The following is a 72,089-nucleotide window of genomic DNA, read 5'->3' as shown; positions in this document are numbered from 1 at the left end:
AAAATACAACTCGTCCCGCAAAAAACAGCCCTTATACGGCTATGTCGACGGAATAAAAAAAAAATTATGACTCTTGGAATGTGACCGTGAAAAAACAAAAAATAATCCTTGGTCATTAACGTGCAAAATGGCCCGGTCATTAAGGGGTTAATAAGCACGTGGAGTAAACTCGCAAATTTAATAAAAGTTCAAACCGAATGGTGTTATTATAGTAATATAGTGTTATAGTAGTTCAAATAACTAATTGATTAACAAATAATTTTGTAGTGTATCAAATTTGAAAGTAATGCGGCCCGACCACTTCAAATTTTTTCAATGTGTGGCCTATTTACCCAGCCGAGTTTGAGACCCCTGCTCTAGTCTGTAGAAGTAGATATTTATGGATGCCCCTGTCTTTATATAAGGCCTTCATCAGTATATAGATATATTTCTGTTATCTATACACTATACTCCTAACACAGACATCATAGACTGACGACCGATTCTCTTGGAGGGGCACAGAATTCCAACATTTATCTGTAATTAGTTTTGCTTTTGTTTTTCAGTTCTCCACATTGCGCTGTCTCCTTTTTCATAGACGGCAGACTGGGCACTTTACAGCAGGACTGGCGCTAGACATTACCATAACATGGTGCTGAAAGTAACATTCCTCTCATTCCTGTATATTTCTATAAGAACCTGACACTGATATGTGGGATTGTATATCAGAAAATATCTGGCTTAAATGAAACTCATCTTTACTATATCTTAAAGTGTGCTGCCGTTTTTCTCTTCCTGGTTTCCAAACATTAAGAAAGAAAATATTGATTTAATGGCCGTTAATTCCAAAGAGAAAAAATAATATATACACTACCGTTTAAAAGTTTGGGGTCACCCAGACAATTTTGTGTTTTCCATGAAAACTCACACTTATATTTATCAAATGAGTTGCAAAATGACTAGAAAATATAGTCAAGACATTGACAAGGTTAGAAATAATGATTTTTATTTGAAATAATAATTTTCTCCTTCAAACTTTGCTTTGGTCTTGGAATGCTCCATTTGCAGCAATTCCAGCATTGCAGACCTTTGGCATTCTAGCTGTTAATTTGCTTAGGTAATTGGGAGAAATTTCACCCCATGCTTCCAGAAGCCCCTCCCACAAGTTGGATAGGCTTGATGGGCACTTCTTGCGTACCATACGGTCAAGCTGCTCAATGTACAAGGTGGGCCATTTATATGGATACACCTAAATAAAATGGGAATGGTTGGTGATATTAACTTCCTGTTTGTGGAAAAACAATGGTGTGCTTGGTTTTAACGTTACTTTATTCTTTCATGAGTTATTTACAAGTTTCTGACCACTTATAAAATGTGTTCAAAGTGCTGCCCATTGTGTTGGATTGTCAATGCAACCCTCTTCTCCCACTCTTCACACACTGATAGCAACACCGCAGAAGAAATGCCAGCACAGGCTTCCAGTATCCGTAGTTTCAGTTTTCTGCACATCTCGTATCTTCACAGCATAGACAATTGCCTTCAGATGACCCCAAAGATAAAAGTCTAAGGGGGTCAGATCAGGAGACCTAGGGGGCGATTCAATTGGCCCACGATGACCAATCCACTTTCCAGGAAACTGTTCATCTAGGAATGCTCGGACCTGACACTCATAATGTAACCCATAACTTGTAAATAACTCATGAAAGAATAAAGTAACGTTAAAACCAAGCACACCATTGTTTTTCTTGTGAAATTCTCGATAAGTTTGATGTGTCACATGACCCTCTTCCCATTGAAAAAACTAAAGTTGGATACAAAATGTCCGACTTCAAAATGGCCGCCATGGTCAACACCCAGCTTGAAAAGTTTCCCCCCTCCCATATACTAATGTGCCACAAACAGGAAGTTAATATCACCAACCATTCCCATTTTATTTAGGTGTATCCATATAAATGGCCCACCCTGTATTACAAGTGGATGTGCGATCCATGTCTAGTCTCACATACTGACAGATCCCCAACTCCATTTGCTGAAATGCAGCCCCAAACGTTCAAGGAAACTCCACCATGCTTCACTGCTGCCTGCAGACCCTCATTATTGTACCGCTCTCCAGGACCCTCCACCATACATCACTGTCGCCTGCAGACCCTCATTATTGTACCGCTCTCCAGGACCCTCCACCATGTGTCACTGTCGTCTGCAGACCCTCATTATGGTACCGCTCTCCAGGACCCTCCACCATGCGTCACTGTCGTCTGCAGACGATCATTATTGTACCGCTCTCCAGGACCCTCCACCATGCTTCACTATCGTCCACAGACCCTCATTATTGTACCGCTCTCCAGGACCCTCCACCATGCGTCACTGTCGCCTGCAGACCCTCATTATTGTACCACTCTCCAGGACCCTCCACCATGGGTCACCGTCGTCTGCAGACCCTCATTATTGTATCGCTCTCCAGGACCCTCCACCATGCTTCACTGTCGTCTGCAGACCCTCATTATTGTACCGCTCTCCAGGACCCTCCACCATGCGTCACTGTTGCCTGCAGACCCTCATTATTGTACCGCTCTCCAGGACCCTCCACCATGCTTCACTGTCGTCTGCAGACCCTCATTATTGTACCACTCTCCAGGACCCTCCACCATGGGTCACCGTTGTCTGCAGACCCTCATTATTGTACCAGTCTCCAGGACCCTCCACCATGCTTCACTGTCGTCTGCAGACCCTCATTATTGTACCGCTCTCCAGGACCCTCCACCATGCGTCACTGTTGCCTGCAGACCCTCATTATTGTACCGCTCTCCAGGACCCTCCACCATGCGTCATGGTCGCCTGCAGACCCTCATTATTGTACCGCTCTCCAGGACCCTCCACAATGCGTCACTGTCGCCTGCAGATCCTCATTATTGTACTGCTCTCCAGGACCCTCCACCATGCGTCACTGTCACCTGCAGACCCTCAATATTGTACCGCTCTCCAGGACCCTCCACCATGCGTCACTGTCGCCTGTAGACCCTCATTATTGTACCGCTCTCCAGGACCCTCCACCATGCGTCACTGTCGCCTGTAGACCCTCATTATTGTACCGCTCTCCAGGACCCTCCACCATGCGTCACTGTCACCTGCAGACCCTCAATATTGTACCGCTCTCCAGGACCCTCCACCATGCGTCACTGTCGCCTGCAGACCCTCATAATTGTACCGCTCTCCAGGACCCTCCACAATGCGTCACTGTCGCGTGCAGACCCTCATTATTGTACCGCTCTCCAGGACCCTCCACCATGCGTCACTGTCGCCTGCAGACCCTCATTATTGTACCGCTCTCCAGGACCCTCCACCATGCGTCACTGTTGCCTGCAGACACTCATTATTGTACCGCTCTCCAGGACCCTCCACCATGCGTCACGGTCGCCTACAGACCCTCATTATTGTACCTCTCTCCAGGACCCTCCACCATGCGTCCTGGTCGCCTGCAGACCCTCATAATTGTACCGCTCTCCAGGACCCTCCACAATGCGTCACTGTCGCGTGCAGACCCTCATTATTGTACCGCTCTCCAGGACCCTCCACAATGCGTCACTGTCGCCTGCAGACCCTCATTATTGTACCGCTCTCCAGGACCCTCCACCATGCGTCACTGTTGCCTGCAGACACTCATTATTGTACCGCTCTCCAGGACCCTCCACCATGCGTCACGGTCGCCTACAGACCCTCATTATTGTACCGCTCTCCAGGACCCTCCACCATGCTTCAATGTCGTCTGCAGACCCTCATTATTGTACCCCTCTCCAGGACCCTCCACCATGCGTCACGGTCGCCTGCAGACCCTCATTATTGTACCGCTCTCCAGGACCCTCCACCATGCGTCACTGTTGCCTGCAGATCCTCATTATTGTACCGCTCTCCAGGACCCTCCACCATGCGTCACTCTCGCCTGCAGACCCTCATTATTGTACTGCTCTCCAGGACCCTCCACCATGCGTCACTCTCGCCTGCAGACCCTCATTATTGTACCGCTCTCCAGGACCCTCCACCATGCGTCACTGTCGCCTGCAGACCCTCATTATTGTACCGCTCTCCTGCCCTTCGGCGAACAAACTGCCTTCTATTACAGCCAAATATTTCATATCAGTCCAGAGCACCAGCTGCCACTTTTCTGCACCCCAGTTCCTATGTTTTCGTGTATAGTTGAGTCACGTGGCCTTGTTTCCACGTCGAAGGTATGGCTTTGTGGCCGGTAACACCAAATATTGATTTGATTTAGATTTCTCTTCTGTACATTCACTTTGTATTTTGTTAATTGATAAAAAGAAAACTATTAACACTTCCATTTTTAAAAGCATTCTTAATTCGCAGCATTTTTCCACAACTGCCTGAAACTTTTGCACAGTACTGAATATATATATATATATATATATATATATATATATCCTGAGATACAGCCTGTAATATAGTCCAGATCTAAGATTGTTTAAAGAGGCTCTGTCACCAGATTTTGCAACCCCTATCTGCTATTGCAGCAGATCGGCGCTGCAATGTAGATTACAGTAACGTTTTTATTTTTTAAAAACGAGCATTTTTGGCCAAGTTATGACGTCACAGCGTGATCTGGCAGAAGCTGGGCATTCTGAAGAGAAGTGGATGATACTTCTCTTCAGAACGCCCAGCTAGTAAAAGTAGTAAAAACGCCCCGATGTACGCACATAATACACGCCCACTTGGACTTTTACTTTTAAACACACCCACTTGGACTTTTGCAAGCCTCATTTGCATAAATACAAAAATGGTCATAACTTGGCCAAAAATGCTCGTTTTTTAAAAATAAAAACGTTACTGTAATCTACATTGCAGCGCCGATCTGCTGCAATAGCAGATAGGGGCTGCAAAATCTGGTGACAGAGCCTCTTTAACTGGCAACCCCTTATTCAAAGCAGTTTCCTGCTATTCAGTGATTTTTCTTGCATCCATCCCCTGAATGATACTTTTAACAACTTTTTTTGGAGTGTTTTGCCTTCTTCATGGTATCGACGCTTTTCTATGAAGCTGACTTCTCGGCGTTTGATCTAATTGTATATATGATACCATTTTTTTGAAACACCTTGGCTGCATGCAGTTGATCGCCATTATTTGACTTCCAAGGCACGCTTTGTAGCAATTTTCAAAAAAGCACAGCAGTTTTGTAAAGCCACTATATTTAATAATTTAGGTTTAGCTGCATTTAATTGACACTTAATTGACACTTACTGAGAGCCAGGACAGGCCATTTTAACAGATTAGTTGACTATTGCAGAGATTTATTGCGCCCCCCACCCCCTTCCAGAACATTTTTATATACTCCAATATTTGAAACTTGAAAATAGTTTTTTTATAAGCCCCAACATTCTGTTAACCGCACAAATACACAGTCACTAAATACACAAATGCTCACATATGAACTCCCACCACATACATGTACACACATACAGCATAAGCATGCTCACCACATACATGTACGCACATACAGTATAAGAATGCTCACCACATACATGTACGCACATACAGTATAAGCATGCTCACCACATACATGTACACACATACAGTATAAGCATGCTCACCACATACATGTATGCACATACAGTATAAGAATGCTCACCACATACATGTACGCACATACAGTATAAGCATGCTCACCACATACATATATGCAGATACAGTATAAGCATGCTCACCACATACATGTATGCACATACAGTATAAGAATGCTCACCACATACATGTACGCACATACAGTATAAGCATGCTCACCGCATACATGTACGCACATACAGTATAAGCATGCTCACCACATACATGTACGCACATACAGTATAAGCATGCTCACCACATACATGTACGCACATACAGTATAAGCATGCTCACCACATACATATATGCAGATACAGTATAAGCATGCTCACCACATACATGTATGCACATACAGTATAAGCATGCTCACCACATACATGTATGCACATACAGTATAAGAATTCTCACCACATACATGTACGCACATACAGTATAAGCATGCTCACCACATACATGTACGCACATACAGTATAAGAAGGCTCACCACATACATGCATCCACTAATACAAACACCACATACATACATACATACATGCGCACAACTCATCACATAGGGGCAGAAACACATACGCACAGGGCTGAATTTACAGCTCACACTTCCCTAGGCACTGAGCCTGAACACGCCCCCTTCAAATGCCCATTTGCGCTTGCCTATTATGAATTCTGAGCCCTTGTAATGATAATTTGTCAGTTTTAACAAAGAAGATCAACAATAAAACTATTCTTTGTCGTTGCTCATCAATGGTGATGCTGTAAAGATAATTGCATCGGTGGCACAATTGATAAATGTAAATGCCGCTCATAGTGACATTTAGGGTATGTCCAAACACAACGTAAGCAATGCTAATTTTTCTGCAATGGATTTCATTGCAGAAAATCTGCAGCGTATTAGAGTAGCAGCAGAGTTTTCGTTATTAAACTCAATAGGGAGGTAAAACCTGCAACAAATAGCAAATGTGGCGATTTTTGCGGCGGAAATGCAAAATCGCAAATCAGAAAAAAACCTTCTTTTGTATAAAATTCATAAAAAAGTTAATACCGCCCAGGCGTTGTCATAGCGATGCGTTCCTATGTACTCTGTCTAGGCTGGCCTCCTGAGATGACGTTTCATCTCATGTGACTGTTGTGTTTTCACAGCAGAGATTCTGCCCGAAAATCTGCACCACAATTTGGTGTGGTTTTTCGTGTCCTGCAGGTTCCAGGATGGACTCGCTGTGTACTTTTACGCAGCATATCCACCCTGTATAAACATAGCCTTCCACTTGACATTGCTGCCTAGTGCACAACCACTGCTGTTCAGTGGTGTGGACTGTGTTCCCCAAGACTCATGTGCTCTATTGGAAAATACAGGGCTCACTATGCTGTACCAGAATCTGTATACCTAGATTAGCCTACCCCTAAATCAGGGGTGTGGGACCTTTTTTCTGCCAAGGGCCATTTGGATATTTATAACATCATTGGCGGGCCATACAAAATTATCAACTTAAGAATTAGTCGGCTATATTTGGTCAAACATTTAATTGACTCACCCCTAATGTGATGGCTGGAACTGCTTCTCTTTATTGAGGCTTGTGAAGTTAGCCGGTACTGATGATGTTACTACTGCGTAGGTCAGCCTGTAGCGCAGGCGACTCTTAACGATGGTTACGTTTTGAAAAGAACTCGCAGCAGTAAGTTGTTCCGACTTACTTACTTAAAGGGGTTTTCCCATCAGGGACATTTATGACCTATCCACAGGATATGTCATAAATGTCAGCTAGATGCAGGTCCTACCTCTGGGACTCGCACCTATCTCTAGAACGGGGCCCCCTAAACCCTGTTCTACCTCTTTGTGTTCCGGTTGATTTCCAACCATGAAGAAGAAAACAGCGTAGCTCGCTGAGCTGCGCTGTTTCCATAACTCCTATAATAGTAAATGGAAGTTATGTAAGCAGCGTAGCATGAGAGTTACGTTGTTTCCAGAACTACTATTCAGTTCTCTGGGACTTCCGGAAACAGCATAACTCAGCAAGTTACGCTGTTTTCTTCTTCATAGTCGGAAATCACAAGCTTCAGCCACAACACAAAGAGGTAGAACGATGTTAAGAGGCCCTGTTCTTGAGATAGATCTGGGACCCAGAGGTGGGATCCGCATCTATGGGACATTTAGGACATAGTCTGTGGATATATCATAAATGTCCTTGATGAAAAAACCCCTTTAAGTCACCTGACCTCACTTTAAGTAAGTAGGGTGGACGGAGCCAAGGAGGGAATGACATGGCAGCAGAGGCGGTCAGAGCGAGGTCGGGGCGTGCTGTGACAGAAGTGGACCAGTCCAGTCACCTGACCACACGTCACTGACTTGAGGTAAGGTGACTGGACTGTGCCGGCCCGGGTGTGGACCAGTCCGGTCACCTGACCTTACGTCACGTCACTGACTCAGGTCAGGTGACCGGACTGGTCCACTCTTGGCCGGTACGCACCGACCTCACTCAGACCGCCACCGCCATACTTGGCTCTGTTACCTGTTCCTAAATGTGAGTGAGTAGGGCAGACAAAGACAAGGAGGGAATGACATGGTGGCAGCGGCGGTCAGAGTGAGGTCAGGGTGTGCTGTGACAGGAGTGGACCAATCCAGTCACCTGACCTCATGTCACTGACGTGAGGTCAGGTGACTGTGGACAGTGACGGCCCGCAGGGGCGTAGCTAAAGGCTCATGGGCCCTGGTGAAAGAATTTAGCCTGCCACTCCCCAACACCACCAGACCCCTGCGCACCCCCAGCTGCCTTGCCCGACAGACCCCATGAATGCCCCCATAGTATAATGCCCACCCATAGCTGCCCCCACAGTATAGTGCCACCACACAGTATAATGCCCCCATAGCTGCCCCCACAGTATAATGCCCCCCCTTAGCTGACCCCCACAGTATAATGCCACCATATCTGCCCCCCCCCACAAACGAATGCCCCCATAGCTGCCCCACAGTATAATGCCCCTATAGCTGCCCCCACAGTATAGGGCCACACATAGCTGCCACATACAGTATAATGCCCCCATAGCTGCCCCATACACTAAAATTCCCCCATAGCTGCCCAATACAGTATAATGCCCCCATAGCTGCCCCATACAGTATAATGCCCCCCATAGTTGTCCCACACACTATAATGCCCCATAGAGTATTTTGCCCCCCATAGCTGCCCCATAGAGTATAATGCCCCCCATACAGAATAATGCCCCATACAGTATAATGCCCCCCATAGCTGCCCTATAAATTATAATGCCCCAATACAGTATAATGCCCTCCATAGCAGCCACTTACAGTATAATGCCCCCCATAACTGCCCCATACTGTATAATGCCCTCATACAGTAGAATGCCATACATAGCTGCCACATACAGTATAATGCCCCCATAGCTGCCCCAGACAGTATAATTCTGCCCGTACAGTATAATGCCCCCCATAGCTGCCCCATACAGTATAAGGCCTCCCTTAGCTGTCCCATACCCAGTATAATGCCCCCATACAGTATAATGCCCCCTCAGCAGCTATCATGAGCCCCCCCTCCCATACCCAGTATAATGCCGCATATGTGCCTAATAGAAAAATAACAACATAATTACTTACCTATCCCCGTTCCCACGACGGGTGGAGGATCCTTCTCCACTTCTGCACTGTGCTGTGAGTGACTCGGCGCAGACAGGCGCGATGACGTCTCTACATCGTGCCTGCCTGCGTCGAGCCGCTCGCGGCACAGTGAATGCTGGAGAAAGGCTCCTGCTTTGCACCCAACTGAATGTGCATCAGCTGATGCTCTGCTCGGGGACTCCACTATTTCTGCTGACATCACTGTCCATATATGGACAGTGACTTCAGGGGTTTCCTATCGCTGGAGTCCCCGAGCAGAGCATCAGCTGAAGCTCTGCCTGGGGACTCCAGCATTGCTGCCAACGTCACTGTCCATATACGGACAGTGATGTCGGCAGCAGTACGGGAGTCCCCAGGCAGAACATCAGCTAATGATCTGCTCTGGGACTCGAGTACTGCTGCTGACGTCACTGCTGATATATGGACAGTGAAGTTGGCAGCAGTACTGGAGTCCCTGGGCAGAGCATCAGCTGATGCTCTGCTCGGGAACTCCAGCTATAGGAAACCCCTGAAGTCACTGACCACATGTCGGTGGCAGTGCTGGAGTCCCAAGCAAAGCGCTAGCTGATGCTCTGCTCGGGGACTCCAGCGATAGGCAATGTGACAGCCCCTTGCGGTCTTGCCATTGATAACACGCCGACATGAACAGCACAGGAAGCAAGCCCTCAGAAAAGCTACAGGTTTTCTGGGAACAACTTACCGGGTTTGAACAGCACCATTTAGTACCGAATCCTTAATGAAAGTACATTAGTAAGTGACTTATTTTTACATATAATTTTTGGTCCCCGGATAACTCCTTTAAGTTCCCTATAGTCAATGCAGGGACATAAGGTGGAATCTTTCTTCTCAACAAAACACAAAGGTGATCCAGTAGTAGATGTAGTTGGCCGGATAAAGCCTTTGTTAAATTCTCATCAGTTCTGGTTCAAAAAAAGGGTAGATAAGACAAAGGGTATTTTAGCTCCAGGTAACCATTCTATCAGGCAATAATATGAACGATGAGGACCTTTTCTGCAGTCTTTTTATCACAGACATCCTGAAATTCGGTAATGAGTTTTTAACAGAAACTTTAGAAATTTATGTGCTTTCTGGTAGTGAAGAAGTAGGTTTAGGCAGACAATTTAGCTGACAATATTCAGAGGTAAAATGTATACAACGTGTTTCCCAATTGATGGATTGTGAGTTGAAAGCCAAGCAAGATGTGGCCATAATAAGACATGTCCATTCTTTTTGTGGTCCAGGCTCCTGGGCAATGCACGGACTGTGGAAACCACGGTCGTGTGCATGGGCCCATTGAAATGAATGGGGCCGCAATTCACCCACATATTTGCGGGTGAATTGCGGCCGCAAAAATAAGTTCATGTGCATGGGGCCTAACTTCTTGATTATGAGGCTTGATGAGAATTTGAAGCTGCATGGTCTCATGAGTAATAGGCCCTGGTGATAGGGGTGACCTATCAACTATTTGCATGTCTACTGGTGCCGACTGTGTTAACAATGCAATATTATCATCATGAGCAAAGGTTATGCCGATAAAATTTCCACCAACCCCAGAGTCAAGCATTGCAGAACAAGAAATCCCATGTATTATAGTGAAGATGTGTATTGGCATTTTAAAATGAGACTCTGGTACCAACAACTTGTTTTCACCCTGTGCCAGAGAAGAAATTTAATATATTTTTTAATCCAACAGATTAGTTGTCTCCACTTTTATCTGTTCTTTTACATCAGTGACAGCAATTGTCCTACAGTTCTTATTTGGGTAATAAATAGCTTTTTCCTGTTGTAGAAAGGTTTAAATGACATGAACTTGCATAGGTTCAGATATGCAGTTAAGTCCAGAATTATTTGGACAGTGACACAAGTTTTGTCATTTTAGCTATTTACCAAAACATATTAAATATACGGTTACAAAATCAATATGGCTTTAAATTGCAGACTCTCAGCTTTAATTTGAGGAAGGGATTAGGAATTACAGCTCTTTAATATGTAGCTGCCTCTTTTTCAAGGGACCAAAGGTAATTGGACAATTTTCTCAAAAGCTATTTATTGGGCTGCATGGGCTATACTCTTGTTAATCCATCATCAATTAAGCAGGTAAAAGGTCTGGAGTTGATTCCAGGTGTGGCATTTGCATTTTGAAGCTGTTGCTGTGAATCCACAACATGAGGTCAAAGGAGCTCTCAATGCAAGTGAAACAGACCATCGTTATGCTGAAAAATAAGAAAATTAGGATGAAAATAAAAAAATAAATCAGAGAGATGGCACAAATGTTAGGAGTGGCCAAATCAACAGTTTAGTACATTCTTGAAAAAAAAAAAAAAAAAGAGCGCACTGGTGATCTCATGAACTCCAAAAGCCCTGGACATCCACGGAAGACAACAGTGGTGGATGATCACAGAATCCTGAGAAGGCTGGGGCCAGCGCTTGCTGACTCGTGTCTGCGGCTGTCAGGAGGTGATTGGAGCTGACAGCCTGCAGCCACGGACATTACATACCTATCTTCAGTCCGCTCAACGACTAAATCCCCGTCAAGCCAGGTGGTCGCTGTTCTTCACCCGTTTCCAATTTGTGCTCCACTACCGTCCCGCTGACAAGAATGTGAGGGCCGATGCCCTGTCCAGGTCATTTGAGACGGATGACACGGTGGAGTCCCTTCAAACTATGCATAACCAGCCAGATACAACACAGCAGCAGCAGCCTAGCATTACCAGGGTGGGGAGGGCCGCTGTTTTTGGCCTTCCCCAGCCTTATATTACCAGCCTGCGTCCGCCCCGGTGCCGACCGTCACTACAGATGGTTGGGTACTGGATCGTACCCGGCTCTTCCCAGCACCCATGGTGGCGGTGTGTACCGGGGTAATAATGGGGGTTAGTGTTAGCCTCTGCACCGGCATAACAATAAGCCCCGCCTTAGTAATGGAGGTTGTCAATCAGCCAGCGGCTATTACTTAGGCGGTAATAATAAAGTTTAAAAAAATACAAGGATATAGAAAAAATATTTTATTGAAATAAAAAAACACACACAACCCTCATTAACCATTTTATTGAGAATAAAAAAACACTGTCATTGAAGTAGTCCTCGAATCCGACATAGTCCAATGATCGAACCTGTAAAAAAACACAAGAAAATAATTAGTAACACATAAAAAAGCAAAACAATTATTATTCTTACCTTTCCTGGGTCCAGCGCTGGAGCCGCAATGTCAGCGAGCTGGGCCCTATATCTAATCCTATCATGTGTGACACTGTCTGCGGAGCTGTGTATCTAATCCAATCATGTGTGATACTGTCTGCTGAGCCACTGTATCTAATCCTATCCATAGTTTATAGGGTCGTAGTGCTATAGATATGCTGTCTCCTATACACACACACATTTTTTTGGGGGTATATGTATTGGGGCTATTTCCCCTGACATTTTAAGTCCTTAGTGACGCCGCTGGCTGCTAGTGCTGCATTGTTGGGTCACTTAGGAGACCCAGTGATGCAGGTGAAAGCTGCGGACCATCGGCCATGAGAAGTTTGCAGGGGGGGGGGCAATAAGAACTTATGCATAGGGGCCCATGAGCCTTTAGCTACGCCCCTGGTGTTTAGTTTCTGAATTTTTGTGTTGCTATAGATGCTGAAAATGGCTGCAGAATCGAGGGGCAAAGATTTCTCATCAGGAAACTCTGCAGTTATCAGGAGAGGTCGCCATAACAGTCTGTGTCAGATGGAGAAGAGAAGAAAAGCGAACGACTCCCATCAGAGAAGAAATCACTTGTGAGTAATTTGATTTATAGAAGATCTGTCCCCTTTCCTGACATGTCTGTTATAGGAAATCCTTGTATTCTATAAAAAGTCTTTGTGTACCCAGGACTAATAGACAAATGCGTGTTACCATTCCCATTGTCAAGAGGATGTGTCCTACACAGTGTGGTACTGTCAGCGATGGTTGGAGACTGTCAGTATGTAGGGACACAGCCCTTTGACAAGGGGAATCGTAATACTCATTTGTCAATGCTCACACAGTAAGGTGGTGTTTAATATAGACACAGTGTGGCAGGGCGGTGGTGGAGAAGGGGGGCCCATGCTTGTGGAACAGCCCAGGGCCTATGGTCTACCTAATCCGCCACTGGTCACTGTCCAAATAATTCTGGACCTAACTGTAGATTCAGTATTTCGCTGGGTATTTAGTCTTGATTGACCAATGAATAAGGCAGGATTATTTTCAAATGCCCACAGTCTTTTTCTTCTTCTTTCAATAAGTCTCTGATCAATTTGAATGCGCAGTTGAATTAAATCCTCCAACTCATTTGGGGTTTCCACTCTGGAAAATTCATCCTTCACTTGCTCTGAAACCCCTTGCCAAAGTTGGCTCTTCTGGGCCGCTAGATTCCACATGGTATCAGCTACCCAATTGCGAAATTCTACTATGTATTAATCAAGTGCGTTTTCCTTGCCGCAGTTTATCTTCAGTTGTGGCACAATGCTTAGGATCATCAAAAACTTGATTCATAGAAGTGATACAGTCATCCAAATCATTCAGAAGATTACTATTATTTTATACAAAAGGAGAGGCCCACACTAGAGCTTTATTTGTAAGAAGATTGATTACAAAAAATAAATTTTTCTTTTCACTGGTAAATGGAGCAGGTTGCATTTGAAAATATATGTGGCATTGATTAAGGAAACCTCGCTATCGTGATGATCATCACTGAGCCACACCAATGCAGAAGTTGTCTTTGCAATTCAATAATATCTCTTACTTGATTTTGCAGCTGAGAAAATTTTTCTTGATGGGTGGTACCAAATTATTCGGCTATTTATTGCCTCATAGGTGTCATAGCGGACTACATGTTGGGGTCAGACTATTTTGCCAAGGTATGGAATCAGATTCAGAGTCCAGTGTCTGAAACAATCTGGAAGGAGGGTGATAATCGCAAGAGTAGTTAAGTAACAGTCCAGATTCGGTACACAGATAAGCAGTTTGTAGTGTAAGGCAGAGTAGTGGTCAGGAAGCAATCAAAGTCCGGTACACAGATAGGTGGCAACAGTTGAAGTGTAAGGCTATATTCACACGACAGTGAAAAAAAATGTCCATTAAAAACTGATGAACTGTCAGTTTTTCATGGTGATTTTGCATCAGTGTGTCTCTAAATTTTTATCCTTTTCCAGTCCGTCTGTCCATTTTTAATGGCCGTTTGACATCCGTTTTGCATCAGTTTTTCATGACCATTAAAAAAACTGATGAATTTCATTGGTCAGGTTTTTTTTGTCCGAGCCCCCTGAAAACACCCAAAGGAAGGTCACATGTTCACCTAGACACTATTTACAGCCTCCCTGTGATGCCACACACCTCCCTGTACATGATGCCACACACACACACACACACACCTCCCTGAATATGATGCCACACACCTCCCTGAATATGATGCCACACACCTCCCTGTATATGATGCCACACACCTCCCTGTATATGATGCCACACACCTCCTGTATATGATGCCACACACCTCCTGTATATGATGCCACACACCTCCTGTATAAGATGCTACACACCTCCTGTATATGAAGCCACACACCTCCTGTAAATGATGCCACTCACCGATGCAGCGTTGTCTTCTACAGGTAAGGTCTCTCGTCTTCACGGGACCTGCGGCGACGCGATGACACGCACCGATGCAGCTCGTCTTCACGCGCGGTCTCTCGTCTTCACGGGATCTGTAAAGGCGGCACAATGACGTCGCCTTTGCAGAACCCGTGAAGACGAGAGACCACACCTGAAGAGGTCGGCGCTGCATCGGTGAGTGTCATCGAGCCGCCGATAGCCAGCAAGGGAACTAATAGTTCCCTTGCTAATCCCCATGTCACAGATCCGTTTTTAACAGTTGTTACATGTATTGACAGCCGTTAAAAACGGATCTACTGACTTCTATGGGGGCCGACAGGCCGTGAAAATGGCCAAAAATAGGACATGTCCTATTTTTTGACGCCCATTATTCATAGGCCATTAAAAAAAACGGCCGTGTGAATACACCCATAGAACATCATTGTTCTGAAAACGGCCGTGTGACGGCTGTTAAAAGAACGCCCGTCACACGGCCGTTTTTCAGTCGTGTGAATAAGGCCTAAGGCAGAGACATGGTCTAGAAACAGTCCAAGTTCAGTACACAAATAAGCAGCAACGGTTTGTAGAGTAAAACATCAATGAACTAGACTAGAGGCAGGAAGCTCAATAGTCGGGCAAGGAGGAAGTGCAAAGGCCAGACTTGTATAGTCAAAAGGGTGAGACTAATTAGCTAATCAAGACAAAGAATCTCGAGGCAAAAATCTAGAGAACCTAGACAATAGATTTAGTACTTACTATCCAGCATCACTAGTAGCTCAATGAGAAGAGGTACTACCTGGGACACAGGAGTTTCTGCGTTCGAAACCAAACACATTCATTTATTGGAAAAAAAGTCTTTAAAACCATAGTTTGACACAGCTGCCAAAACAACCCGAATAACACGCACTTTTGCCTCCAAATGTGCATATTATTTTCATAGCGCAGTGGAAATCCGTGGCTGTCAAACAACTTCATTTTTATGTACAGTGTTGAATACACAAAGTCCAATATACTGTATATAATTAGCAGCTTTCTAAAAAAATAATAATAATCAAACGTTTAGTTGGAATTTTGTACACAGAAGTCTCAAAAACAAAGACTTTGGGTAAAAAGCAAAAAGAAAGGTTTTGAATGTTGGCTCATGAAAGTTTTTTTTTTTCTCTGGAAGAAAAAATATTTCTTTTTCCTCCTTCTGGAGGATACAAGCACTCAAGCTGTTGCATATTGGCAGAGATAAGAGACGTTTCCCTTTTCCAAGATGTACAGATGCCCTGTAAGATCTAATAACACAAAAAGCAAGGTAACCATGGTGGCTACAGTCTGAATAATATCACAGCGAACAACTCACCCACCCCCAACTGTCCATTTATACTAGTGATGAACTAATAAACTAATCATGTAATAGGGACAAAAAGAAAATTCATCTTCATAGAATATAAATGATAGAAAAGATACAGATGTAATGGATTTATTTTGAGTACATCATCTGTGATATTTATTCAATATTGTAATCTCCTCCGGATAACACAATCCCTGAAGAGTGATATTACTGTGACCAAAACGATTTTCCAAAGGAATATCCTTTCAGATATAGCAAAAATTCTTTACATGGAAAATTATTGGATATATTATCGTTAAATTTAGAATAATTTATAAACATATTGGATACAACTTTGGATCATTGTCTCCGTACAGTAAATGTAGTCAGATTAACAAAGCTGTCCATACATGAACAGTTATCTCAATGACAATGACTGTCTGTAAGGCTGTGTTCACACCACGTTCTGTATTCACGTTCAAAGTATCACCCGGCACATATGCTGAATGGGCCCATAGACCCCTATAGACCCAACAAATGCCAAAAGAATGTCCTTTTGTCATACACTGAGGAGCAGGTATACTTCATTACACTTTTTTTCTTTTGACTGTAAAGTGTTGCCTTTTGCCCCTGCCATTATTAGACTGCAGTGAAGTTTTGTGCATACTGACATAACATTATGTGATTGTATCGTCCAATGGCCCCCGTGAGACATTATATCACTATGTACGAAATGCAACTGCTGCCTCGTCATAACCCTGGACAATTGGAGACTAGTGGCAACAGACGGGGGAAGAATTTGAATTCCATACAAAGCTCAGATAATACCACCCATACTGCCATACAGTGCCCAAATAGTACATCATGCAAAGCTATATGCATACTTTACCCACATAGCGCTCAACAGTGTCCAGAGTGTCATACTTTGCCAACATATAGCCAAACAGTGCCCACACAGTGTTTTACTGTGCCAGATACAATCAATTAGCGTCCTCGTAGTACCAAATGGTGCCATACTTTGGTTAAATAGCGCCAAACAGTACCCAGCGAGTGCCATATAGTGCTCACATAATGTCACACCAATCCCAGAAAGTGCCATGCTCTGTCTAAATAGTGTCATACAGCGCCCAGAGACTAATATACTTTGTCCAAAAAAGTACTGCACTAAAATACCCATTTAGTTCTCTGATTTCCGTGCGGAAAAAGTTCAGCATGTGGATAAGATTTGTTCAAATATTATCCACATGGCTTGTACTGTAATCAGCTGCAGATTTTCCGTGTTCAAACCTGCATGACAAATGTATAGCATTTCCGTCCCGTGTTTAGGGTGGCCTTATGCTGCCCCTTACTGGTTAAACATGTCATGTCCGATTGACATAGCTTGTTTTAATGATAGGTTTCTGAGATTGGGGAGGGGACAGTGGTCAAAAACGGATTCATGACACTTGAGGGATGGACTTTGTATGCCTGATAGCATGCATCACATTGTGTAAGCACTTAAAGGGGTTCTCCGGCAAGCAAAAACTATTCACCATTGATTTTAGAACAAGAAATAATAGCACTTACTAATTCACTCACATTTTCAAAGATGCGCCGATCCCCCGTTCTGAGCTTCAGTCATGTGGCACAGGAAGTTCTGCCGTTTTTCTTGTGCTGTGACGAACTGACACAGCGCCATGGGACTGAGGGCTTCCTTCCCTCCTGTTGGTGTCGGATCATCACTGAACACATGACCGCAAGGGGTTTGAACATAGTAAGATTGCCAGCCATCTGCCTTCGCATGATTGCTGACATCCCCTTCCTAGCAGCGCCTTTCCTATGCACACTCCCCTTCTTAGCAGCGCCAACAGTTCCCTCAATACTGGGGAAGAAGGAGGAGAGATGGACAGGTATAGCAAGAAGGCGAAGGGATGCGTAAGTGGTGAAAGCCTAGGAGCAGCAAGCGTCGTGTAGGAGTATGAGCTATGATTATGAGGGGCGCACCAGGCTTTCCTAGCACAGTGTAAGTGTAGTTGCAGGGGAAAGAGGAGGATGCCAGGATTGAGTCTTTCAGCTTGCGATAAAAGTCTGAATCCCGCCTCCAACCAGGAAGTAAAGCAGAAGCAAGATCGTCTGATCGGGAATCGTTGAGTAATTAAATATTCAACTTTTACACAATGATTATACATAGTTCTATGGAAATTATGTTCCATAGTGTTTTTAACTTTTTATTTTTTTTTCTCTTGCCATCGGATAACCCCTTTAAGGTACTATTACACGGCCCGCTATGGCCCGTGAAAACAAGTGCTGATCGTTGATCGGCACTCTTTGCTCCTTTCACAAAGAGCTATGATTGGTTATGAATGGGGAACGTGCGATCGTTTCTACATATAAACTGTTCAACCCCAGGGTCGGACTGGCCCAACTGAGGATCCTTTAGTGGGACCAGACTGACACAATAAGGGGCCTAAAAGGTCTAGCAGAAGACAATCCCATTTGGATCCAACCACATGCCACTAGATCTTCTAGATGATTTGTCCTGTTGTACAATAATAACTATAAAGATTACAATACAATTAAAAATGGACATGCTAATTTTCTGTATAGATGGAGGGTGGGCCATATTATTTACAATAATTTACTCTGGCGGGCTCAAGGTACCCCAGTTTCGATGCTGTTCAACCCTAAAATTAAAACCACCTGCGTAATATGGTGTAGATCGCCATCGTGCCCCCAAAACAGTTCTGAGTTAGTAAATACATGATTAGACATTGTTCTAATTTGTAAAAAGTTTTCACAAGTCAGGAAATATTATAAATTAGATTCTAATTTATAACATTTCCATGTGCTGGTCACTAGAGGGAGCAATTCCCAAAGTTGCAGCATTGGCATGTGGTAAAGCAACCACATTGCTTTATGCTGCAAAATTTGAGAAGACACACTCGCTCTAGTGTGCTCAATTAATCCCCCTCCTTTATCCTGGCTAGTGTCAGGAGAAAGGAGGGGGTTGAATGTTCGAAACCTCCTACACTGTGTGCCGCCATTTTTTGAGCGAATGCACAGTGTAGTAGGCTTACATACAGTGGTAATCACACACTAAAACACGAACATACACAGACATAACTTACCTGCTCCTGCCGCCGCTGCTCCCTCTGGTCCGTCCGCTCCCTCCGCTCCTAGTGCTTGCTCCTGAACACATGTCCGGAAGCCGCGACCGGAAGTAGTCATCTTACTGTCCCTCCGCGTCTTCCGGTCCACATGAAAATGGCGCCGGATGTCGCTCGACCGAAGACCTTCCTTTTGGACTGTGTGGGAGCGGCGCATAGACCTTCTCTATGGGGATGTATGTGCCGTATTCCATCTCTGTATGTGTCGTTAATCGACACATACAGAGATGAAAAAAAAAATGGCAGCCCCCACAGTGAGGCCTCATGCACACGACCGTAAAAACACCCGTTATTGCGGGTCGTTATTACGACCCGCAATAACGGGCTCATAGGCTTCTGTTAGCCACGGGTACCTTCCCGTTTGCTCACGGGAAGGTACCCGTGCCGTTAAAAAAGATAGAACATGCCCTATTTCATGCCGTAATAACGGCACGGGCATCCCATAGAAGTCTATGGGGCTCCCGTAATCATGGGTGGCTGCGTGTGTTCACCCGTGATTACGGGAGCGTTGCGAGGTGAGGCGAGGTCAGGGGACTACCCGGTCTGCAGGCCACAGCCCAGTGCCGTAACTACCGCCGGGACTACAATGAAAACTATGGCAGAGCGGGGAGGTATCTCCCCGCTCTGCCATAAACAAAAGACATGTATCCCCTATCCTGTAAAAAATAAAAATAAAAGACGTTCATACTTACCGACAACTTCCTGCTTCCTCCAGTCCGGTCTCCCGCCCGTTACCTTGGTGACGCGTCCCTCTCGAAATCCGGGCCGACGTCCTGGATGACGTTTCAGGCCATGTGACCGCTGCAGCCAATCACAGGTCAATCACAGGCTGCAGCGGTCACATGGACTGCCGCGTCATCCAGGGATGTCGGGCTGGATGTGAAGAGAGGGACGCGTCACCAAGACAACGGCCGGGTAAGTATGAATTTCTTTAACTTTTATTACAGAAAAGGCTGTCCCTTCTCTCTATCCTGCACTGATAGAGAGAAGGGGCTGCCGATTAGTGCAGTGCTATTTTGCTGCCAAAAACGTGCTCGTAAATACGGGTGGAATACGTGTGACACCGGACCCATATTTACGAGCACGGGTTCGTAAATACTGGTGCAAAACGGGTGGAATACGTGTGACACCGGACCCGTATTTACGCCAGTATTTACGGGTGTGAAAAAATACGGTCGTGTGCATGAGGCCTGAAGTAAAAGTTAGAAAAAAAAAAAAAGTAAAACACAAACACACAAATAAATAAAATGTATTTTAATAAAACACTAAAAGCAAATAGATATATAAAAAAAAATTTACGCGATACCTGTCCTTTGTCCTATAAGTTTCAAGGTGGTGCTTCCATGGATCTGACTTGTTTTTCCAGCACATCCCACAGAAATGCCATGTCTGTGGAAAAATGGCAATTTTCACTTTGCACCATCCGCTGTGCATTAATTTCTAGAAAACACCTGTGGGGCCAAAATTTTAACTTTAGCAAATGCTTTGAGGTGTATAGTTTCCAAAATGGGGCCACTTGGGGGGTTCCACTATACTGGTACCTTAGATGCTCTTTAAATGCAACATGCTGCCTGAAGACCATTTCAACAAAATCTGTGTTACTAAAGGCGAATGGTGCACCTTCCTTTCTGAGCCCTGCCGTGTCTCCAAACAGCAGTCTATAACCACACATGGGGTATTGCTGTACTCGGGAGAAATTGCGTGACAAACTGTGGGGTGTTTTTTCTTCTATAGTCCTTATGAAAATAATACATTTTGAGCTAACACTACATATTATTGGAAAAATATAAATTTTGCATTTTTATGATCTAATTCTAATAAATTCTATGAAACATCTGTGGGATCAAAATGCTTCTCGTGTTTTTTTTTTTTTACCTCAAGGCCTCTGCAAACCTATAGAAAACATTCTAATAAAAAGGAGGCCCCTCATTTCTGAGGCCTGTGCTTGAGTTAAATAACACACTAAGGCCCCATTGCACACGAATGTATCTTTGCGACCGCAATTCACCCACAAATCCACGCGTGAATTGCAGCTCCATTCATGTCAATGGGCCCATGCACATGACCGTGGTTTTCACGGTCCGTGCATTGCCCAGGAGCCTAGACCGCAAAAAGAAAGGGCATGTCTTATTACGACCATATTTTGCGGTCTAGGCTCAAAGAAATAAATGCACGCGGCCATGTACACGGCCTGCGATGTGCGGGCGGCCCACGGGTGACACTCTGCGGCCGTCCGGGCAGCAAATCATGGCCGTGCAGACCACTACGGTCATGTGCATGAGGCCTTAGGCCACATATGGGATATTTCTAAAAACCGCAGAATCAGGATAATACATATTGAGTTGTGTTACTCTGCAAACACCTGTTGTATTACAGAAAAATAGGAATTAAAATTGCACATCAGACAAAAAAAATAATTTTTCTTAATTTCACTTCCACTTTGCCTAAATTCCTGTAAAACACCTAAAGGGTTAACAAACTTAAGGGTGTAGGGGTTTTTTTTGGAAATGGGAAGATTTATGGAAAGTTTCTAATATATAGGCCCCTTGAAGCTGCCACAGAGCTGAATTGGCCAATAAAAACATATGTTTTGGAAATTTCTTGAAAATGTTAAAAATTGCTGCTAAACTTATAAGCCTACTAATAGCCTTAAAAAAATAAAAGGACATTTTAAAATAAATATGCTAAAATAAAGAAGACATATGGTAAATGGTAATTAGCAACTATTATGTGTAGTATGAATATCTTCTGTCTCACAAGCAAAAAAATACAAATTTAGAAAAATTCCAATTTTCCCAAATTTTTGACAAATTTTGGTATTTCTTACAAATAAATACCGAATGTATCAAAATTTACCACTAACTTCAAGTACAATTATTTGGATGAGTAAAAGCATTACTAAGTTATTCTCACATAAAATAACACATTATTTGAAAAATGGGTCTCTGTCAGAAAGGTTGTAGTGGAAAGGGGTTAATGCTATAGCTAAACTAGTTTTGAAGTCTACAGTAGTTGTATAAATATATAAGCAGTGAGCTCCCCCTAGTGGTAGATGTAGGTAGACAGAATTGTATAATTTATCTCTAAGGTCTCATTCAGACAAGCGTGTTACTCGTCCGCGTGCTGTCCGTTGAAATAATTGACAGCACACGGACCCATGTAAATCAATGGGGCTATTCAGACATGCGTGATTTTTCACGCAGCACGTGTCCGTTGCATAAAACTCACTGCATGTCCTATATTGGTCTGTGTTTGCACATCAGAGTCGCCCATTGAACTCAATAGTTGCGTGAAAATAACGCACAGCACATGGGCAACATTTGTGTACTGTGTATTGTTCACACACAGTTGCTAAGGAAATTGGGTAAAAAAAAAAAGTGCTTGCAGACCAGTGTGGCCAAGCAAGTGGTGAAGTTGGATGCAGATTGTACCATCCTGAGCGCTGTTCAAAAAAAGTCATGCCAAGGTCCATTGCTGTAGAAAAACATATAACCTTGGTGCAGGAGGGGCCAGTCATGTGACCCTGTTGAGCAAGTTTTAGCATTTCAGTCCTTTACGCCACGTGCCCCTTGATAGAGCTGGTGTCACCGTAAAAATGAAGCATTCATGTCATGTTGGCCTTGAAGAACAGGTTTAACCGTATAATCACCCCTCAGATGACTATACATATATATAATTATATATATGCTTTTTTCAACAGTGGATGACATCAAGGTCCGCTGGCGAAGCACTAGGGACCAATATAGACGCGAAATGACACACAAAGGGAGAAGTGGTTCTGCTTCATCCAAAAAAGGACTGTATCTGTTCACGCAGTATCTTGCTTTTCTGCACCGGATTTCCGAACTTCGTCCATAATCATCCTAAAGAATAAAAAAATTACATTGGTTGTTAAAGGGGTTTCCCCCTACCAGACAACTGATGACCTTTCCACCGGACACCCATTCTGGAAGCAGTTGGCTCTGGTCACGGAATAGCGGCCGTGCTGCAGCTCTGCTCATATTCAAGTTAATAGGAGCAGAGCTGCAGTTCTGCACCACGGCTGCTATGCAATGTACGGCTCCGTACACTGCATAGTGTGCAATGACATCCGGTACCCGCAGGCAGCCGGAGCAGCTGATCGGTGACCCCAGGGAATGCTTTACAGCACTGGCGCCTCTATGGCCACACTACTCCTCAGCCAATACTACCATCCACTTATACATCATCACCAATGAAGAGTCATCGGCTTTATGACCCTAGGCAAATGCCTCCTGAATCACACCCCAAAATCTTTATAGGGGGCCGTACCACAGCCCACAGGAGCCATATTATTCTTCTCGACCTCCTTGACAATCTGCAGGCCAAACTCCTTCAGAGAGAACAGAGTCCACTCCAGCACTTCTCTCCTGATATATTTAATTTATAATTTTTTGTTTTATTGTCTATATTTATGTTATGAACAGCCTCATTCTTGTGCTGTATTTTTGCACTTTTTGATTTTAATTTATTTTTTGGATAAAATAATATTTGATATCCAGTTTATTGGGCTTGTTTTCTTCCTGATTGGTGGCAGATGGGCAAGAATTTTGCATTTATTTGTGGACAAATCAGGAAACTGGTGACAAATATGAGGTATTGATATTTAGGTGAAAATATTAAAATCTTTTAAATTCTATAGCCACACTACTCCTCATCAGTTACCACAATCCACTTATACATCACCACCTCCACCAATGCCAACACATCGCCCTTATGGTGAATATATTTTTATAACGCATATTAAAAACAAAAAAGTTAATATTTTGACCTAAATATGAAAGCTCTCACACCGCATCAAGGGTCCTCATTGTATTGCGAGTCCCTACACTAAACAAACAAAACTAAAACTATGCAAACTATAAGCCCAAAATCAAACTTTACACATGCCATCTGTAGCGGATAGAGTCCCGCTGCCAGGGCAATGCTCCTTCAGGGCTCACAAAATAATCTGCAAAGAATTCCTGGATTCTGAGTCCAGATGTTCCTGGTCTTCCTTGCGGTGTCTCCTCTGTAGTAAATGCTCCACCATCACCTGCTGAATCATACATCGAGTGAAATTGTGCAGGATGACACAGGCTTTGGTGACATGGTTCATATTGACTGGTTTTATCTGTATTGTGGACATGAAGACCATTTATTTGCGAGAATACCAAAGGCAAACTCAACAAACCAACGAGCCCTGGTTAGCTGATAGTTGAATATGTGCCTCCGGTTGTCCAAAGCACGCCTGGGAAAGGGGCGCTCAACATTTGTGGAGAGTCCAAAGGCCTCATCTGCCACTATGACAAATGGTGCCGGGGGTCCTGCAGATCCGGGCAGTGGGCTAGGTTCTGGAAGGGCTAGCTGGTTGTTAAGAAGCTGCTAACCCATTCTGGAAGCCCTGAAGATGCCAGCATCAGCAGTGCTGCTATAGGAACCGATGTCTACAATCACAAACTGCTTGTAATTGTAGAATGGGGACCCTGAGTGCAGCGGCTTCTTGACATGGATGTGTTTCTCGTCCAGCGCCCCGATGCAATTTGGAAATTGAGCATTGTCCATGTACCCATCCGCAATGCGCATTCAATGTTCTGTTGGGGGTTGAGGCATCACCGTGTATTTGGGTATCTGCAGATGAGCTCAGAGGCTTAATAGGTGCACATTGATGACAGACCTGGTGGCCTTCATTTGGCCCTAAGGTTGCCATAAACATCAACACCCGACAATCGCGTTGCTGGGCTGATATGCCGCCGAAGAATGCCGCCCCCTCTTTCTAGCGGTTTTGCAGTGAAGTGTCAGCTGTAACATTCAGCCGATATGTGCAACTTATGGAGCAAGCTCAGGTTGTTTGCCCACTCCATACTTTGCCCTCTGGCCTCCACCATATATACACAGCGACTGTGGGGAAGGGGTTAATGTAAACTTTTTTTTTTCATTTTATATATTTTTATTTCATTCCCAATTATGGGACCTCACAATGCGATGTACTGATTGCTTTTATTATGCCTTGGTATAAACAGAATACCAAAGCATTACTGCCTGTCAGTAATAACAATCTATTAGCCTGTGCACAAATAGCCATGGAAACCCATCAGCGCCCTGTGATTGCGTTGATGGGTGGACAGAAGGAGCTCTATCCCTCTATCAAACGCCTTACATGTCACGGTCGCTATTGACCATGGCATCTAAGGGGTTAAACAGCCAAGTTTAGAGGTTTCTCTCATCCCCGCTGTTACAGTGGGAGCCTGGTTGTCAATCACCACCAGGCTCCGACGGTGATCACACGGGCACAGTTTCGGTGCCAGTGTGATCACCCCGATACACATAATTTTGCAAGATGGGTGTCACGATCTGTGGGTTTGTGGCCCCACTGGGCCGTACCATGGTAGCGAGATAGCAGCTGGCCAAACAGGGTACCACGACAAAGTCTATAGTCCGAGCACAAGGGTACCTGTAATAGTTCAGACAGTCGTAACGGCTAGGCTCAGATGAGACCTTGGCAGCAGACACCAGGCTCGGTGTAACACAGCACGCGTGGATGCAAGCAGCACACTAATCCAATACTTCAATTACACGAAACCAGGTAAAGCACGAGATACAGGATACAGGTAGCATGGCACAGGAACAATGGGAACAAGAAAACACTAAGGGACCATTTGCAAGACTAATACACAACAACACTCAGGCAATGACTGAATAGGCAGAGCCCTTTTTATAGTCCAGGGGAATTATGGGTTAATTACAGATTTCTGACATGTGCGTGTACTGGCCCTTTAAGGCCACGCGCGAGCGTGTTCGCGCACCATACGGGAGCCAGTACAGTGATGCGGAAGTGAGTGCCGGCGTCTCTCAGGAGGGAGATGCCGCCCAGCACCCACTAGTCCATGGCCGCGGCGGGTAAGTTAGAACGACGGTCCGTAGATGTGGACGTTACGATGGGGTTATACAGGATAAGAAAAATATGGTAGCTTTCTCCAAAAACAGTGCCACACCTCTCCAAAGGCATACCTCACAACCGTCCCAGATTCAGCTGGACAGTCCTGGATTCCGGGCGGTGTCCCGCTGTCCAGGGCTGGCGGGGGGGTGTCCCGCTGTCAACTGTATCTGCGTCCTCAGGACGCAGATACAGTTGAACCCAATTCTGATGCAGGGAACAATCAGTTCCCTGCTTCAGAATTAGTTCAGAACGGAGGAGCAGAGGGAGCTCTTCCACTTGCTGAGGATATCCCGGGAACAGCGCTACTTTAAGCGCTGTGCACGGGAAGCCCTTGACGTCACTGTCCATATATGGACAGTGACATTAGCAGTTACTCCTTGAGCGGAATCCCCGTTGCCGATGATCTGGCCGGGGATTCCGCTCTTAGAGGAAACCCCTGAGGTCACTGTCCATATATGGACACTGATGTCAGTGGCTCCTCCTGGAGCGGAATCCCTGGCCAGAGTCGGCAACGGGGATTCTGCTCAAGGAGTAGCCACTGATGTCACCGTCCATATATGGACAGTGACATCAGGGCTGCCCTCTAGGAGTGGAATCCCCAGCCTAACCTCTGTGTAATGGCAGGAAGGAGGTGAAGGGAAAGTGAGCCCTAATCTACCCACCGCCCTGTCCCTGCCTACTTGCAACGACCCGCCCTAGGCGACGGGGTACAACTGGGCGGCGGTCCCTACGCTGTCTAAGTGCACGGGAGAACAAACAGGGAACACGCAAGGGAAGGGGCAGTAGCCCACGGAACGCCGCGAGGAAACGGAGCGGTGAACGAATAGTCAGGACCAGGATGAAGTGGAGTATACCAACGTGAGCACGGAGAAGGAAGCAAGCCAGGGGCAAAGCGAAGCAGGTTAAGCGGAACTGCAGCAAGGCAGAAGCACGGCAGAAGCAGGCTGGAGCAAGCAGCAGTGGGGCCAGGAATCCAGAAGAATTACAAGCACTGAGGAAGACAACACGGCAGGTAATAAAGGACAGGGGGCGGAGCTAACTCCGACTGACCAGGCCGCGATAGGCTCTCCCACTCCTGAGCCTGCCACCCTGGTTGGTGGGAGACGGTGTCAGTCTAGCAGGTCTGGCCTCAGGTGTGGATTGATTAATCCCAGGAGTATACCTAGACGTAGTACCTGGCAGATCCCTAACAGTACTCCCCCTTTTATGAGGGGCCACCGGACCCTTACTAAGAGGAGCCGGTTTAGTAGGGAAGAGAAGGTGGAACCTCCTGATCAATACCCCAGCGTGAACATCACGGGCAGGTACCCAAGTCCTCTCCTCCGGCCCATATCCTCTCCAATGGACCAGGTACTGGAGGGAGCCCTGGACCATCCTACTGTCCATAATCTTGGCCACCTCGAATTCCACCCCCTCAGGGGTGAGAACAGGAACAGGAGGTTTCCTCGAGGGGGACCAGGACGGGGAGCAGCGTTTGAGGAGGGAGGCATGGAAGACGTCATGTATGCGAAAGGATGGGGGCAGCTCCAGACGGAAGGATACAGGGTTGAGGACTTCAATGATCTTATAAGGTCCAATAAATCGGGGAGCAAACTTCCTGGACGGGACCTTAAGGCGCAAGTTCCTGGACGACAACCAGACCAAATCCCCGACGACAAACCGGGGGTTAGCAGAACGTCTACTATCAGCCTGAATCTTTTGTGCGCTCTGGGACGCCTCTAGGTTCTTCTGAACCTGGGCCCAGACTGTGCACAGTTCCCGATGAACATCCTCTACCTCAGGATTATTGGAACAACCAGGGGAAACGGAGGAGAACCTTGGGTTAAACCCGAAATTACAGAAAAACGGGGAGACCCCTGACGAGTTACTGACCCGGTTATTCAGGGAAAATTCAGCAAGGGGAAGGAATGAGACCCAATCGAATTGACAGTCAGAGATGAAACACCTTAAATATTGTTCCAGGGATTGGTTAGTCCTTTCCGTTTGGCCATTAGTTTCGGGATGGAAGGCGGAGGAGAAGGACAGATCAATCTCCAACTTTTTACAAAAAGCTCTCCAAACTAAGGAAACAAATTCTACCCCTCTGTCAGAAACGATATTGACTGGGGCCCCATGGAGACGCAGGATGTGTTTCACAAACAAAGAAGCTAACGTCTTGGCGTTAGGTAGCTTCTTAAGGGGCACAAAGTGGCACATCTTGCTGAAGCGGTCTACTACCACCCACACCACCGACTTGCCCTGAGATGGGGGCAAATCGGTGATAAAATCCATGGAGATATGGGTCCAAGGTCTCTGGGGAATGGGCAAGGAACGTAGTAGGCCCGCAGGTCGGGCCCTGGGGGTTTTGGACCTAGCGCAAACCTCACAAGCGGCGACGTAAGCCCTAACGTCTTTAGGCAACCCAGGCCACCAATAGTTTCTGGTAATGAGGTGTTTGGTGCCCAAGATGCCAGGATGACCAGATAGAGCGGAGTCATGGTTTTCCCTGAGTACCCTTAGCCGGTATTGCAGGGGAACAAACAATTTGTCCCCAGGGACGTTCCCGGGAGCTGAACCCTGATCAGCCGCAATATCAGAAGCTAAATCAGAATCCGTGGCAGAAACGATTATACCAGGGGGTAAAATACAAGCAGGATCCTTCTCGGAAGGAGGATTGGCCATGAAACTACGTGACAGAGCATCAGCCTTAATATTCTTGGACCCAGCCCTATAGGTAACCAAGAAATTAAATCTGGTAAAGAATAGTGCCCACCGAGCTTGTCTAGGATTAAGCCTCCGGGCCGATTCTAGGAAAACCAGATTCTTGTGATCCGTAAGGACCGTTACCTGGTGTCTGGCCCCCTCCAGGAAGTGACGCCACTCTTCAAAAGCCCATTTAATGGCTAGAAGTTCGCGGTTGCCAATATCATAGTTACTCTCCGTGGGCGAAAACTTCCTAGAGAAGTAAGCACAGGGGCGGAGATGGGTAAGGGAGCTGGTACCCTGGGACAAGACGGCCCCCACTCCCACCTCGGATGCGTCAACCTCCACAATAAATGGCTCCTCTTGGTTGGGCTGAATCAGCACGGGGGCCGAGATAAAGCACTTCTTGAGGGTCTCAAAGGCCTGGACGGCCTCAGGGGGCCAATGGAGGACATCAGCACCCTTGCGAGTAATGTCCGTAAGAGGCTTAGCGACGACCGAGAAGTTGGCAATAAATCTCCTGTAATAGTTGGCGAACCCTAAAAAACACTGTAACGCCTTAAGGGAGGCAGGTTGGACCCATTCCGCCACAGCCTGAACCTTGGCAGGGTCCATGCGGAATTCATGAGGAGTGAGGATTTGCCCTAAAAATGGTATCTCCTGTACCCCAAAGACACATTTTTCAGTCTTAGCAAACAGATTATTCTCCCGAAGGACCTGGAGCACCTTCCTGACATGCTCCACGTGGGAGGACCAGTCCTTGGAAAACACCAGTATGTCATCAAGGTACACAACAAGAAAATTACCCAGGTAATCTCTCAGGATTTCATTAATAAAATTCTGGAAGACAGCAGGGGCATTACACAACCCAAAGGGCATGACCAGGTATTCGAAATGACCCTCGGGTGTGTTGAACGCAGTTTTCCACTCATCCCCCTCTTTGATGCGGATAAGGTTATATGCCCCCCGTAGATCGAACTTAGAAAACCATTGGGCTCCCTGAACCTGATTAAAAAGATCCGGAATCAAAGGAAGTGGGTACTGGTTCCTTACGGTGACCTTATTCAGGTTACGATAATCAATGCACGGCCTAAGACCACCATCCTTCTTCCCCACGAAGAAGAAGCCAGCACCTACAGGAGAAGTCGAGGGGCGAATGAAACCCTTGGCCAGGCATTCTTGGATATACACCCTCATAGCTTCACGTTCAGGACATGAAAGATTAAATATCCTACCCTTAGGAAGCTTGGCACCAGGCACCAAATCGATGGCGCAATCGTAATCTCTATGGGGGGGCAACACCTCGGAGGCCTCCTTAGAAAACACATCGGCGAAGTCCTGAACAAACTCAGGAAGCGTGTTTACCTCCTCCCGGGGAGAAATAGAGTTAACAGAAAGACATGATGACAGGCATTCACTACCCCATTTGGTAAGCTCCCCAGTATTCCAATCAAACGTGGGATTATGCAACTGCAACCAGGGAAGACCTAATACCAGATCAGACGATAATCCCTGCATCACCAGTACAGAGCACTGCTCCAAATGCATGGAGCCAACCAGGAGTTCAAAAACAGGAGTATGCTGAGTAACATAACCATTAGCAAGGGGAGTTGAGTCGATACCCACTACCGGGACAGGATAAGGTAAATCAATAAATGGCATCTTTAGAGACATAGCAAATTCCACAGACATGATATTAGCAGATGAGCCAGAATCCACGAAAGCGCTGCCCGTGGCAGACCGGCCAGCAAACGAGACCTGAAAGGGAAGCAAAATTTTATTGCGTTTCACATTAACGGGAAATACCTGTGCGCCCAAGTGACCTCCCCGATGATCACTTAGGCGCGGAAGTTTTCCGGCTTTTTATTCTTGCGCCTGGGACAGGTGTTCAGTAGATGCCTGTCGTCCCCACAGTAGAAGCAGAGACCATTCATTCTGCGAAACTCCCTACGTTGTCGAGGGGACATGGAGGCCCCGAGTTGCATAGGTACCTCCGAGTCCTCCGTGGAGGGGCGAGGGGACGGGACCTCGGGGGGGATCGCAGAAAAGTCAGAGGGGAGCACATTGAAACGTTCAAGCTGACGTTCCCTGAGACATCGGTCAAGTCGTACTGCTAGGGCCATAACCTGGTCAAGGGAGTCAGAAGAGGGGTAGCTAACCAGCAGATCCTTCAGGGCGTCAGATAATCCTAACCTAAACTGGCACCTTAGGGCCGGATCGTTCCACCGAGAAGCTACGCACCACTTTCTAAAATCAGAACAGTATTCCTCAACCGGTCTCCTACCCTGACGTAAGGTCACCAGCTGACTCTCGGCTAAAGCAGTCCTGTCAGTCTCGTCGTAAATGAGTCCGAGGGCAGAGAAAAAACGATCAACAGAGGAAAGTTCAGGGGCGTCAGGAGCCAAGGAGAAGGCCCACTCTTGGGGCCCTTCCTGGAGTCGGGATATGATGATACCCACCCGCTGGTTCTCAGAACCTGAGGAGTGGGGTTTTAGGCGGAAATACAGTCTGCAACTCTCCCGGAAGGAGAGAAACGTCTTACGGTCCCCTGAGAACCGGTCAGGTAACTTGAGGTCGGGTTCTAGACCCTTAGGAGGGTGAGGTGAGGGGTACTACTAAGGCAGCGTCACCCTGGTTGACCCTCTGGGCCAGGGCCTGGACCTGTAGGGAGAGGCCCTGCATCTGCTGGGTCAGGGTCTCAAGGGGGTCCATGATAGCGTCAGCGTAGGAGAATGGTAGACTAGGTATGGGCTTGTAATTATGTAATGGCAGGAAGGAGGTGAAGGGAAAGTGAGCCCTAATCTATCCACCGCCCTGTCCCTGCCTACTTGCAACGACCCGCCCTAGGCGACGGGGTACAACTGGGCGGCGGTCCCTACGCTGTCTAAGTGCACGGGAGAACAAACAGGGAACACGCAAGGGAAGGGGCAGTAGCCCACGGAACGCCGCGAGGAAACGGAGCGGTGAACGAATAGTCAGGACCAGGATGAAGTGGAGTATACCAACGTGAGCACGGAGAAGGAAGCAAGCCAGGGGCAAAGCGAAGCAGGTTAAGCGGAACTGCAGCAAGGCAGAAGCACGGCAGAAGCAGGCTGGAGCAAGCAGCAGTGGGGCCAGGAATCCAGAAGAATTACAAGCACTGAGGAAGACAACACGGCAGGTAATAAAGGACAGGGGGCGGAGCTAACTCCGACTGACCAGGCCGCGATAGGCTCTCCCACTCCTGAGCCTGCCACCCTGGTTGGTGGGAGACGGTGTCAGTCTAGCAGGTCTGGCCTCAGGTGTGGATTGATTAATCCCAGGAGTATACCTAGACGTAGTACCTGGCAGATCCCTAACAGTACTCCCCCTTTTATGAGGGGCCACCGGACCCTTACTAAGAGGACCCGGTTTAGTAGGGAAGAGAAGGTGGAACCTCCTGATCAATACCCCAGCGTGAACATCACGGGCAGGTACCCAAGTCCTCTCCTCCGGCCCGTATCCTCTCCAATGGACCAGGTACTGGAGGGAGCCCTGGACCATCCTACTGTCCATAATCTTGGCCACCTCGAATTCCACCCCCTCAGGGGTGAGAACAGGAACAGGAGGTTTCCTCGAGGGGGACCAGGACGGGGAGCAGCGTTTGAGGAGGGAGGCATGGAAGACGTCATGTATGCGAAAGGATGGGGGCAGCTCCAGACGGAAGGATACAGGGTTGAGGACTTCAATGATCTTATAAGGTCCAATAAATCGGGGAGCAAACTTCCTGGACGGGACCTTAAGGCGCAAGTTCCTGGACGACAACCAGACCAAATCCCCGACGACAAACCGGGGGTTAGCAGAACGTCTACTATCAGCCTGAATCTTTTGTGCGCTCTGGGACGCCTCTAGGTTCTTCTGAACCTGGGCCCAGACTGTGCACAGTTCCCGATGAACATCCTCTACCTCAGGATTATTGGAACAACCAGGGGAAACGGAGGAGAACCTTGGGTTAAACCCGAAATTACAGAAAAACGGGGAGACCCCTGACGAGTTACTGACCCGGTTATTCAGGGAAAATTCAGCAAGGGGAAGGAATGAGACCCAATCGAATTGACAGTCAGAGATGAAACACCTTAAATATTGTTCCAGGGATTGGTTAGTCCTTTCCGTTTGGCCATTAGTTTCGGGATGGAAGGCGGAGGAGAAGGACAGATCAATCTCCAACTTTTTACAAAAAGCTCTCCAAACTAAGGAAACAAATTGTACCCCTCTGTCAGAAACTATATTGACTGGGGCCCCATGGAGACGCAGGATGTGTTTCACAAACAAAGAAGCTAACGTCTTGGCGTTAGGTAGCTTCTTAAGGGGCACAAAGTGGCACATCTTGCTGAAGCGGTCTACTACCACCCACACCACCGACTTGCCCTGAGATGGGGGCAAATCGGTGATAAAATCCATGGAGATATGGGTCCAAGGTCTCTGGGGAATGGGCAAGGAACGTAGTAGGCCCGCAGGTCGGGACCTAGGGGTTTTGGACCTAGCGCAAACCTCACAAGCGGCGACGTAAGCCCTAACGTCTTTAGGCAACCCAGGCCACCAATAGTTTCTGGTAATGAGGTGTTTGGTGCCCAAGATGCCAGGATGACCAGATAGAGCGGAGTCATGGTTTTCCCTGAGTACCCTTAGCCGGTATTGCAGGGGAACAAACAGTTTGTCCCCAGGGACGTTCCCGGGAGCTGAACCCTGATCAGCCGCAATATCAGAAGCTAAATCAGAATCCGTGGCAGAAACGATTATACCAGGGGGTAAAATACAAGCAGGATCCTTCTCGGAAGGAGGATTGGCCATGAAACTACGTGACAGAGCATCAGCCTTAATATTCTTGGACCCAGCCCTATAGGTAACCAAGAAATTAAATCTGGTAAAGAATAGTGCCCACCGAGCTTGTCTAGGATTAAGCCTCCGGGCCGATTCTAGGAAAACCAGATTCTTGTGATCCGTAAGGACCGTTACCTGGTGTCTGGCCCCCTCCAGGAAGTGACGCCACTCTTCAAAAGCCCATTTAATGGCTAGAAGTTCGCGGTTGCCAATATCATAGTTACTCTCCGTGGGCGAAAACTTCCTAGAGAAGTAAGCACAGGGGCGGAGATGGGTAAGGGAGCTGGTACCCTGGGACAAGACGGCCCCCACTCCCACCTCGGATGCGTCAACCTCCACAATAAATGGCTCCTCTTGGTTGGGCTGAATCAGCACGGGGGCCGAGATAAAGCACTTCTTGAGGGTCTCAAAGGCCTGGACGGCCTCAGGGGGCCAATGGAGGACATCAGCACCCTTGCGAGTAAGGTCCGTAAGAGGCTTAGCGACGACCGAGAAGTTGGCAATAAATCTCCTGTAATAGTTGGCGAACCCTAAAAAACACTGTAACGCCTTAAGGGAGGCAGGTTGGACCCATTCCGCCACAGCCTGAACCTTGGCAGGGTCCATGCGGAATTCATGAGGAGTGAGGATTTGCCCTAAAAATGGTATCTCCTGTACCCCAAAGACACATTTTTCAGTCTTAGCAAACAGATTATTCTCCCGAAGGACCTGGAGCACCTTCCTGACATGCTCCACGTGGGAGGACCAGTCCTTGGAAAACACCAGTATGTCATCAAGGTACACAACAAGAAAATTACCCAGGTAATCTCTCAGGATTTCATTAATAAAATTCTGGAAGACAGCAGGGGCATTACACAACCCAAAGGGCATGACCAGGTATTCGAAATGACCCTCGGGTGTGTTGAACGCAGTTTTCCACTCATCCCCCTCTTTGATGCGGATAAGGTTATATGCCCCCCGTAGATCGAACTTAGAAAACCATTGGGCTCCCTGAACCTGATTAAAAAGATCCGGAATCAAAGGAAGTGGGTACTGGTTCCTTACGGTGACCTTATTCAGGTTACGATAATCAATGCACGGCCTAAGACCACCATCCTTCTTCCCCACGAAGAAGAAGCCAGCACCTACAGGAGAAGTCGAGGGGCGAATGAAACCCTTGGCCAGGCATTCTTGGATATACACCCTCATAGCTTCACGTTCAGGACATGAAAGATTAAATATCCTACCCTTAGGAAGCTTGGCACCAGGCACCAAATCGATGGCGCAATCGTAATCTCTATGGGGGGGCAACACCTCGGAGGCCTCCTTAGAAAACACATCGGCGAAGTCCTGAACAAACTCAGGAAGCGTGTTTACCTCCTCCCGGGGAGAAATAGAGTTAACAGAAAGACATGATGACAGGCATTCACTACCCCATTTGGTAAGCTCCCCAGTATTCCAATCAAACGTGGGATTATGCAACTGCAACCAGGGAAGACCTAATACCAGATCAGACGATAATCCCTGCATCACCAGTACAGAGCACTGCTCCAAATGCATGGAGCCAACCAGGAGTTCAAAAACAGGAGTATGCTGAGTAAAATAACCATTAGCAAGGGGAGTTGAGTCGATACCCACTACCGGGACAGGATAAGGTAAATCAATAAATGGCATCTTTAGAGACATAGCAAATTCCACAGACATGATATTAGCAGATGAGCCAGAATCCACGAAAGCGCTGCCCGTGGCAGACCGGCCAGCAAACGAGACCTGAAAGGGAAGCAAAATTTTATTGCGTTTCACATTAACGGGAAATACCTGTGCGCCCAAGTGACCTCCCCGATGATCACTTAGGCGCGGAAGTTTTCCGGCTTTTTATTCTTGCGCCTGGGACAGGTGTTCAGTAGATGCTTGTCGTCCCCACAGTAGAAGCAGAGACCATTCATTCTGCGAAACTCCCTACGTTGTCGAGGGGACATGGAGGCCCCGAGTTGCATAGGTACCTCCGAGTCCTCCGTGGAGGGGCGAGGGGACGGGACCTCGGGGGGGATCGCAGAAAAGTCAGAGGGGAGCACATTGAAACGTTCAAGCTGACGTTCCCTGAGACGTCGGTCAAGTCGTACTGCTAGGGCCATAACCTGGTCAAGGGAGTCAGAAGAGGGGTAGCTAACCAGCAGATCCTTCAGGGCGTCAGATAATCCTAACCTAAACTGGCACCTTAGGGCTGGATCGTTCCACCGAGAAGCTACGCACCACTTTCTAAAATCAGAACAGTATTCCTCAACCGGTCTCCTACCCTGACGTAAGGTCACCAGCTGACTCTCGGCTAAAGCAGTCCTGTCAGTCTCGTCGTAAATGAGTCCGAGGGCAGAGAAAAAACGATCAACAGAGGAAAGTTCAGGGGCGTCAGGAGCCAAGGAGAAGGCCCACTCTTGGGGCCCTTCCTGGAGTCGGGATATGATGATACCCACCCGCTGGTTCTCAGAACCTGAGGAGTGGGGTTTTAGGCGGAAATACAGTCTGCAACTCTCCCGGAAGGAGAGAAACGTCTTACGGTCCCCTGAGAACCGGTCAGGTAACTTGAGGTCGGGTTCTAGACCCTTAGGAGGGTGAGGTGAGGGGTACTACTAAGGCAGCGTCACCCTGGTTGACCCTCTGGGCCAGGGCCTGGACCTGTAGGGAGAGGCCCTGCATCTGCTGGGTCAGGGTCTCAAGGGGGTCCATGATAGCGTCAGCGTAGGAGAATGGTAGACTAGGTATGGGCTTGTAATTATGTAATGGCAGGAAGGAGGTGAAGGGAAAGTGAGCCCTAATCTACCCACCGCCCTGTCCCTGCCTACTTGCAACGACCCGCCCTAGGCGACGGGGTACAACTGGGCGGCGGTCCCTACGCTGTCTAAGTGCACGGGAGAACAAACAGGGAACACGCAAGGGAAGGGGCAGTAGCCCACGGAACGCCGCGAGGAAACGGAGCGGTGAACGAATAGTCAGGACCAGGATGAAGTGGAGTATACCAACGTGAGCACGGAGAAGGAAGCAAGCCAGGGGCAAAGCGAAGCAGGTTAAGCGGAACTGCAGCAAGGCAGAAGCACGGCAGAAGCAGGCTGGAGCAAGCAGCAGTGGGGCCAGGAATCCAGAAGAATTACAAGCACTGAGGAAGAGAACACGGCAGGTAATAAAGGACAGGGGGCGGAGCTAACTCCGACTGACCAGGCCGCGATAGGCTCTCCCACTCCTGAGCCTGCCACCCTGGTTGGTGGGAGACGGTGTCAGTCTAACAGGTCTGGCCTCAGGTGTGGATTGATTAATCCCAGGAGTATACCTAGACGTAGTACCTGGCAGATCCCTAACACTCTGGCTGGGCATTTCAATCCTAGAGGGAGTTCCAATGGCGCTATCTAAAGGGGGGTGGTGCTATCTTCAAGGGGGTTGTAGAACTATCTACATGGACACTGTGGCACTATATAGGGGCACAATCTACAGGGACACTGTGGTGCTATCTACATGGGCACTATCTACATCGACACTGTGTCACTATCTACAAGAGCACTGGCACTAGGGCAGCTAAGGGGGAATTATACAGTATAGAGGCAGCTATGGGGACATTATGCTGTATGGGGGCAGCTTTGGGGGCATTATAATGTATGGGGGCATCTGTGTGGGTATTATACAGTATGGGGGCATTACACTGTATGGGGCAGCTATGGGGGCATTTTGCTGCCGTGGAGCAGCTATGGGGCATTATGCTGTATGAGGGTATCTGTATGGGCATTATATTGCATGGGAGAATCTGTGTGGGTATTATACTGTATGGGGGCATCTGTGGTTTCATACTGTATGGATGCATCTATGGAGCAGTATACTGTATGGCGGCAGCTATGGGGGCATTATACTGTATGGTGGCAGATATCGGGGCATTATACTGTGTGGGAGGCACTATGGGAGCATGATATTGTGTGGGCTGAATCGGGTGTGTACGGACAGGGATTGGGCGAGAATAGAGGGGTAGCTTAAAAGAAAAAAAAATTGCGCTGCACGCGCCACATGTTTTATCCCTCTTTGTGTTACTTGAAAGTTGGGAGGTATGCCACAGGTTGTATGTGGTATTGAATATCAGACCCACTCACTTCAATGGAGTTGAGCTGCAATACTAGACACAACCCATGGACAAGTTCAGTCAGTATGGCGTGGTTTCCGAAAGGAAGGAGCCATGTTTTTCTAACCCCGTTAACCTCTTCCCGCTTTGGCTACTATTGACCTTCCTGACAGAGCCTCATTTTTAAAATCTGACATGTTTCACTTTATGTGGTAGTAATGTCGGAATGCTTTTACCTATCCAAGCGATTCTGAGATTGTTTTCTCGTGACACATTACTTGCAAAATTTGCTCGGTACATTCAGTATTTAATTGTAAAAAACACTAAAATGTAGCAAAAAAATTGCAAAAATTTGCATTTTTCTAAATGTATCTGCTTGGAAGACAGGCAGTTATACCACACAAAATTGTTGCTAATTAACATCCCCCATATGTCTACTTTAGATTGGCATCGTTTTTTGAACATCCTTTTATTTTTCTATGACATCACAAGGCTTAGAACTTTAGCAGCAATTTCTCACATTTTCAAGAAAACTTCACCCCTCAAAGTATTCGAATCAGCATTTAGAAAGTTTCTTAACCCTTTACACATTTCACAGGAATTAAAGCAGAGTAGTGGTGAAATTTACAAATGTCATTTTTTTTTTCAGAAATTCATTTTTAATCCATTTTTTTTGTAACACAGAAAGAAGTGCAACTCAATATTTATTTCCCAGATTCTGCAGTTTTTAGAAATATCCCACATGTGGCCCTTGTGTGCTTATGGACTGAAGCACTGGCCTCAGAAGCAAATGAGAACCTAGTGCATTTGGGGCCTCCTTTTTATTAGAATATATTTTAGGCACCATGTCAGGTTTGAAGGGCTCCTGCGGTGCCAAAACAGTGGAAATCCCTCAAAAGTGACCCCATTTGGGAAACGAAATAAACGGCTGTTTGGACACACGGCAGGGCTTAGAAGGGAAATAGCACTATTTGGCTTTTGGAGCTCAAATTTAGCAGGAATGGTTTGCGGAGGCCATGTCGCATTTGCAAAGCCCCCAAAGAGACAAAACAGTGGAAACCCCCCCACAAGTGACCCCATTTTGGAAGCGACACCCCTTGAGGAAATTATCTAGGGGTATAGTTAGCATTTTGACCCCACAGGTTTTTTGCAGAAATTATTGGAAGTAGACCGTCAAAATGAAAATCTACATTCTTTCAAAGAAAATGTTGGTTTAGCAGATTTTTTTCTCATTTCCACAAGAACTAAAGGAGAAAATGCACAACTAGATTTGTAAAGCAATTTCTCCCGAGTAAAACAATACCCCACATGTGGTAATAAACGGCTGTTTGGACACACGGCGGGGCTTAGAAGGAAAAGAGTGCCATTTGGCGCTCAAATTTAGCAGGAATGGTTTGCGGAGGCCAGGTCGCATTTGCAAAGCCCCTGAGGGGACAAAACAGAGAAAACACCCAGAAAGTGACTCCATTTAGGAAACTACACCCCTTGAAGAATCCATCTAGGGGTGTAGTGATCATTTTGACACCACAGGTGTTTCATAGAATTTATTAGAATTGGGCAGTGAAAATAAAATCCTTTTTTTTTTAATAAGACGCAGCTTTAGCTCAATATTTTTCATTTTCTCAACAAATAAAGGAAAAAAGTACCCCAACATTTGTAAAACAACTTCTCTGGAGTACGGAAATACCGCATATGTGGTCATAAACTGCTGTTTGGGCACACGGCGGGGCTCAGAAGACAAGCGAGCGCCATTTGGCTATTGGAGCACAGATTTTGCTGGATTGGTTTCTCAGAACCATGTCGCTTTTGCAAAGCCCCTAATGTACCAGTACAGTGGAAACTCCCCAAAAGTGACTCCATTTGGGATACTACACCCCGTGAGGAATCCATCTAGGGGTGTAGTGAGCATTTTGACCCCACTGGTGTTTTATAGATTTTATTTGAATTGGGTAGTGAAAATAAAAAAAATCCCTTTTCTTCAATAAGACGTACTTTATCTCAAAATTTTTCATTTTCTCAACAAATAAAGGAAAAAAAGGAACCCCAACATTTGTAACGCAATTTTCGGCAATACCACATATGTGGTCATAAACTGCTGTTTGGGCACACAGTAGGGCTCAGAAGGGAAGGAGCGCCATTTGGCTTTTGGAGTACAGATTTTGATGGATTGGTTTCTGGGCGCTATGTCGTATTTGCAAAGCCCCTGTGGGACCAAAAGAGTGGAAACCTCCCAGAAGTGACCCCATTTTGGAAATGACACCCCTCAATGCATTTACCTAGTGGTGTAGTGTGCATGTTAACCCTTCAGGTGTTTTGCAGAAATTAGTGTGCACTCGATGTTGCAGAGTGAAAATGGGATTTTTTCCATAGATATGCCAATATGTGGTGCCCAGCTTGTGCCACCCTAACAAGACAGCTGTCTAATTATTATGCGGTGTTTCCCGGTATTAGAAACACCCTACATGTGACTGTAAAGGATCTGCCAGGCACAGCTTCGGGGTTAACTCCCTTAATTAATCAGTCAGCACCTGAATCTACATCCCTGAGACTGACTCCAGCTTCCACCACTCAGGCTGGCAGGCTTAGGAGTGGGAGAGCCTATCGCAGCCTGGCCAGACTCAGCTAGCTCCCGCCCTCTGTCTATTTATACCTGCATTTCCTGTTCCTCCTTGCTTGTTATTCTTTTTCGTGTGGTTTCCTGGCCCAGCTGACATACTGGTGTTTTCCAAGGACTGGTCCTCCCACATTGAGCATGTCAGGAAGGTGCTCCAGGTCCTTCGGGAAAACAAACTGTTTGCCAAAACCGAAAAATGTGTGTTTGGGGTACAGGATATATACCATTTTTGGGTCAAATCCTCACTCCTCATGAATTCCGCATGGACCCCGCCAAGGTTCAGGCTGTGGCGGAATGGGTCCAACCTGCCTCCCTGAAGGCGTTACAGTGTTTTTTGGGGTTCGCTAATTATTACAGGAGATTTATTGCTAACTTCTCGGTCATCGCTAAGCCTCTTACGGACCTCACTCGCAAAGGTGCTGATCTCCTCCACTGGCCTCCTGAGGCTGTCCAGGCTTTTGAGGTCCTTAAGAAGTGCTTTATCTCGGCCCCGATGCTGGTTCAGCCCAACCAAATGGAGCCATTTATCGTGGAAGTTGACGCATCTGAGGTGGGAGTGGGGGCTGTCTTGTCCCAGGGTACCAGGTCCCTCACCCATCTCCGCCCCTGTGCCTACTTCTCCAGGAAGTTTTCGCCAACTGAGAGTAACTATGATATTGGCAACCGCGAACTCTTAGCCATTAAATGGGCATTTGAAGAGTGGCGCCACTTCCTGGAGGGGGCTAGACACCAGGTAACGGTCCTTACCGACCACAAGAATCTGGTTTTCCTAGAATCTGCCCGGAGGCTAAACCCGAGACAAGCTCGATGGGCGTTATTTTTTACCAGATTCAATTTTTTGGTTACCTATAGGGCTGGGTCTAAAAATATTAAGGCTGATGCACTGTCGCGTAGCTTCATGGCCAGCCCTCCTTCGGAGGAAGATCCTGCTTGTATTTTGCCTCCAGGTATAATCATTTCCTCGATCGATTCTGATTTAGTCTCTGAAATTGCTGCTGATCAAGGTTCAGCTCCCGGGAACCTTCCTGAGAACAAGCTGTTTGTTCCCCTGCAATTCCGGCTAAGGGTACTTAGGGAAAATCATGACTCCGCACTATCTGGTCATCCAGGCATCCTGGGTACCAAACACCTCATTACCAGAAATTATTGGTGGCCTGGGTTGCCTAAAGACGTTAAGGCCTACGTCGCCGCTTGTGAGGTTTCTGCTAGGTCCAAGACTCCCAGGTCCCGACCAGCGGGCTTACTGCGTTCGTTGCCCATTCCCCAGAGACCTTGGACACATATCTCCATGGATTTTATCACCGATTTGCCTCCATCCCAAGGCAAGTCGGTGGTGTGGGTGGTGGTAGACCGCTTCAGTAAGATGTGCCACTTTGTGCCCCTCAAGAAACTACCCAACGCCAAGACGTTGGCTACCTTGTTTGTCAAACACATCCTGCGTCTCCATGGGGTTCCTGTCAATATTGTTTCGGACAGAGGGGTACAATTTGTTTCATTGTTTTGGAGAGCCTTCTGTATGAAGTTGGGGATTGATCTGTCCTTCTCCTCTGCCTTGCATCCTGAAACCAATGGTCAAACGGAGAGGACTAATCAATCTCTAGAACAATACTTAAGGTGTTTTGTCTCTGACTGTCAATATGATTGGGTCTCATTCATTCCCCTCGACCAAATTTTCCCTTAATAACCGGGTCAGTAACTCGTCAGGGGTCTCTCCCTTTTTCTGTAATTTTGGGTTTAATCCACGGTTCTCCTCCGTTTCACCTGGTAGTTCCAACAATCCCGAGGTAGAGGTCGTTCATCGGGAACTGTGCACAGTCTGGGCCCAGGTTCAGAAGAACCTAGAGGCGTCCCAGAGCATACAAAAATCTCAGGCTGATAGAAAACGTTCTGCTAACCCCCTGTTTATGGTCGGGGATCTGGTGTGGTTGTCGTCTAGGAACTTGCGTCTCAAGGTTCCGTCCAAGAAATTTGCTCCCCGGTTTATTGGGCCGTATAAGGTCATTGAGGTCCTCAATCCTGTCTCCTTCCGGCTGGAGTTACCCCCGTCTTTTCGTATACACGACGTGTTTCATGCCTCCCTCCTTAAACGCTGCTCCCCATCCTTGGCTCCCTCGAGGAGACCTCCTGTTCCCGTCCTCACCCCTGAGGGGGTGGAATTCGAGGTGGCCAGGATTGTGGACAGCAAGATGGTCCAAGGCTCCCTCCAGTACCTGGTCCATTGGAGAGGTTACGGGCCCGAGGAGAGGACTTGGGTACCCGCACGGGATGTTCACGCTGGGGTATTGGTCAGGAGGTTCCACCTGCGTTTCCCCAGTAAGCCAGGTCCACTTAGAAAGGGTCCGGTGGCCCCTCATAAAAGGGGGGGTACTGTAAAGGATCTGCCAGGCACAGCTTCGGGGTTAACTCCCTTAATTAATCAGTCAGCACCTGAATCTACATCCCTGAGACTGACTCCAGCTTCCACCACTCAGGCTGGCAGGCTTAGGAGTGGGAGAGCCTATCGCAGCCTGGCCAGACTCAGCTAGCTCCCGCCCTCTGTCTATTTATACCTGCATTTCCTGTTCCTCCTTGCTTGTTATTCTTTTTCGTGTGGTTTCCTGGCCCAGCTACAGCTCCTTCTATTTTGTTCCTGCTCCATACAGACCCTGGCTTACTGACTACTCTTCTGCTCTTCGTTTGGTACCTCGCACACTCCTGGCTTGACTCGGCTCGTTCACCACTCTGGTTGCTCACGGTGTTGCCGTGGGCAACTGCCCCTTTCCCTTGCTTGTGTTCCCTTGTATGTTTGTCGTGTTTGTCGTGCACTTACTGAGTGCAGGGACCGCCGCCCAGTTGTAACCCGTCGCCTAGGGCGGGTCGTTGCAAGTAGGCAGGGACAGAGTGGCGGGTAGATTAGGGCTCACTTGTCCGTTTCCCTACCCCCCGGTCATTACAGTGACCCTAATCTTTTGCCTGGACATTCGATCAGGCTCAGGAGTGAAAGAGTACCATGCGAAATTGAGGCCTAATTTGGCGACTTACACAGTATTGGTTCACAATTGCAGAGGCTCAGATGTGAAATAATAAAAGAAACCCCTGAGAAGTGACACCATTTTGGAAACTACACCCTTCAAGGCATTTATTAAGAGGTGTAGTGAGCATTTTCACCCCACAGGTCTTTTCCATAAATGATTGCGCTGCGGAAGGTGCAAAGAAAAAAATTAAACATTTTCCCCAGATATGCTATTTCAGTGGCAAATAGGTCGTGCCCAGCTTGTGCCACTGGAGACACACATCCCAAAAATTCTTAAAAGGGTTCTCCCGGTTATGGCGGTGCCATATATGTGCAAGTAATCTGCTGTTTGGGCACGCTGTAGGGTTCAGAAGGGAGGGAGTGCCATTTGGCTTTTGGAGCGTGAATTTTGCTTGGTAGTAGTTTTCTTTGAGTATTGCTGTTGTTTCAGTTTATAATGTGGGGGTACATGTAAGCCGGGCAGAGTACATCAGGGGCATAGTCAGGTGGTATAATAATGGGGTAAACAATAAAATAATCCATAGGTGTGTGTTACGCTGTGAAGCAATCCTTTATGCACAGGCCGGTGTCGCACTAGTAAACGGTGTCATTACTTATCCCACTTTTGGTCAACACTCCGGACCTTTGCAGTTTGGGGAATTTTGCTGGGAAGTGTTGTCCTGGTATAATACGGGCACCGGCACTTCCAGCAGATATGTTTGGGCCCTCCCCTTCCTGGTTCCCTAATTTTAGGTCCTTTTTTTTTTTTTAATTCTTTTATTTGTCATTTTGTGTTTTTTTTTTTAAATTACAAATCGTACAGAATATGCATAACACAGTGCGAAAAAAGGCAATGAAAAACAGTCAACGTTTCACAGGTCAGTTATCTGCCCCGCCTAAGTACATGGGGTCACCTGAAAGTACCATGTCGCTAAATACAGTTAATTAAGGAATCTCCGATATGCACCCTGAACCCGCAGCCGTGCATGATATATCCTGAGTGCGCACAGGTGCATCAAAGGAGAAGAGAGATGCAGAGACAGAAAGAAGGAAAGACAAAATAGTGAGGAAAGAAAGAGAAGGAAATGGGGGGAGAAAACAAAAAAGAGGGGAGGGGGGGAGCTGACCTGACATACCGTGTCTAGACGGGAATTCACGAGGCCATGGTGGTTTTATATTCCTCGGTCGTTTGGAAACGAATCCATTCACGCCATGTTTTTAGGAAGGAGGCATGAGTCCCCTTCATTGATGCCGTGAGGTCCTCCATTCTCATGATCTCCTGGATCTTGCCGAACCACATGCCCACCGTCGGCGGACAGGACTGTCTCCACAGTGCAGGAACACATGCCCTAGCCGTGTTTACCAGGTGTCGAACTACCGAACGTCTATACAAGGGCAGTGGGACCTCGCACAAATGAAGCAGGAAGAGGCCCGGAGATCGCGGGAGAGGACAATCCGTGAACTTTGAGGAAATACGCCACACCTCGGACCAGAACCCAGTCAGGAGTGGGCAGTCCCAGAAAATATGCATAATTGTACCCACATGGTCCCCACATCTCCAGCATAGTGGCGAGGCCGCCGGGATCATTGCATGCAATCTGGAAGGCACCCTGTACCAACGGGACAATATCTTAAATCCTGCCTCTTGAAATCTACTGGCCATGGAGGACTTATGTTTCGCCCAAGTCCCTTTCCCAGCTACGCAAGTACGGAGGTGGCGGCAGATTGGGGGGCGAGATCAAGAACCCATAGACTCTGGACAAAGCATGTCGGATTGTGCCTGTGCCTGTACACAGGAGTTCAAAAGCGGAGCAGTCCCGTTTCTGCACTCCAGGATGTTCTAGGGACATCAGGAAATGTCGCAACTGGGTAACCTGCCACGCCGAGAAAGAGACCGTATCCGACAGAGCTCGTATTTGATCGCTTGACATTCACCTCCCCTCCTGCTGAAATTGTAGGGCCTGCCCCTTACCCGCCCGCAACCATACTTGAAATGGGCCACTATCCAGTCCCGGTGGAAATGCAGGATTGCCTAAAATCGGAAATAGCGGGGAGGGGGACGGCGAGAATTCCCCCCCGAGGAAACACCCGCAATGCGACTGCTAGGGTGGGACCGATTGTCGGGTGGGACCGCACAACCCTGGGAACATGTCTGCCCAACCACGGCAGGGCCTGTAGTGGGATGGATGTAAACGCCTGTTCCATGGACACCCATTCTTTCATCCCGCCGTGCCGGAACCAATCTAAGATTCGTGTCAAGTGGGAGGCGTGGTGATAGGAGACAAAGTCCGGGAGACCAATGCCCCCCTCCCCCTTTACACGAAATAGCAACGATCGGGCGATACGTGCTGGTTTCCCTGCCCATATGAATTTGTGCACTAGGGAAAGTAGGGACTGAAAGAATGGGCGTGGGATATGTATCGGTAGGGCCTGTAGGAGGTACAAAATCTGTGGTAGGATGTTCATTTTAAAAATTGCGCACCTACCGAACCAGGTGAATGTGCCCGATGTCCATGTGTCTAGGTCCGCCTTTATACGTTGAAGTAGCAAAGGGAAGTTCACCGCATAAAGGCGAGATAGATCACCGGGAAGCCGAACTCCCAGGTATTTAAGCGAGTCCCTTGCCCACTTGAATGAAAAGGACTCCGACAGATCAGCGACCAGAGTCTGTGGTAACGAGATGTTAAGGGCCTCCGACTTCTGGTAGTTTATTTTGAAATTGGATAATCTCGAGTATCTACTCAGCTCCGCCATCAGGTTAGGCAAGAAAATTCTAGGAGCTGTGAGGAAAAACAGCAGATCATCCGCGTAGGCGGCAACCTTATGGGCTCTGCCGCCCAGGTCCAAGCCTGTAATGTCCGGGTTGAAGCGGATGTGGCACAGCAAGGGCTCCAGGCATAAAATAAAGATCAGAGGCGATAGAGGGCAGCCTTGGCGCGTGCCGTTAGTAATCGTGAAGGAAGATGAGAGGTGTCCATTGACCTTGACCTGAGCTGACGGGGAGGAGTAGAGACCAGAGATCCAGGACATCATATGAGTCCCTATTCCGATGTGTCGTAAAGTGGCCAACATAAAGTCCCAACTAACCCTGTCGAAAGCCTTTTCCGCGTCCATTGACAAAAAACAAGTGGGGAGTGACGTGACTGCCGCTTGGTACATTAAGTTAATTGCCCGTGTGGTATCTCGCGCTTCCCGTAGGGGCATGAAACCCACTTGGTCAGTATGTATTACGGTTTGAAGGAGCGGAGACAACCGATATGCCAGAATCTTGGCAAAGAGTTTCAAGTCTACATCCAGTAGGGAAATAGGACGATAACTCTGGCATAGGGATGAGTCCTTCCCTTCCTTGGGTATAACCGTGATATGTGCCCTCAGTGTATCCCTGGGAATGGAGCCGCCTTCGGTTAGCGAATTAAAGGCCCGGATAAAGTGGGGTTCGAGCACTTCTGAGTAGGTCTTATAGTACGGCAAAGACAGGCCATCCGGTCCCGGGGCCTTCCCCGTGGGTGAGTCCCTCAGTGCCCACGACCACTCCTCCGGTGAGATAGGGGCCTCCAAGGCTGCTAGATCATCAAGTGGGATGGATTTCATCCCCGAGGATCGGAGATACTCCTCGATCCTCTCCCGTTGGCTACCGCCGTCCTGTGAGAAGGGTGCCTTTGGGAGATTGTAGAGAGAGTGGTAGTAGGCACGGAAGGTCTCTGAGATGTCATGTGGGAGTTGCAGTCGTTTATTCTGGGCACCTGTGATGTGCGGTACGTATGTACGCGAACGGGTTTTCCGGAGGGCGCGGGCTAATGTCCTACTGGGCTTATTACTGAATTCATAAAAATGCCTTCTACATTTGACTAGTGTGGCCTTCGCCTTAGCAAGGCAGAGTGATCGCACTTGCTCCCGCAATTGCCCTAATTCTGCCCCTAGTAACCGATCCTGTGTTATCTATGGGACTGTTCCAGTTTGTGTATGTGTGACAGTAGGTCTCTGAGATGGGCCGTCCGCTCTTTCTTGAGTTTGGCTCCCATCCGTATAAGGGAACCTCGCACCACACATTTATGCGCCTCCCATATACAGAACGGGTCCATCCCCGGTGTGTCATTTTTGTCGAAGTATTCCACCAAGTCTCGGCCTACTTCAGAGACCACTGTCGTATCCTGCAGGAGGGACTCATTCAGTCACCACTGCCAGGGGGTGGGATGGGCCAATGGGCGGGCTAGGGTGAGGGAAATAAGGGCATGGTCAGATAACGTTATGTCATCTATGGAGGATGATGTCAGGCTGGGAAGATGTGCATGACGTAGGAAAAAATAGTCCAACCTGGAATAGGAGTTGTGTGGCGCCGAGTAGTATGTGTAGTCTTTAACTGAGGGATGCATAACTCGCAATTTTAGGTCCTTGATAAATCGCCTCTTGAAACAGAAGAAATTTTCCCCTCTGACCTGCACATTTTTTATTTCCTGACTTATTGGAGCCTTAACTAATTTTATTTGTTCATAGACGTAGTGGTATGAGGCCTGTTTTTTGCGGGACGAGCTGTAGTTATTATCGGTACCATTTTGGGGTATATGCGACTTTTTGATCACTTTTTATCATATTTTTTAGGAGGCACGGTGACCAAAAAACAGCAATTCTGGCATAGTTTTTTTTATTATACAGCGTTCACCATGCGTTATAAATTACATATTACCTTTATTCTGCGGGTCAGTCCGATTCCAGCGATACCTAATTTATAGCACTTTGTTATGTGTTTTACAACTTTTTGCACAATAAAATTACTTTTGTAAACGGAATGTATTTTTTCTGTCGCCAAGTTGTGAGTATCATATGGAACTTTGAAATTTTTCTGTTGACGCAGCTGTATGAGGGCTTGTTTTTTGCGAGACAAGCTATAGTTTTCATAGGTACCATTTTTGGATAAATGCGCCTAATCGGCTTCCGTAATGGCAGAGCAGGAGGCCATTGTTAGGTCTCCTGTTGCCATAGCAGCAGTCGCCAGCCCTGATTGCATGCCAGGCAATCTGCTAGCAACCTCTAAGAGGTTAATGGCAAGGATCGGAGCTAGCTCTGGTTCCTGCCGTTACAGGTGGATGTCAGCTGTAACATACAGCTGCCTTCCACCACTGATGACGCCGGATAATCTCGCCGACGGCTACGGAAGCCTTTTAGGCCCCGCCTCTGGGCGGGGCCCGTAAGTTTTCCTTACTAGGCAGAACGGGAGGCCACTATTAGGCCTCCGGTTGGCATTGCAGACAACGGCACCTCGGTGATTTCATTGCTGGGGTGCCGACGAGCTGCAAACACCTTAAATGCAGCGATTGTTTTTGACTGCTGCATTTAAGTGGTTAACGGCGGGGATTGAAGCGAACTTCGGTCCCCGCCTTTACAGCAGGGTGTCAGCTGTAAAATACGCTGTGACGTCACTTCCTCCCGCGAGTCCTTCACCGGAGCAACGGAAGAGTGAACAGACATCGCCTCCAGCCACGCCAGGACGTTTAATCCGAATCTGCAGCGGCTGGAGGCGATGTCTGTTTAGTCTTCCATCGCTGCGGTGAAGGACTCGCGGGATGAAGTGACGTCACAGCGTGATCTCGCGAGATCACGCTGTTCTGTGGATCAAGCCGGACATGAATGAAGAGAAGTGTATGACGCTGATTGGTCACTGATTGATCAGCGTCATACACTCCTCTGTACAACACCCACTTGGTGAAAAGTTTAAAAAAAAGCCCAGTCGGGCATTTAGAACAAATTTACATAAATCTTAAAAAGTTAATGGTCAAAAATAAAAGTTTTTCAAATAAACAAACAACCAGTAGTTATCGACATTAAAGCGCCTATTAGATTAGGTAGGAGATCGGGCCGTTATTACCTGGCGACTCTTTCAGCCCGGCCCCAAAAATGCCATGAAACGCCCCTTTTAATGCAAATGAGAACAAAACACGTCCCGCCCAACATTTAAATCCCCATTCGCAAGACATTTTAAGCATCAACCCAGGAACGCCCGCAAAGAATCCAAAAAATGCAGATAAAGACACCACGGTTGGGAGGAAGTCAAAACTTTTGCCGTCCGATTCGCTGGACAGTCCCGTTAAAATCGGGACTATTGGCAAACAATGATGGACTGGGAAAATGAGCTTTTCACAATTTAAGGAAAGCTGGGTGACACCCTGGAGATCAGCAATGGCAGCCATATTGATTGTCGCTAATTTCCCATACATAAATAGAAGAAACGGACTGCTAATATCGTTATCTGACAGAAAAGGACGACTCAAGGACTAATGATCCTGTTAGAGAAAAAAAACACTCTAAATCAAGATGCTCGTCTCATTTTTCTTGACAATAATCATAATTTCCTCATTCCTGTTGTAAACTTGTATATAACGCAAATGTCTCAGCGCAGATCCACCAGTTACTGGGCAAAAATGGAAACGATGTATACACTTCTTTCCGGCAACCAACTAGTTAATCTGTCCAAAGCGCGCTGTACAACAAGGCGGGAAGAGATTGGCTAATCACGCCCACCGCTACGACAACGAGCCAATCACAGTCGCCGCTCACATCTCACCAACCAATAGAATTTAGTTGATGGGTTAGTTGACAGGTAAACTCGACACCTGAGGCTATACCTCAGCCTCCTCTGTGCCTCACACGCAGGGCGTTCTTGTTTACCTCAATGTTAAGTCTGGGGAATAATAAACCTGCGTCACAAGAGCCGCTGACTACGTCAATGAGCAGCCAGCGTATTATTTACTATGCATGTGCCACGAATACGCACGGAGGGGAACTTGTGGAGATCACTCAGTAGAATAATGATGTTCTAGTCATCACACGTTAACAATAATAGCACATTTCAGAGCCAATGGCTGTGCTCGGCTACCAGCGTGTGGTAATCATGAGTCAGCGTAGTGCGCGGCTTCTCCCGCGCATTTCTAATTTAACTGCGCCACCAGTGTGACGTCACCGCCCATCTGTTGGCATGACAACTTTTAGAGGTGGAGCGCGCTACAGGATGTTTGCGTCTCCGGCGCTGTCAATAAAGTTCGTTGATGAAAATAAAAAAAACATAGCTAATAGTCACGTGATAGCAGCTGGTCATGTGTTCCGCTAGTCATGTGACTTTCCTCTTCCTGAGGAGGCACAGTAGAGGAGGAGAGAAGATGGGGACCGTGCTGGACATCAAGATCAAGAGGGCGAATAAAGTCTACAAGGAGGGGGTAAGAGCAGGGACCCCCCCCCCCAATCCAGACTCTACTAGAGGATCTAAGAGCCAAGTGCTCTCCTACCTGTAACTCTCCAGCTGCTGCAAAACTACAACTCCCAGCATGTCATGGAGTTGTAGTTTGCAACGTCTATATAGACATGGTTTTACTTTTTTTTTTTTTCTAATGTTGTAGCACTGAAATCCATATAAGTTAATAGTATTGTTACATTTGTAACTTTCCGCTTTACTCTTACAATTTTCTGACGTATTTGTTGTTTCGATTCCTCACCATTGTCACAATCTCTGCTTGCTGTCAGTGAATGAAAAATCATTCATTATATTCACAGACTGAAAACCTCCAAAGACTTTTATAACCCCCCGAAACAGGTCCCATAGATGCATGTTCGTTCTCAGCTCCTCCTCACTGCTGGGGGTGCAGTGAGGAGGATCGGGGGGCTCGGTTCTAGTAATCAGTGTGGGAACCCCAGCAATCAGACATTTATTACCTGTCCTGTGGCTCAGTGATGATGATTGTAAATTCTAGGCCAACACCTTTTTATCCTGTTTCTGACCCCCCCCCCCACCCCCCCACTGTCTTTAGGACGGCAGGCGGTGCAGGTCTGGAGTCTACAGCGATGTCCTCATTGTAGAAAAGGCTCGTGGGCGCTCCGGTGAGCGCTCAGTCTCTAAGCCTTGTCAGAGCAGCCTCCTGAATACCGCTAAGAAAGGAGGAAACTCTGATCCTAGTTGTTTAACCCTCTGATTGCCACGGTCCGTGACTGCAGCGTGGAAACCTGGTGACGCATTCGGAAACTGGGGGAACCCTGTGCAGTCAGCCCGGTCTGTTCTGTAAGGGCGGGTTCACACATGGCGGAATTGCACTTAAATTCCGCTGCGGACACTCCGCAGCGTTAATCCGCAGCGGAGCCGTTTCTACATTGACTTTCACTTTAATTTAGCAGTGTTCGTTTACACGATGCGTACAATTCCGCTGCGGAGCATAGGCTGCGGAGCGGAATTTGGTGTCCGCAGCATGCTCTGTCTGTTGCGGAGCAGTGGCGGACTCATGGCGGAATTTCTCCATTGACTTCAATGGAGATTCAAAGTTCCGCAATGAAGTCCGCAGCTGTCATGCACATGTCATGTGTGCTGCGGATGCGTCTTGCTTTTTTTACTTGACATTTCTTCATTCTGGCTGGACCTATGTATTTCTAGGTCTACAGCCAGACTGAGGAAGTCAATGGGGCTCCCGTAATGACGGGAGCGTTGCTAGGAGACGTCAGTAAATAGTCACTGTCCAGGGTGCTGAAAGAGTTAAGCGATCGGCAGTAACTGTTTCTGCACCCGGGACAGTGACTACCGATCCCAATATACATGTATCTGTAAAAAAAAATGAAGTTCGTACTTACCGAGAACTCCCTGTTTCTGTCTCCAGTCCGGCCTCCCAGGATGACGTTTCAGTGTAAGTGACGGCTGCAGCCAATCACAGGCCAAGCACAGGCTGCAGCGGTCACATGGACTGGCGCGTCATCCAGGGAGGTCGGGCTGGATGCCGAAGGAGGGACGCGTCATAAAGACAACGGGCGGTAAGTATGAATTTCTTTTACTTTCACTAGGGAAAGTGCTGTCCCTTCTCTCTATCCTGCACTGATAGGGAGAAGGGAAGCACTTTTCCTGCAGTCCGCAGCGGCCAGTCCGCATCAATTTTCTGCACATTTTGTGCAGATCCGCAGCCGTAATCCGCAACCCGGATTAGGTGCGGCATTGATGCGGACAGTTGCGGAGGAATTCCGCCATGTGTGGTCATGCCCTTAGCCTCCTGTTAGGTCACACTAGGCAATGTCGTAGTGACACAGTGTAATGTATTACCATACTGGAGGATGCTAATACAATAGAAGTATAAAATAAAGTTACTAAAAGGTTAACCCTTCATGGGATAAAAAAAATGTAAGAAAAAAAACAAACCGCCCACAAGTCATTTTTTTAGGATAAAATGTATTTTATTGTCCATAATCTGCATAACCCCCCCCCCCCCCCCAAAAAAAACAACAAACCACTACACATATTCGGTATCCACAATACTGTAATAACCTGAAGAATGAATTAAACTGGTTATTTAGCGTGAAATGTGAACAGGATAAAAAAAAAATAATTCTAAAAATCACATTTTTGTATATTCACGCTCACAAAAATAAATGTCAGTGAAAAGATCAAGACGTTCTGGCTGCTGAACGGCAGAGGCAAAACCCAAAAAATGTATCTGGTCCTTATGGGTTCAAAGCGGTTTTCCCTAATGACTATCACCGATCCACAGGATAGGTGATAAATAACTGATCAGTGGGGGTCCGACCGCCGGGACCCTCACCGATCACTAGAACGGGCTTACTTTGCTATTCCCGGGAGCCCTATGGGAATGGAGCGGTAGTACGCATGCTCGGCCACCGCTCCATTCATTTCTATGGGGCGGGATAGCGCTCCGCAGCCCCACGGAAATGAATGGAGTGGTGGCCGAGCATGTTCACTACTCCTCCATTCATGTGGGGCTAACGGGAATGGCAAGGTAAGACCGTTCTCGTGATCGGTGGGGTCGCAGTGGTCAGACCCCCACCGATCAGATCCTGTGATCAATAATAACCACTGCCTCAGATTGTGGGGCGTGACGGGGTCATCAGTAAGCAGAGATCTTGATATTCTTCTGACAGCGTACCGGGCAGCTACAACCGGCGTCCGTGATAGACCCTTGTAGTTGTCCTACCTCCCGTGTCGGCCTCATTATGTAACGTGTCCCCGTTCATGTCCCTGCAGGAGGTGTTATCCGGAGTGGTCGTTGTCGTGAGTAAAGACGCAGTTCAGCACCAAGGGATCTCGCTGACCATGGAGGGATCCGTCAGTTTGCAGCTCAGTGCCAAGAGCGTCGGTGTGTTTGAGGCTTTCTACAATTCAGTGAAGGTAAGCCGACCGCACGCCTCGTCAGAATATCACATCGGGGAAGTCTGCCATCCCCGGTCACCACGGATTTCCGGAATGTAAGGACCCTATAGAACGATGTAACCCCTACAGCGCTGGACAGTCGTCACTGTAAATCTGATGTCATGGTCTAAGCCGCTAACCATTTATATCCAGGACCGGGTGCTGTATGATGTCAGGCTTCCCGGGAGGCCGGTGTCACGTGAGTGTAATATGTACCGGTCCTGGCGCCTGTATTATGGTCGCAAATCCAAACCGCGTGACTGATGACCCGAACGAGCAGCATCATAGAGACGAGAATTCACCAATGTGATCGCCTCCCGTGTAGCTGACGTGTGAGGAAATCATTCTGGCTGGATTCTTAATTCTTATATTTTCTGCTTCTTAACCCCCATTAAGGACTGGGCCAATTCTGGGTTTGTGAACCAGAATGATTTTTTGACTTTGCATCCCGGCAGTCATAACCGTTCATTGTTTTTTTTCCGCTGTAGCTGTGAGACTGTTTTTTACGGAACAAGGCGTACTTTATGTAGGGCCCATTTTTTGGTACATTTACATTATTTATTTCATACTCAGAATTGCAGTTTTTTTTGTTTTTTACAGCACACACTGATCATAATAAATGATGCTATACATTTGACGTGCAGGTTGTTACGACCGTGACGATACCAAATATGTATATAAAATTTTTTTTTTTTAACAATAAAATATCTTTTTTTTGTTTCAAATTTATTCTATTTTTTTATTTTTTGTAATTTTAACAACTTTTTTTTATATCCTATAGGGGAATTCTTAATTTCGATTACTATATTTTAACCCTTTTGCGCACCTCGACGTGCCATTACGTCTTGGTGCGGGGGTGATGTTTGGAGCGCGCTCAATATGCTGCTGGTGTCGGCTGTGTCTTACAGCTGACAATTGGGACTACCGGCCAGGAACATCGATCGCACTGTTCCTGGCAGTTTAACCCCTCAAATGCTGTGGTCGATCCCTCCGACCGCTCACCCCCCCCCCCCCCCGCAATGAGATCGGGGGGTGCCCCGATGGTTGTCATGGCTGCCAGGGGCCTAATGAAGGCCCCCACGTCTGCCTTCACTCTACCTCTTTTAAGCCCTGTAAACGGAAGCCTATAAAAATGACTATACACTGGAATACGTTAGTATTTCACCAGCGATCCAACGATCGCTGGTTCAAGTCCCCGATTGTGTAAAAGAAAAATAAGTTTAACGGTTTTTAGTAGTGAAAAAAAAAAATATTAAGTTAAAAAAAACAACCTTTTCCAATTTTTCCTCACTTTAGATGTCAAAAAGTGAACAAAATTGGTATCGCTGCGTCTGTAAAAGTTTGAACTATCACAATATAGCGTTATTTAGCACGCACGGTTAATACCCTTTAAAAAATTAAAAATACCAAAATCTCAGGTTTTTTTTTTGGTCACCTTAGCTTGAAAAAAAATGAAAAAATGTAATAAGTGATCAAAAAATGGTACCGATTTTAAAAACGACAGCCCGTCCCGCAAAAAATAAGCCCTGACACGGCTAAATCGATGAAAAAAATTCAAGTTATGGCTCTGAGAGCGGCAACACAAAACAATTTTATTTTTTAGAAACTACGAGACGTGTCAGATGATGTCATCGGAGGGGCTCTCTGTCCCTCCTCTGTGCCCTTCTGACCTAGAAATCTGTAGATTCCCGAGTCTGATCTGAAATCTCCCATTCACTGCGTGGAGACCGGAATGCACATATATCATTTTAGTGAATTGGAGATTCTGATCGTCCGATATCCTAAGATCTCCAAAGTTTAAAGGTACCGATCGCTCAGAGGAGTGCCACAGCCCCTTTGTTCTAGCAATCGATGGGGTTCACAGGGCACAGAGCCCCTCTATTGACCGCTTCTGAAATGACCTTACCTTTTTAAAGGATTATTCCCATCACAGATAGTGATGACCTATCGCTAGAATATACCATCACTTAGATCCCCCATAGATCCTGAGAATCCTTCAAAGTTTTCCCAGTGCAGCGGCGCCCCCAGCCACCTGTTCAGTATACCACTCTGATGTGGAGCTGTGCTACAGCGGGGCTCCCTCTAAAGGAGCACAGCGCTAGACCGACTCTGTGGGCCCTTCATCCTCTCCCACCGTGCTGGTATGGTCCGTCATCACTTTCTGCCATGGGAATAAGTCTTTAAAGTGTAGACGCCTCCGTGTTCATGAGGCAAAACCATGACTGAAACCTAAACTGAGATGAACTATAATGGGAAGATTTACATCTCAGTCGTGTTTTAATTCCACTCCTACTTTTTAGCTTACAAATACGGACGCAAAACTGACACACAGCCGCGTGACGGTGACGTATAGTCCTTTGTGAGTAGAGCAGTGACCGGTAAAATCAAACCTGCTCCGCTGAGCGTCCGGTCCCGCAGCAGAGGTTGAGCAGATGCCGGCTGCACGAAAGCCGCTGATCTCTGCTGGCTGGAGTGGCTTTCCCTGCTCATAAAGGAAAGAATTCTGATAATAGGACTGTATTCTGGCTTTCCACTCCGGCTAATAGGGGGACCCCCCCCCCCGCTCTGATGTCCATATGACCTATACACCGTGGTTGTCCCTCTCTGGCTACAATGCAAACCCTGGGAATCCCTTGTATGTTATATATATATATATATATTTTGCAGAAATGTAATTGAGAAGTAAAACATTTCTGATCGATTTTATTGCAGCCGATCCAAATCATTAGCAACACGGTGGAAATGGTGAAACCCGGGAAACTCCCCACCGGGAAGACGGAAATCCCTTTTGAGTTCCCACTTGTCATGAAGAGTAACAAGGTTCTGTACGAGACCTACCACGGGGTGTTTGTGAACATTCAGGTGAGTGCAGGGACGTCCCCTCCACGATCTATTCTGTGGACCGGCCTCAAAAGAGGAGACGCAGCAGTCGCAGCAGGATGTCTGCGTTGTTAGTTTTTGCTGTTTAAATCCAGATATAGGATTTTTCTTTTAGGGGGTTTGGTTAAAATGTTCACTGTTGTAAAAATCTCTGCTTGCTGTCAGTGAATGTAAACCATTTTGTTTACATTTAGAGGCAGAAAACTCCTCTAATACTTCTCACAGCTGAGCATCTGCTACAGTTGTATTCAGTATAGACAATCGTTTTCTCCTCTGGACTCAAGGCTGATATGTTTTTTTTTCCCTGTACTGATAAACTTTTATTAGAATACATGTTTGGCTGGAGGAGAAAGTGTTTTGTTATTTTTGAATAATTGTATTAGTTATTTTGTGTTGGGTATTGATGGTATTTCATGTTTTTATATTTCTGCGCACAGTATACCCTCCGCTGTGATATGAAGAGATCTCTGCTGGCAAAAGACTTGACCAAGAACTGTGAGTTCATCATTCATTCACACGTAAGTCTTCGGAGCGGCTGCAGGGGCTGCGCAATCCATGTCTCCAGGTCGTCCCTTCTAGTTTCTAACATGGCCACTTCCAAAAATACACTTCACCACTAGGCGACCTGTGCCGTGCATTTACAGCTCTGGTGCTTTGGGAGGGCGCGGGCACAGGAGCGGTGACTGTGCCATCCGCAGCGTGCGTCAGCTGTGTAGTACAGCTGACCATTCGCTGCAGTGGCCAATATCGGTGACTCCCATCCCAATTGTTTAACCCCTCAGATGCCGCGGTCCGTAGCGACCATGGTATCCAAGTGGCTCGACTGTGGGAAGGGGCTCCCTCTGTCACCCCATCGGCGCCTCGCCAGAGTATTCCAGTGTAATATTTGAGCGAACAAGCGATTTGCATAGACAAGTTCCCTAGTTGGACTAAAAGAACAAAAAAAATGGTCAGGACAGCTGACACTTAACAGGTTGGAGTGCAGTGTAATCGTATGTACCGAAGGTCTTGATGTCCTCGGCACCTTGGTCTCATGTTCCATTCTCTGCTCTGAGTGACAGCTCTAGCGGTCTCTGGATTTGGCTTCTAGAGCCGTCACTCGGAGGACGGGCAGGCAGCGTTCAGTGCAGAGAACCCGGAGTACAGGACATTGAAAGGCATCCCCATGGCAGTTGCGATTCTCTGGATATGCCATAAATGTCAGAGATGGGAATACCCCTTTATATCTCTGAGTTTTTGTTTTTTGTTGTATTCCAGTAACTCTCCATAGCTGGCTCATTTATGGATCATTGAAGGTCCCAGGTGACGGGTCCCCACCCTACTTGTCATATAATTATTGTACAGACTTTCTCTGCTGTGATGCCACCTAGTGGCTGACATACGGGGCTTACACCTTTTGTGTAATAGTGAATACAGAAAGACGCAGATGGTCCGTCCAATACAAATTAATGTGGAAATGCCAATTACCAGTCTCCGGTTATCACTCCTAATTCTGATGTGGCAAATTTTAAGTTTTGGGTGATAAATCTTCATTAAAAAAAGGATTTGCAGAGGAAAAAAAAGCGAAAACTGTTATTTAATATCTTCTTCCTATGCTGGGATATGATTGCTTGAAGTTACAGGCCCAAAAACTGAGGCTGCACTACTGAGAGATTCTGATGACCTCATGCCTCCTGATTTATTTGTATCTTTTTTTCCTTTCATGGTGACCATGTGTGGATGTAAATCACCAAATACTTGTATGCATGTGTGTAATAAATATATATATATTCTAATACTCTACATCCAAATTGACTTGAATTTTATGTATGTAGATGGTGATTGGTAGCCACGCACGGTTGCTATAGTAACACTGCATCGGACATTGGGCTTCAAACTTCTATATATTCAAGAGATCTGGTTCCGGTTTAGAATGTCACTTGTTTCCTTTCCTACTTCTAAGGGCCTGTTCACATCACCGTTCGCTTTCCGTCTGAGGTTTCCGTCGGGTGAACCCCGCAACGGAAAGTGAAACCACCGCTTCCGTTTCAGTCACCATTGATATCAATGGTGACGGAAAGATCGCTAATGGTTTCCGTTCGTCACCATTCCGGCAGGTTTCCGGTTTTCCGACGGAATCAATAGCGCAGTCGACTCCGCTATTCCGTCGGAAAATAACTTTTAAACTGCAGCGTGACCATTAAATACGCAAAACCTTCCAAAAATACAAAAATAGTGCGATCGTTCCGGTCTTGACAATGGATCCGAGTCTTTTGAGGACTTAAAAGGGACAGCAAACCTACAGCCCGGCTGCGATCACTTACTTGAATTCTAGCTATTGTTCCCTGTTATCAGCCGGTTCGCTACTATACTTGTATTGCTAGGATGGCCCTTTTTTTTTTTTAGCAGATAATCTGGGGGGGGGGGGGGATACGTGTTACGGCATGCTTAGAAATGGACAGTGTTCAAAACCTCTCCCGGCATATTATATTAAGGCCCTGTTCACACTGAGTTTTTTGCCACGTAAACCGCAGCAAAAACCGGCCCAAATTGTCTCCTATTGATTTCAATGGGAGGTGGAGGCGTTTTCTTCCCGCGAGCAAAAAAAAAAAACGCTCGCAGGGAAAAAGCGACATGCCCTATCTTGAGGCGTTTTCCGCCTCAAAAACCCCATTGAAATCAATGGGAGACGGAAATAAACGCGTTTTTTGACACGTTATTGGCAAAAGAACGCTCGCGGTGATTCCCTCTGTCCGTTGGAGAAATAGCTAAAAAAAAAAGGCCTCAAACACGTGTGTTTTAAAACCACTTAAAAAAAACGGAGCTGATTTCTGCCTGCAAAAAACTGTGCGAACAGACCTGAAAAATCGGAAGCAGAACGCCTACAAACATCTGCCCATTGATTTCAATTAGAAATACGGCGTTCTGTTCCGACGGGGCGTTTTTTTTTTACGCCTCATTTTCAAAAAACGGCGCGTATAAAGTGCATGTCACTTCTTGAGCCGTTTTTCATTGACTCAAGAGAAAAACCGCTCCAAAAACGGCCATAAAAAAACAACTAAAAATCGGGGGCTGTTTTCGCTTGTTCAGCTCCGTATTGTCTTAACCGTGTGAACATGCCCTTATGGTGAAGAGTTCTCCACCTGTTTTCATTCCTGACAATGGTCAGGATCTCTGCTTACTATCAGTGAATGAAAACATTCATACTTCTATTCAGAGGCTGAGAACTTTTACAGATGAGACTTCTCACAGCAGAGTTTGCTACAATTGTATTCAGTCTAGGTAGAAGTTTGAGGTTTCTGACCTTGAGTGGACTAACCTGTGGCTGTGAGTGCAATAAGAGGGGCTTTCAGTCCCCCAGATACAGCGTATTTTTTTTTTTTTCACCCATTCGAAGGTTTGAGTCTTGGAAGTGTCCTGGATAGAATTCAGTCTCTGGTCGGTGTTTCGCTTCAGTATCTGGAAGCCAAAACCAAGAGTAGAACATAAACAGAGAACCTATAATGGAAAGATTCCTCCTCCGTGTTTTGGACCCACGCCTGGTTTTGGCTTCCAAATACTGACGTGTGAACATAGCCTTAGGCTATGTGCACACGGAGTATTTTGGGGGAGGAATATCTGCCTCAAAATTCCGTTTGGAACTTTGAGGCAGATTTTCCTCTCCCTGCACGCCGATTTTCGCGGCGATTTTCGCGCCGGTTTTCGCCCGCGGCCATTGAGCGCCGCGGGCATAAAACAGCGCGAAATACGCTTTCTCTGCCTCCCATTGAAGTCAATGGGAGGTCGGAGGCGGAAGCGCCTGAAGATAGGGCATGTCGCTTCTTTTTCCCGCGAGGCAGTTTTACTTCTCGCGGGAAAAAGACGCCGACACCTCCCATTGAAATCAATAGGAGGCGTTCTCGGGCCGTTTTTGCCGAGTTTTGCGACGCGGTTTCCGCGTCAAAAAACTCGGAAAAATACCCCGTGTGAACATAGCCTTAGTCTTCCCAGTTAGATCCAGGGCTTTCGCCGATAGAGACCACACATGTGGGGGGGTCGGCGTCTGACAACACCTGTGCGACGTTTCGGGGGACCGTCCCCTTTTTCAAGCTTACTTGTGGGCCGTTCAGTGCTCATCTAAATAGCGATCGACTGAGGTAACTAATCAACTTATTACAGAAGAGCGACTGTTTAGAAATCTATATGTAATTAAAAACAAGCACGGAGTTTCGCAATGGATTATTTGGAAGATTTTTTTTTTCATAATTTCTAACGCAGGAAAAAAAAATCTTTTCTTTAGGCCTTATTCAGATGACCGTGTATTACGTCCGTGCTACGCGCGGGGAAATCACGAGCGTCGCACAGACTTATGTAAGTCAATGGGGCCGTTCTGACAGGTCGTGATCTTCACGCAGCGTATGTGCGCTGCGTAAAACTCGCCACGTCCTATATTTGCCCGTATTTCGTGCAGCACGCACCCATTGAAGTCAATGGGTGCTTGCAAATTGCACTCGGCACACAGAAGCACTTCCGGGTGCCGCGCGTGACTCGCGCTACAGTAGTAAAAAATATATGAATGAACACAGAAAAGTAGCTCGTGCTTTTATGTTTTTAAACCCAAAAACAGTGTCCTAATGATGGCGGCTGCGCGAAAATCACGCAGCCACGCACCATATACAGATGCCACACCGAACTTTGCTATTTAGATGAGCACTGAACGTCCGACAGGTATGCTTGAAAAAGGGGGCGGTCCCCCGAAACGTCGCACAGGTGTTGTCAGATGCCGACCCCCCCCCTCCCCCACGTATGTTGTCTCGATCCGCAAAAGCCCTGGATCTAACAGGGAAGACTAAGACGGAATTCTAACCAGGACATTTCCAGGGCTCTGTCCTTCAAATGGGTGGGGAAAATTTTTTAGCACAGATTTGCCAATTGTTCTGCCTTTTTCTGTCAATTGACATGGAAAAATATTTACGTTTTCTACTTTTTGGTCTGAATTGGTGCTTATTTTCCATACGCTCTATCCAGTCTAGGTAATCCTTTTTAAGAGTTCAAATCCAGGTTGATACGTTTTACCTGCACTGATACATTGTAACAAACAATCAAGACAGGAGAGAGATTTGTGCTGCTGATGTGTTTATCTCACAGAAGATTGTGTAGACTGGATACAATTGTAGCAAACCCTCAGCCGTGAGATGTTAGGACTTTTCTCTGTATAATGGTTGACCTATAATACATAGATGGGTCAGAGTTTATACGTATTTATTTATTCTCCACTTATTTGCTGTATTTCAGCTGCAGAAGGGAAAACAGACCCCCAGCCCGGTGGACTTCACAATAACACCAGAAACCTTACAGAATGTAAAAGAAGTAAGTGTGACCGCTCACCACTGATCTATACACCGAGGATCTGCGCAGATACTGTGTGACGTCCGAGCTGCTGCTGCCCCTCTAATAGGAATATATAACGTCTTGTGGCAATAGACAATAGTACCAGCAAAGGTGGAAAGGTTGGGATTCCACACAAATCAAAACCCTCCTATAAACAGTGGGAGAGCGCAGAGACTATGCAGTTCTATGAAGCCTGGGTGACTGCATGACTAAATGATCGGTAGTAAAGTCCAGGTAGCAGCAGCTATGGAGCTAAGGTAGAAGAGGTCATAGGCAAGTAGGGTTCTTTTTAGCGCAGATGGGTCTAAACCTACACACCTTCTACATGGGGGGAGATGTTATGACACGCATGAACTTACAAGGAACCTTTTTCTCTTACGCTTCCTTATGGCTGTCGCACATTTACACCAATGTTAAAATAAATTGGATTCATGCTGATGCTCCGAGGGTTGCACTTTCACATGACGCATGACTAAACCACGTGATTGACCGCTTTTGCAATGCGTTTTTTTTTTGGCATGCAGATTGTACATAAGAATGCACCATGTACTTAAAAGTAGAGCGGCAGCACCTATGAGCTCCATTGTGTGCTCGAAGTGGTTGTCACTTTTTACGCTTTAGTCCTGGGTCACGGTAAGGGTATGTTCACACGGCCTATTTTCGGCCGTTTTTCTGGCCGAAAAATCGGAAACCAAACGCCTCCAAACATCTGCCCATTGATTTCAATGGGAAAACTGTGTTCTGTTCCGATGGAGCGTTTTTCGCGGCGTTTATGTGTAAAAAAAAACAAAAAAAAAAAAAAAAAACTGTCGCTTCTTGGGACGTTTTTGGAGCTGTTTTTCATTGACTCTATCAAAAAAAGCTCCAAAAACGGTCGTAAAAAAATGGCGCGAAAATCGCAAGTGGCTTAAAAAATCGTCTCAAAATCATTAGCGGTTTTCCCTTGAATACAGCTCCGTATTTTCAGACGTTTTTGAGTTTGCGTGTGAACATACCCTCAGTGTATTCACATGCGGCTGATTTGTTGCAGAAATTTCTACAAAATCGGTGCCATTCATCTGAATGAGGTTCTCAGGTGCATGGATTTCTGGAAGCTTCATTCAGATGAAAGGAACACAATCTGCTGCGTGTGAACATACCCTGAATCAACTCATCGGCTACGTTTTTAAAGGGCTGATCTACTAGAAATGACCAGTCATGGAGATCAGAATTTAGTGCATGAGAGCCCCTCCAACACTTTTAGGGTATGTTCACACACCGCGACCAAAAAAACAGCTCCTGATGTTCAGACGTTTTTGTACCAACTCGTGGTTTCCGCGCCGTTCTTTACGTACGTTATTGGAGCTGTTTTTCTATAGAGTCTATGAAAAACTGCTCCAAAAACGTCCCAAGAAGTGACATGCACTCTTTCGCGGGCATCTTTTTACGCGCCGTATTTTGACAGCGATGCGTAAAATTAAGTCTCGTGGGAACAACATCGTAAAACCCATGGAAAGCAATGGGCAGATGTTTGTAGGCGTATTAGGGGCGTTTTTTCAGGGGTAATGTAAGGCGTAAAACACCCGAATTATGTCTGAAAACAGTGCGTGTGAACATACCCTGAATCGCCAACTCTGCAGGATTTAAATGATTACAATTGAGGGCGGGTTGCGTTGACATCTCACACGTGTGGAATTCCCCTTTTAAAGAGAACCTCCTAAGGATTAAGACTGTATTTTTTTTAAACCCCCCCCCCAGAAAAAAAAAAAACAGCTGACACCAAAAAATCTGCACCTGATTTTCTAAGGCCGGGTTCACATGGAGCGTAAATGCTGCGGAATTTCTGCAATGGAGTTCTGTGTGGATAATCCACGGCATTTACAGTAACGTGGGAACATACCCCTAAGAGAGTGTTCACACACAGAAGATTAGTTGCAGAAATTTCTACTTCTGTCTCATGTATCTGAGTGGGACCTGCAGATACAACCACGTTTACATATAGAACTTTTTTTTTAAATGCAGAATTTTCTGCCACAAATTTGCCTTGTGTGAACCTAACACTAAATTAATATCCACTTTGCATGCTGGGAGTGTCTGTATGTATCCAGCATTAGAAATCATCATAGGAAACCAGTGGTGAAGGCTGCCATCTTCTGGCCAGTGGAAGGAATGCAGAGTCCAAATATTTTATGTACGACAAAAATTTGCAATTGACATATTAAAATAAACGGAATTCCCGATCCTCGAACAATTGTTAATGTGGGGAAACCTGGGTATTGTAAAACTGCAGCAGTGATTCCTGGCATCGGATATGGGACAGGTGATGAGACAGGTGAGATGAGACGTGAACAAATCCATCAGAATATAATAGTGCAGGATAAACCTAGACATGCCGTTACTTGCACTCTGCTTGGACACGAGGGTCTTGTGTCCAGTCTCATGTTATACATGCCTTGCTGCCCATCACCCAACTGCAGTGCGGCCTCTCTATCCAATACATGGGGCAGACCATGACAGTCACGGTTAGTTATAACCTGGCACAGGACGTAATATAAGGTGCGCCCCGAGCCGGCCGCGTGGTACAGGACAGCCCTGCCCAGTGATTGTAAGAGGCAGAAGAGCTGAACACTTAGGAGACTTGACACATTTCTAATGTAGAAGTTTCCTGCGATTTAGAACAAGTTGTACAGAACGTAATAAAGCAGCAGCTGCTGCTGCCACGACAGGTGCCCGGGCACTGTATGATCAACTAAGATTTAAGAAGCTCAAGATGCTTTGTACTAGGAAATAATACAGAATAGTGTTCAGTATATCCTGTATGGACAAAAGTATTGGGAGACTACTTGCATTGTATTCAGGCGTCTCCTTCAGTCCCATTACCACACGTGTATAACATCCAGCACTCGCCATGCAGTCCTCTTTACAGACACTTGTCCTTGTAAAGAGATCACTGAATTGCAGCGCGGTCCTATAATAGGACGCCACCGTTGTAAAAAGTCGGTTTCTGAAATTTCTTCCCTCTTAGATATTCCACCATCACCCGTGAGTGATATTATTGTAAAGTGGAAGAAACCGCAGCAACTCAGCCACGAAGTGCAGACCACGTAAAGTTACAGAGCGGGGGGGGCGAGTGCTGAGGAGCAAAGTGCAGAAAAGTCACCAACTCTCTGCTGACTCAATAACCGCAGAGTACAGACCTCCTCTGGTATTAACATCTGCACAAAAACTGTGCTCGGAATCTTCATGGCCGAGCAGCGACATGCCAGCCTCACATCACAAAGCACAATGCCAAGCGTCGGCTGGAGTGGTGTAAAGCTGCCGCCACTGGACTCTGGAGTAGTGGCAACGTGTTCTGTGGAGTGACGCTTCTCTATCTGGCGGTCTGATGGATAAGTCTGGGTTTGGTGAATGCCAGGAGAACGTTACCTGCCTGACTGCATTGTGCCAGCTGTGAAGTTTGATGGAAGAGGATAATGCTATGGGATTGTTCATCAGGGGTCGGCCCCTTAGTTCCAGTGAAGTGAAATCTTAGAGTATGTTCAAACGCAAAATACGTCTGAAATTACGGAGCTGTTTTCAGGTGAAAACTGGTCCTGAATTTCAGATGTTTTTGCAAGTGCTCACGTTTTTCGCGGCGTATTTTACGGATGTTATTGGAGCTGTTTTTCAATGGAGTCAATGAAAAACGGCTCCAAAAATGTCCCAAGAAGTGACATGCACTTTGACGCGGGTGTAATTTTACGTGCCGTATTTTGACAGCGACGCGTAAAATTACACCTCGTGGGAACAGAACACCGTAAAACCCATTGCAAGCAATGGGCAGATGTTTGTAGCCGTCTTTTCAGGCGTAATTCGAGGCGTAAAACGCCTGAAAATAGGTCGTGTGAACATACCCCTAATGTTTCAGCACACAAGACATTTTGGACAATTGTAGCTTCCAACTTTGTGGGAACAGTTTGGGGTTTGGTCTTTTCCGTTCTAGCTTGACTGCGCCCCAGTGCACAAGGTCCATAAAGACATGGTGGGTTGGGGGAGTTTGGGTTGGAAGAACTGGAATGGCCGCAGAGAGTCCTGACCTCAACCCCATCCAACACCTTGGTGATGACTTGGAATGGAGATTATGAGCCAGGCCCCCTCCCCCAACATCAGTGTCTGGCCTCACAAATGTTCTTCTAGATGAATGGGCAAAAATTCTCAGACTCCAAAATCTTGTAGTAATTCTTCCCAGGAGAGTGGACGCTGTTTTACGGCAATTGGACTAACTTCATATTAATGTCTATGGGTTTAGAATGAGATGCCATAAAAGCTCCTGTAGCTGTAATGTGGAGGTGTCTCAATACTTTTGGCTATATAGTGTATTTGCACTTACAGCTAAAGGCGCACATTAAATGGACCGGCATATTTCAGCCATATTGGTTTGCACCCCTTTAGGTGGCATCGGAGACATCTGCCAACCGCTCATCCTTCTCTTAGTTGGCATTCTGATTGTTTTTCTTTTTCAGGGTAATAGCGGCTATTTACTAATGGAAACATGGAAAACGTTGGGCGGGAGGAAATACTTTTGCCTCATAGAAACTCTGTGTGTGTGTGTGTGTGTGTGTGTTATTTTTTTTGGGCGCTTCCATAATTACGGATGTGTAGCTGTCTAATTATGTAAGTGTTGCTATTCGATGGCAGGTGATTACTCAAGATCCGCAAAAAAAAACAAAAAACGGATCTCCAAATATTAATTAACTACGGATGCATTACAGACCATCTTTGCAGACCGCGTGCCGTATATGCGGATGGCTACAGATCTGTATTTGCAGACAGTAAGGCTATGTTCACACACTTATCAAAAACCAGAGCTGTTTTCAAGGGAAAACTGCTCCTGATTTTCAGCCGTTTTTTAAGCAACTCGTGTCTTTCGCAGCGTTTTTTTACGGCCGTTTCTCTATAGTCAATGAAAACCGGCTCAAGAAGGGACATGCAAAAAACTCGATCAATGGGCAGATGTTTGGAGGCATTCTGCTTCTGATTTTTCGTCCGTTTACGGGCCAAAAATCTGCCGTGTGAACATACCCTAAGGGTATGTGCACACGATGAGAGGCTTTTACATCTGAAATGACAGACTGTTTTCAGGAGAAAACAGCTGCCTCGTTTCAGCCGTAAATGCTCCTCCTCTCATTTTGCGAGGCTTCTCTGACAGCCGTAAATTTTGAGCTGTGCTTCGAGTTCAATGAAGAACGGCTCAAATTACGTCTGAAAGAAGTGCCCTGCATATAATGCGTAGAGGTGTCCCGCACATAATGCGTAGAGGTGTCCCGCACATAATGCGTAGAGGTGTCCCGCACATAATGCGTAGAGGTGTCCCGCACATAATGCGTAGAGGTGTCCCGCACATAATGCGTAGAGGTGTCCCGCACATAATGCGTAGAGGTGTCCCGCACATAATGCGTAGAGGTGTCCCGCACATAATGCGTAGAGGTGTCCCGCACATAGTGCGTAGAGGTGTCCCGCACATAGAAGTGTCCTGCACTTCTTTGCCGAGGCTGTATTTTTACGCGTCGTCGTTTGACAGCTGTCAAACGACGGCGCGTAAATGACAGGTCGTCTGCACAGTACGTCTGCAAACCCATTCAAATGAATGGGCAGATGTTTGCCAACGTAGTGTAGCCTTATTTTCAGACGTAAAACGAGGCATAATACGCCTCGTTTACGCCTGAAAATAGGTAGTTTGAACCCAGCCTAACGGTCGTGTGCATGAGGCCTAAAGGAGTGGGAACACATCAAGGTAAGAAGAACACTTTTATTGCACAGATTAGGTTTTCTGAGCTCCATCCACTCCCTTCCCAGCTGGCGCTCTAGACTGACACAGAAACCGGATTAGCATACAGGCATGGCATACGTTCCTATTTCTTTACCCTACCGCTAACTAGCGATGTGACCCTTCTATCATTTAGGTTTTATGTGTTTGAAAATTGTCCTGGCAGCGAAGGGTTATATGCTGGTACAAGGGGCATGTGTATGCAATGGGGAGGGAAATAAACTGCTGCCAGACACCTCTGGAAATGGCTGATCTTCTATGGGGAACACCGGATCAGACATGTTGAAATCCACCGCGCCTGATCTTACCGGCATCTACCATCAGGGTGAAGTTGGTCCGGCCGACTCATCTGACGTGTGGGCATCTTAATACTCCGGTGTTCATTTCTTCAGTAAATGAGTGATCTATATTTGTCTTGCAGAGAGCCTCCCTGCCTAGATTTCTCATCAGGGGACACCTGGACTCCACTAACTGCGTCATCACTCAGCCCCTGACAGGGGAACTCCTGGTCGAAACGTCCGATGTTGCCATCAAAAGTATTGAGCTGCAGCTGGTCCGGGTTGAGACATGTGGTGAGTTAACAGCCAAAGACCGATCCCTGCACATCACTGCTAGGTCAGGGGAGACCTCAAATCTGGGGTAACGAAACAGGCAATGCTGGGACTTGTAGTGTTGCAACAGCTGGAGCGCCACTGGCTAAGTAACTTATTATTGTAAGACAACATTTTAGCGCTTCTATTATAGCTGCAACTCCCAGGGATTCAAGTGACCCAAACTTACATCTACCTACATAGTGGAATGAAACATTTTTTGCCTGCAGCTACCACTAGGGGGAGCTTGCTGCATACGGTTTTATCATTGAGTGGAATGGGATAACAGTATGCAGTACACTTTCTCTAGTGTGTGAAGGCAGCCAGAATTTTATCATTTAATTCTCTAGGGAAAAGATCAAGTTCCTACGCCGTTTTCTGGTGTAAAATTTACGCAAACCGCCAAAAGATGCAAAAATGTCAACTTTTGGGACTTTTTTCTCGCCACTTTTTAGGCAAATGCAGCTTGGTGGTGGTGGCGGCCATCCGCGGGCCGACACATCTAGGGTATGAAAACACTGGGCGGATACGCAGCATAATAGTACACCGCATATCCGCCCTGGAAGCTGCGGCATGTCAGCTGATATTTTGCAGGAATTTTAAAAAAAAAAACGGCTATACTTACCCTGGACGTACACGTCCTGGGATGACGCTGTAGTCCATGTGACCGCTACAGCAGTCACGTGGTGATACATCCTCCCAAGAGGATGCATCACCGTGACTATAGCTGGGGTAAGTATAAGGCCTCATTCACACGGCAGGGTTTCCCGGCCGGGTGCCGGCCGTTCATAAATCGGCCAGCACCCGGCTGCATTAGGAATAATAGACCCCTAATGGGGCTATTCACACGACCGATTTTTTGACGGCCGGGAAATCCGGCCGTCAAAAAATAGGACATGTTCTATCTTCGCCTGGGTACCCGGCCCCCATAGAAGTCTATGGGGCCGGGTATTACACGGCCATCACCGGAATGTGTTCCGAGTGATGAAAGGGTTCCCCTTCAGGAGTTGCCGCTGATGTCACTGTCCGGATCTGCCCGGCCCGGATGCAAAACTTTATGCAAACCGGCCGGGCAGAATGGCCGATTTTACCGGCCGGCACTCGGGCTCGGGAACGACCCGTTTGTGTGAATCCCGCCTAAGCTCTTTTATTCATTTTAACTCAAAAAAAAGTTCGTGTTTTTTTCCATTTGTGACTCTTGCGGTGAAATTGCACTTTCCACTGCAAAAGTCGCAACACGGGTTTTACCTCCCCATTGAATTCAATGGGGAAAAACCTGCAACATAAGAGCAGCGAATCCACAGCATTAATTGACATTCTACAGATTTAAAAAAATAAATAAAACAAATGCACCGCAGGGCAATTTATGAATCAACTTTTTTTTTTTTTTTCTCCTCAAATCTCAACCGAACTGCTCCTGTAATGTGCAGCAGATTTCCCAAAATCCACAGTGTTAGAAATTAGCAGAAATTGAAGCTGAAATCCAGACTTCATAAGTTTGTCACGGCTGCCTGTGTGACACTGAATGAAGACACGTGCCCCTCGGCCACGCTTTTTTTTTTTAATCTCCCTCTGGTCTTTACAGGGAAGTTAATTCTTCAGCTGCTTTATAGATCTAGTAAGATATTATTAGAACACAATGTTGGACTCGGCGTTAAAAAGTGGAAATGTTTTGCTTGTTTGAAGGTTGTGCGGAAGGTTACGCCAGAGACGCCACAGAAATACAGAACATTCAGATCGCGGAGGGAGACGTGTGCCGAGGTCTTCCCATTCCCATCTACATGGTATTTCCCAGATTGTTCACCTGCCCAACGCTGGAGACTACCAACTTCAAAATAGGTAGGTCTGATGTTTTATTACTCTCCTAGATCCGCACTGATGATCGGGATTAATGTCTTATGTCCTCTGCAGAGTTTGAAGTAAACATTGTGGTGGTTCTTCACGACGATCATCTCATCACCGAGAACTTCCCACTCAAGTTATACAGAATGTGACGCCGCCGGCCGCATCGCTGTGTTGTAAGAGATCAATTGACTGACTTAAACTCTTTAATACTTGGACTTTTCTGCTCCACGTTCAGCAAAAGCAGCACTTATGATGGAGAGCATTTCATCGCCGAATCAGATCACCAGCCTAAATCTACAAACCAACTCCCTGAAAGAAACTCATTTTCTGCCCTAAATTCCAATTAAAGGGGTCACCGGGTTCTGGTAATGGCAGCAAACGAGATATGAAGCGGTGCTGACCTATCCTTTCCCCCAGCAATCCCGCGCTGACTCTCTGGCGGCACGTCCGCTGATTGATTACATGGTCATGTGTTATATTTCTGGCATTGGCACTGCGGAGGCCTCTGACTGGTTGTAGCAGTCACATGCTACTGCATGTAAACATCACCGGGCCAGATCATCAACGCTGGATCGTGGGGTTCAGTAGGCAAGTACTGCATTTTTATTTTTACTGATTTCTCATCTGCAGCCGTTACCAGAAAACTTTTAGAACCTGAAAAATCCCATTTGCCATACAAATCCCACATTTCTGTGCCGTTTTCATACATTTCTACAGTAAAACTTATTTGCCACTTGTGATTTTGTCTCGTAGTTCAATATCCAAAAAGTAACAATTCCCCTAAAATAAATCAAACTGTTCCTCAATTATGTAACAATGTCCTTACAATCCGGCTGTATTGTAGCCACTTTTTGTAAAAATCATTAAATGCCTTTTAGAGGAAAGAATCAGAGGGATGATTTCCTGCAGCCACCACAAGGGGCGCTAACTGAATACAGACTTATTTAAATGGATGCCGTATAATTTCATTTTGTAGTGAGCTCCCCCTAGCGGTGGGTGTTGGCAGCCAGAAAGAGAATCCCTATAAGTATATTATGAAAATAAACCACAACTTTTGCTCTGGAAAATTGTAACTGTTCGAAAATGGACTTGCATTTTAAAGTGAAGCTAAATGTTTGACAAACTTCTGACGTGTCAGTGACCCGTCAGAAGTTTAGATTAATGGTGGGGGTCTCAGTGCTCTGACCCACAATCGCTAGAACAAAGCAGGTGGAACGCTTACCACTTCGGGTCTGTTCGGCTTTTTGCGGAAATGTATCGGTGTACGGACTCAAGAGTCTGAGCCCGCACTCTGCTGCTATTGTATCGAAAGCCGATGTATCAAAGTGGATGAACCTCCACACGCTGCATAAATAAGCGGGAAGAACCGCTCAGAAATGGACATGTGCGGTTTTTTACCACAATGTTAATTGTATTTGCTTAATCACTGCTTTTTTGTTACAGGTTGTCCCCATTGAATTCAATGGAGGTAAAAACCTGCAACAAATAGACGTTGCGATTTTTTGCGGAGGAAAAGCTGCGATTCTGCGGCAAAGATCGCAACTCGCAAAAAAAAAGTACCCAGAATTCTGTGCTCCTTCATCTAGGCCAGCCTCCTGGGATGATGTTTCATCTCCTGTGACCGCTGCAGCCAATCACAGGCTGAAACATCATCCAAGGAGGCCGGGCTGCATGGTCTTCACATACCCATATAGAGATGTTTCCCCTCATACAATACAGATAATGCACAGTCAGCAGTCCAACTCCAAAAAAAAATAATAAATTTCATTCACTGCCCTGATCATATAGCAGCTGACACACACACACACACACACACACACACACACACACACACACACACACACACAATGTCCAAAAAGATGTGAAGATATAAAGGTCCCTGGTTACAACCCATACACCAGTGGTCACATACTAGGGCACCGCTGGTTCCCATGACCTGCTCACGTTGGGTTGATCGCCCTGCATATTCGCAGCTGTTTTTTACCTTTATCTCAATGTGGCTTATTATGGAGCACCAGTTATTTATATTCTAGGCTTTTCACCAGCAAATCCAACATCAAGATATTCTAAAA

General features: G+C 46.6%; 1 protein-coding gene across 1 annotated transcript; it reads left to right on the top strand.

The window, feature by feature from the left end:
- The first annotated feature begins 50,028 nt into the window (after positions 1 to 50,028).
- On the top strand, positions 50,029 to 70,757 carry VPS26C (VPS26 endosomal protein sorting factor C). Its single transcript, XM_075854604.1, has 8 exons — positions 50,029 to 50,611; positions 53,404 to 53,547; positions 56,281 to 56,430; positions 56,886 to 56,966; positions 61,702 to 61,776; positions 68,004 to 68,154; positions 69,859 to 70,011; positions 70,084 to 70,757. The coding sequence occupies exons 1-8, from the start codon at positions 50,492 to 50,494 to the stop codon at positions 70,164 to 70,166; spliced, it is 957 nt and encodes a 318-aa protein (XP_075710719.1). The 5' UTR covers positions 50,029 to 50,491; the 3' UTR covers positions 70,167 to 70,757.
- Positions 70,758 to 72,089: the final 1,332 nt, after the last annotated feature.

Source organism: Rhinoderma darwinii, chromosome 2 (assembly GCF_050947455.1).
Source record: "Rhinoderma darwinii isolate aRhiDar2 chromosome 2, aRhiDar2.hap1, whole genome shotgun sequence".
NCBI lineage: Eukaryota > Metazoa > Chordata > Amphibia > Anura > Rhinodermatidae > Rhinoderma > Rhinoderma darwinii.
Note: the sequence above shows the minus strand (reverse complement) of the source record. Positions and strands in the feature narration are given on the sequence as shown.

Bases quoted from the DNA above. Each gene is read 5' to 3' on its own strand.
- VPS26C (XM_075854604.1), top strand. From the start codon at position 50,492: ATGTGTTCCGCTAGTCATGTGACTTTCCTCTTCCTGAGGAGGCACAGT. The intron at 56,967-61,701 runs GTAAGTCTTCGG...GCTGTATTTCAG, and splicing joins AGTTCATCATTCATTCACAC to CTGCAGAAGGGAAAACAGAC. The intron at 70,012-70,083 runs GTAGGTCTGATG...TGTCCTCTGCAG, and splicing joins GACTACCAACTTCAAAATAG to AGTTTGAAGTAAACATTGTG.